This window comes from Myotis yumanensis, unplaced genomic scaffold (genome assembly GCF_028538775.1).
Source record: "Myotis yumanensis isolate MYYU_CA2020_CCGP unplaced genomic scaffold, mMyoYum1.0.hap1 SCAF_1, whole genome shotgun sequence".
NCBI classification, from domain to species: Eukaryota; Metazoa; Chordata; class Mammalia; order Chiroptera; family Vespertilionidae; genus Myotis; species Myotis yumanensis.
The window spans coordinates 7,570,561-7,641,860 of NW_027223752.1; the positions used below are offsets into that span (position 1 = coordinate 7,570,561).

Below are 71,300 nucleotides of genomic sequence, written 5' to 3' on the forward strand. Positions count from 1 at the left end.
TGCCTGGGTTGCAGGCTCCATCGCCGGTAGGGGGCGTGCAGGAGGCAGCCGGTTGATATTTTGCTCTCGTATCAGTGCTTCTCTCTCTCTCTCCCTCTCTCTCTCTCTCTCTCTCTCTCTCTCCCCTTCTCCCTTCTTCTTTCTCTAAAAATCAATAACAATATTTTTAAAGGGAGACAAAATAGATCAAAGGAACAGAATAGAGAATCCAGAAACATGCTACACACATTTTTGACAAAAGCACGCAGGCAATTCAGTGACGAGAGGAGAGTCTTTGACAAAGAGAGCCGAGACGTCCACGTGCAGGAAATGAAGTCTCCCTTGTACTGCACAGCACATAGAGCACAGCAGAGACCCCGATGTAAAACCCACCACGATACAACTTTGAAAACAACATGTAGGAAGAAACCTTTGTGGAGCTTGGTATACGATTTCTTAATTAAGACACCATACTCAACAGCCTGATAAACTGGACTTCATCAAGATTAAAAAAAAAATTCTCTTCGAAAAAATACTTTAAAGTCATAGCCTGGTGGGAAGTATTTGCAAAGCATATATTGGAAAAAGAACAACAACAACAACACACAAAGCAACTTGTGTCTGGAATATAGAAAGATTCTCAGAGCTGAATAATAAGAAAACAAAGAACTTGCCCTGGCCGGGTAGCTCAGGGCATCGTCCGATTACACAAGGTTGTGGGTTGGACCCTCGGTCAGGGCACATACTCAGAGCAACCAATGAGTGCAGAAGCAAGTGGAACAACAAATCAATGTTTTTCTCTCCCTTCCTCTCTCTTAACTAAAGAAATAAAGTTAAAAAGAGAACAAAGAACTCAATTAAACCTGGGCAAAATATTGGAGCATACACTTCAACAAAGAAGACATGTGGATGGCAAATAAGCATACAAAGACCTGTTTAACATTATTAATATTAATATTATTATTATTATTTAGGAAAACGGCATTTAAAACCACAATGAGATGCCACCACACAACTATTTAAAAGTTTGAGTGAGAACGAACCAACGCTCCAGCTTCCTCATCAACCCTCCCCCTCTTGGTAGAGTGCTGGGGACAAAGGAGGGGTGGGCTGTGGGGTCTGGGGGTGTCTGGCCTCCCTCCCTGCCCTCCCTGGGTGGAGGGAAGACCAGGGAGGGCCTGGGTCTGGGGTTAGGGGTGAAGGAGAGAGCGAGGGAGAGGGGGAGGCGAAAAAGAGCTCAGGTAAGAAGCAGAAAGTGTCTCCATTTTGTAGGTCAGTTTCAGCTCCCAACACCTGGCCAAGAAGAAGGGCGTTCAGCTGGAGTCAGCCCTGCCCCTCAGGCCTGTAGCCTCGCTCAGCCGGTGATTCCCACTAACACGGCTGCCTCCCATCTCCTAAGGGGTTAAAGGAGAGCTGCAAACCTGCTCCCTGGACTTTGTGAGGCAAAAGCTGGACCCTGGAGGCCCTCACGTATTCATGGCTCTCTTTGTATTTCCAGAGGGGAAAGGGGGCTGGGAACGGGCCTCTCCCTATGTCAGCCATGACCCTCTTCTCCTAGCATTTTGGGGTTCATCTTCCACCCCAAGCTCTCTGAAATCAGTCACCCCCTCAGCAGAACTCCTCTGGGAAGGATAGCCTCTTTCATAGGACACAAAGGGGCTCCCTGTACCAGGCAGCATCCTGCCTGGCCCTCCTCCCTCCCAGCCCCCCTCCACTGTGTGAAAGAGTGGGAGGGGCACCCTAAAACTGAGCGTGTCCCCTGGCCCTCCCGTGGTGACATGGAGCTCCCAAGACCGCCTCCCCATCCCAGCTGGAGCAGGTGGGGAGGGACCGCGAATGGGGCTGAGAAATACCGCTTTTCACGGTCCTGTGGCTGCATTCTCCCGCTCTTGTTTGTGTTGTTTGTTCTTGTCTTTTTTTTCTTTTTAAACAAGAAACAAGAATTATTCCTGTAATTGTCTTAAAGGTTAAAATATTATGACAGCTCCCTGATTGAGCTATTGGGAGAACTAAGTGAGACGAGGCTCCCGGGAACGTCGGGGCGGCGTTCGGGAGCTTTCTGACTGCGCAGGAGAAAGAACGGTCCTTCTACCAGCAGCTCCTGTGCCTCAGTTGTCCACAGGGAGCCGTTGGGTCCCCTAAGCTTGTCACTCATCACATTCTGGCTACTGCCATCCTCCACAAGACAGATTCTCTGAGGGGGTCTCCAGGGAGGACTTCCATCCTAATGGCACATTTAAGTCTTTGAGTGGAATTTTTAGTCATAAAGAACGTTGGCGTGGGATTCTTATTACAGGATTCAACCTCGCCAGACCTGTCCCCATCCAGAGCTCGAACGTCTCCTTCACCCCACCACCCAATGTCAGCCTCCAACAACCCCAGCCCCCCCCCCCCCCCGGCCCCCGCTTACCCCGCTTCTCCGTCTCCAGGATTCCGTCCTGCGAGGTTGGGGAGCTGCCTCCTCCACTTCACCTTCTCGGCGGCACAAAGGCCTGGGGCAGTCACAGTGTTGGGGTCACTCTTACCGCGGCCACTGCGGGAAGTCGGGTGCCTCTGCTTTTCTGGTTTAGGCGCCTATGATGCTGAACAACAACAAGCACACCTCCAGGGACTGTGGTGAGGATTCGGTGAAATGAATCCCAAGTAAAGACCCCAGAGATCACAGTGAATTGAAGAGCTGGCAACTGCCAGACACCCGGGGTCCCTGAGGGGGTCCTCCGGTGGCTCCTCCGGTGGCTTCCCGTGGAGTGTGACGGCCCAGCTCCGGAGCCTGGAGAGCTGGTGGGGGTGGGCGTGGGCCTCCCAGCCAGGGGCGAGGGCTGGCGGTTTAGCCCAGAAAGTCAATGGAAGCAAACGCCCCAGGGAAGGGTGGTCTTTGGACCCAGAAGCTGCTCCAGGCTGTTCCTTTACGAAGGGGAGGAACTCACTAGGGCTTCAGACCAACAGAACTCACATTGCCCAGCCCCTACCTGGTTGAGCTAGTTTGGAAAAGTCTAAGGTTGGGGGCTTGGGAAGGTTGGAGGGGGCTGTAGGACTGAGGCTGGCGGAGCTGTCACAGGAAAATTGGGCCTATGGTACCCTCTGGGGCCACGTGGGCGATATTTGCCCACTACACTTCCCCTTTGAGCTGAGGGTGTCTTGATGCCCAAATGCCTGGTGGGGCTGCCTGGCGGCACTGACAGCCCCAGACCCCAGATTGGTAGGGAGGTTGTGAGAAGTGACTCAACCTGGCAGTGCCAAGGATTGCCGTGCGCACACGGTGCCGTGGGTGCCGGGCACGGTCCTGCCCCTGCTCGTGGTGCCGCGGTTGCCTGGCTCCTCATCCCTAGCTGTGCTCTGGTACCCACAGGCGCTCGTGGCTGCCGGCGGCACTGTGGCCTTGAACTGCCACCAGAAGCAGTCCACCGCGTGGGACTCGGTGCACCACACATTTGCTAAAAGGCTGGGTGGGTGGGGGGAATGGCCATGGCTGCGGGCCTTTGCCTTGTAATCATGCCCAGCGGAGGGCCTGGCAGCCACCGCTGCTGGTCTTCCCCAGGTTGGCTCAGCTCAGCCCTCTCCCTGCACTAGATGGACCTGTTTGAGATTCTACAAAACAGGAGACTAGAAGACCCACTTCCTAGGTCTGTGTTCAATTAAAGCTACGGTCCGTGAGGAACTCTACATGGTGAGCGTGCACAGGAAATCGGCCTCCCCCCACTCTGTGGGCCCCCATCAGGGAAGGCGTGGGATGAGTAAGTGCTGGCTCCCAAGAGGATTTGGTAAATTTCAACCTGACACTGCCCCTTTAAGCCTGCTGGGAGAGCCTCTGCCCCTTTAAGAGAAAACCCACCGAGTTGGGAAAGAATTACCATTTTCCCCGAATTACCATTTTCCTGAATTACTAAACTGCCCTCCTGCTGCTTTGTAAATGGCTGTCTGCCAGTGACTGAGCATGGGGAGGGGCAAAGTGTCCCCAAAGAATGAGAGCAGGCCCACCCCCTGGTCAAAGAGCGCGCATTCTCCTTTCAGCCCCGGGGACTATAGAATTGAGCTTTGGGATTCCTGACAGCGTTCAGCACCTGCAAGATTTCCCCAAAACACTGAGCCCAGGTGCAAGATTGGGCTGCTGGTGACTAGAGAGAAAGGCTTTTCACGCCTCAGGCCCTAAATGGGAATTATAGAGTGTGCTGGCCTGTAAGAGGTGACTTCCCAGGGGCCGCGGTTCTCCAGCGGCCCGCGGTTCACCAGTGGCCCGCGATTCACCAGCGGCCGTGGCCCACAGTACTCCAGCGGCCCGCGGTTCACCAGTGGCCCGCGGTTCTCCAGCGGCCCGCGGTTCACCAGTGGCCCGCGATTCACCAGCGGCCGTGGCCCACGGTTCTCCAGCGGCCCGCGGTTCACCAGTGGCCCGCGATTCACCAGCGGTCGTGGCCCACGGTTCTCCAGCGGCCCGCGGTTCACCAGTGGCCCGCGATTCACCAGCGGTCGTGGCCCACGGTTCTCCAGTGGCCCACGGTTCTCCAGCGCCCGCGGTTCACCAGTGACCCACGGTTCACCAGCGGCCCACGGTTCTCCAGCGGCCCACGGTTCACCAGTGGCCCACGGTTCTCTAGTGGCCCACGAGTCACCAGTGGCCCGCGGTTCACCAGTGGCCCACGGTTCTCTAGTGGCCCACGAGTCACCAGTGGCCCGCGGTTCTCCAGTGGCCCACAGTTCTCCAGCGCCCGCGGTTCACCAGTGACCCACGGTTCACCAGCGGCCCACGGTTCTCCAGCGGCCCACGGTTCACCAGTGGCCCACGGTTCTCTAGTGGCCCACGAGTCACCAGTGGCCCGCGGTTCACCAGTGGCCCACGGTTCTCTAGTGGCCCACGAGTCACCAGTGGCCCGCGGTTCTCCAGTGACCCACGGTTCTCCAGCGGCCGCGGTTCTCCAGCGGCCGCGGTTCACTAGTGGCCCGCGGTTTGCGGTGACACACGATTCACCAATGGCCCGCGGTTCACTAGTGACCCGCGGCTTGTCGGGGAGCCACCGTTCACCAGTGGCCCATGGCTTGCTGGGGACCCGCGGTTCAACAGCGGCTCGCGGCTTGCCAGTGACCCACGGTTCACCAATGGCCCACGGTTCAACGGCGGCTTGGGGGTCGCCAGTGGCCCGCGGTTTGCCAATGGCCGCGGTTCACCAGTGGTCCGTGGTTCAACGGCGGCTTGCGGTAGCTGGTGGCCCGCGATTCAACAGAGGCTCGCGGCTTGTTGGCGACCCACGGTTCAACAATGGCCCGCGGTTCACTAGTGACCCACAGCTTGCCGGCGACCCATGGTTCACCAGTGACCCAAGATTCAACGGCGGCTCGCAGGTTGCCAGTGGCCGCGGTTCACCAGTGGCCCGCGGTTCGCCAGTGGACCACGGTTGGCCAGTGGCCAGCGGTTCACCAGTGGCCACGGTTCACCAGTGGCCAGCGGTCAGCAGCACCGGTACTGTAATCCTGCACAGAGGCTGAGGTTCACCACAGCTCCTCTGGACTCCCCGCTCCACCCCTGCCAGACTGTGGTTTGTGCCCATGGTTCACCATGATGCCAGGTTTCACTGGTGTTTGCTCAAATTTCTGATTCGTGGAGTGGCGCGTGGCCATTCTCCAGATCTGGGGGGCCAGTTTCCAGCTGCGCCTAAATGCCTGGGGTTTTCTCAGTGCATTTCCTGCCTGGGGTGAGGGAGCAAGAGTAGTCGTACGGGCAACACCTCTCCAGGACGACTTAGGTAAATGTCATCCTTGCGGCGGTAGAGTAAGCTCGGTTCCTTTAAGAGAAAACTCAAAAGGCAAAGAATTCCGGAGGAGGCTTGCATTCCCCTTACTGTTTTGCAAATGACTCTCCTTGCCTGAGGCTGGCCCGCCCGGAGAGTGAGAATGTCCTTGAGTGTTAGGCTCAAAGAAATGGAGATAGGGGTCTTTGCGGGAAGTTTGGCACCTGCAGGTTCCTCCAAAACCATCAACTACTACCACTTTGGCCAGAAAGAGCCCAGCCAGGTGTGTGGTTGGGGTTCGCCCGTTGCCGGGGTTCGCCCATTGCCGCGGTCCGTGGTACCGTCATCCTGCTGCGTTGTGATTGCGACATTGGGTCTGCAGAGCCCGGGCTTCCTGGCCCTTCTTAGTTTGGAGGCCGTTCTCTACAGAACAGCGCCCTGTGATTCACCCACATGCACCCCATTTGCAACTTCACGGGTGTCCGCCGTTCTCAGATCCACTGGTTCTCCAGGTGAGGCACCAGCCCACAACCATGTGCGCCACTCAATGATCTCCTGACATTCTGCCGTGGAAGGTGTTCCAGACCTTTGCCCTAACTTAGGAAAATTGCTCACGGGTTTCTCAAAGGTCCAGCCCTCCTGCTGAGATCCCGTCTGTACCCCCAATTCTTTTCCTGTATGGTATGTGTGGACCAAGTACCTGGTCAGTTTGTGAGAGAAGCCAGTGTGGGATTCTCCAAAACTTGAAGAATATGACCCGTTTCCTGGCATTGTTGAGTTGAATAAAGGAAATAAGTGTCAGGGTACAGCTCCTGAAAACACTATTGATTGTATGCGTGTGCCAGAACCACCCCCTCAGGGACCACAGGTGAGGTGTGGGGGATCACACTGGCTTCTCCCCAAGTCTGGGGACGAGTGTCACCAGAATGGCTTTGTTGGGGCTACTCCTAAGTGTCCACTCTGTGCGCCCCCTCCCCCCCCCCCCCCCCCGTGCTGGGTGAGGGAGAGGACAAGAAGAGCAATAACTGACCTGCCACCAAAATGAACTCCATACATTTCATCCTCAGAGCTGCTCCTACCAACCTGCCCAGGGATGCCCTGTTCCTTTAAGAAAAAAAAAGGACTGACTAGAGTTGAATAGATCAACTCATCTCCTGCATTCCGAGGATGAGGCTGCCCCCCTGCTGGCCCTGCATTTTTGCAAATGACTCTCCCACTGGCCTTATGTGTTGCTCCAAGAATGCGGTCTGTGACGCCCTGCTCTTTTAGGCCTGGCGCCCAAGTTATTGAGTTTTGGGGATCTGAGGGAGTGCGGCACCTGTATCTCTGAGGGTGGGCTGCTGGGCAGCTTGCAAGTCAGGGTGATATTCATGCCCCGGCCTCAAATCAGGGATTGATTTGTGTGTGGGTCTGGGAGAGGAGACGACAGTTGCCGTGCTTATGGTTCGCCCGTTGCCGCGGTCCGGCCACTTGCCCGCGGTCCGCCAGTGCCCGCGGTCCACCAGTGCCCGCGGTCCGCCAGTGCCCGCGGTCCGCCAGTGCCCGCGGTCCGCCAGTGCCCGCGGTCCACCAGTGCCCGCGGTCCGCCAGTGCCCGCGGTCCACCAGTGCCCGCGGTCCGCCAGTGCCCGCGGTCCACCGGTGCCCGCGGTCCTCCGCGTGGTAGTCCTCAGCATTGTAACTGGCCACGTTGACCTGCCCTGTCCCCCTGGTCCTTAGGGTGTGTTTCTTGGCAGTCCAGTGATTCACCACAATTCGCCGTGGTTCGTGATTTCACGGCGTCCGGGACTCTCGATTTTGAGGGTTATCTACGGGCCTTGGGCCACTTTGTGCAAGACTCAAGTATTTGCTGAGCGGCTGTAGCAACACTGCTCCAGGCCCTCGTTCTGCACCTCCCCCAGCTGAAACTCAGCATTTCAAGAGGAATTGATACTTGACTCTTAGTTGACCCTCCCCCAAGGCTCTTGGTTTACCAGTGAATCAACAGCCCAAAGTGGGGGATGGTGGCGTTTGAGGGTGGCTCAGCCTCATCTCCCATTCCCAGGCCGACTTCAGCCCTCGGAGCTGTCTGAGCAGAGGTGGTGCAGGCCTGGCGCTGCTGGTGGTGCTCGGGTACGATGCCCAGCTGCGTATGCTACTCTGACGAGCACACAGCTGAGAGCCATGCCCTGTGCTGTGGCCAGCCTCACTATTACCCACGCTCACGTGAGCAGGCGCACGCTCACCTCTCGCACACCCACGCTCCTGTGTGGGCCTCTCTGTCCCTTGGAGGTGGACCTTCACTATTTCCTACACACGGAGCTGCTGGGACTCAGGCCCTGTACTAGTCTCAGGAGGGGCGATTCTTGTTCCCCAGCACTGAACAGAGCCCTGGGTCTTGCTTTTCCAGAAGGGAGGGCAACAAGGCTGTCAGGAGACAGAAGAGCTGGTGTGAGGGAAGACTGGGGTTCACTGGGGAGCGGTTCGGCACCCCCTGAAATGCCTGTCTCATCGGGTTAAGGTTCTCACGACAATTGTGTCTTTGAGTGAAGTCTCACCTTGACTGATTCTCGGCCCCTGGCTCATTGCATGGGCTTTGCTGTGTCATTCTGACTTGCACAGGAAGCGCCCAGTCAGCCCGGTATGGTGCCCTTTTCCTTCGGACATTGACCCTTGACATTGGCCTCTCGCCAGGTTTGCCAGGAAGGGCCTATTACGCAGGAACCCGTATGGTGGGCCCTGACCATCTCTTGCAATTCCCAGGTCAGCGATTTCCCTGGGGCAGTGAGGAGAAATGCTTGGCGGTCCAGAGCCTTGCCCTCCCCCTTGGCGCTTCCAAGTCCGCCGAGCTGGAGTCGGGCGGGTCTCTGGGCCTCAGGGCACCCCAGCTGAGGCTTCTGTAAAAGGGAAAGATGGGAGCTTTGCTGGGCAGAGTTGGAGGATAAAAAATGAGATCAGAAATCTGGAACACAATCCCCGAAGTCATGCTAAATTGTAAGGGGAGGCCTGAAATGGTTCCCTGGGGATCCCCCAAAAAGCCCTCCTGGGGCCTGGGATGGGGTGCAGCCCCTTCCCAGGCTCCAGGAGGCAGCGAGGAACACCCACAGAACCCGGGGGCTCCTTCTCGCAGCCTGGAGCAAGAGGTGGTGTGACCTAGCCCAGGAAATGAACAGAACTAACTCCCCTGAGGGAGGGGGGGTCTTGGGTCCAGGCTGCTTCCAGCTGGCCTCGCTCATTGTTCCCTTAAGAAGGCTCTCCAGCCTGTAGTTCTCAGGCCCCCAGCCTGGTCTTGCTAGTTTGCAAATGACTTGTGTCTGCTCTGGGAGAAGGGGTGAGGCTGAAGGCGGCCCATCCCCCTCTCCCCGCTCAGCCCTGAGGACTGAGGAATGAGATTCAGGATTTGTGAGTCTCAGAGGAGGTATAGCACCCCAGGGGTTCACCCCAAAACTGCCAGAAGCCTTTTGGGCGCTTCTGGATGGCACCCTCACCCTTTGAACAAATGGAAAGATGACTTTGGGGTGTGCGGATGCATGCCTGGGCTGCTTGGTGGCTTTGGAAATGGGATAGGTCGAATGGTCTAGCGATTTCGAACCACTTATGGGCCTGCGAGAGTCCCTGACCTGCACACCGAGGCTCGCTGCCCTGTGGCGCAGCAGAGTTCTCGCAGTGCCCGCGGTCCCAGCGTGGGCAGCACGCGGGCACTGGCCACACTCAGCCCGGGGCTGTGTGCACACCGCGATGGCTGACACGGCGTTGGGCACATCGTGGGGCCGGCGACTCCCTGTGGTGCGACAGGCACCTCACAATAGTCCTATCCTGGGGGCGGCACCCCCCCCCCCCATACTGCTGAAGGCTTGGAGTGGACGCTGCAGGCCTTTCTTCCACCCAGGTTACCCAGAGGTCCTCTTTGGAAGGTCAACTCACACTCATTTCTGCAAGGAGCTCCCTGCACCACGGTGCTGGCCAGGTGCCAGCCAGACGCCGCGATGTCCCCGTCCGGTGCCAGAGAGCAGCCTTGAAGTCTTATCATATCTGGAGGGGGGGGGACACAGATAACGCCCAGGTTGGGAAACGGTGCTCAGGTGACCTTCTACCTCCTTTGAGGTTCTCTGTCTCCCTGCGGCCAAGAACTCGGTTCAACATTCCTGGACCCAAGCGAATTCCTGTTGCGTGACCACCACGCAGCAGGGAGCAGTGCCTCTCGGCTCAAATGCCAGGGCTGCCCTGTGCCTCGGTTTCCCCATCTGTAAACAGGCATGATGAAGCTCACACCTCCTGGGCGAGGATTAAATGAGCCGCTCAGAGGTACCAAAAGCCCGAAGGACCCGGTCGCCCGGCACCTTCCCGCGAGGGCGGGCGCAGGCGTTTCAGCGGGAGCCATTTCTAGAGGAAATGGCTGGGCTGGGGCTCCTCCGGTGTGAGTTGTTTGTTCCGGGCTGCCAGATTGCCCTCCAGAAAGCCCTGCTCATTTAGACCGTAGACATGGCATCACGTCGTTGATGAGCGAGCCTGTGTGTGTGTGTGTGTGTGTGATGGGGGGTGGGGGGGGGCATTTTTAAATGATTGGTAGTTAAGTCTCCCAGTAGTTTAGTAAAAGAATGTAAATCTTAAATAAACAGAGGTCCAATGGGGACATTCTGACGGGGTCTTCAGCCAGCATTACTTTCTACTTTCTGCAGGCCCCCTGGGGGTTGTGCTGGCCTCTGGGACCCGGACTCCCTGGCTCCCAGGGGGACGGATGGCCCTGGGCTTTTCCGTTTATTTAGAGGGAATATGGGTTTAAGTGTGAGACCCTCATCTCGGGAACACCATTCTGCATCTGTACTTTGCTGAGCATGGACTGCCATGGGGGGGTGGGAGTGGGGGGGGGGGGGAAGCTGGGCGCCCAGCCCGCCAGGAAGGTAGCCTTCAGACTGAGGCTGTCGTGACTGACTCCAGGGGCCCCAGAGCAGATTCTCAAGTTCTTCCCATCTTGTTTCTGCCTCCAGTTGCCTCCCACTGGGGCTCGAAATGCAGGCACAAGGTAGTCTTTAACATATGGGAGCGTGGGCCCAGCCCCCCTTCCGGAGACCTGCCAGGAGCCTGGGGCCGCCCAGGGGTGTCCCTGAAAGGCTGCAGTGTCTTCTGGTCCAACACAGACCCTCACACATTTCTTGAGCGGGAGGGGCACAGCCTTGCGGGCTTGCCTTCCTGGACCCCAAATCAGGCTCTTAATTCACAACAACCTCATAGATACAGGCAGCAGAATGGTGGTACCAGAGGGAAGGGGTGGGGGGGGCGGGGAGGGTGAATTGGGGAAAGGGGGTCAAATAGACGGTGGGAGACTACACGCAACAGACTATACAGATGTTGGATTGTAATGTTTTACACCTGAAATTTACATCATGTTATTAACCAATGTCACCCCAATCAATTAAATAAATAACACCTTAAAAAAGAAGGTGTGGATGCAGACAGTGGCGTGGTGAGGGCCTGGGTGGGATGGAGGAGGTCGATGGTGGGGGTGGGGGGGGGAAGGGGACATATGTAATACTTTCACCAATAAAGGTTTAAAAAAATAAAAAAGATAAAAATAAAAATAAAAAAGAATGTGTAAGGACCTTGGGGAGGCCAGCCCATGTCGCCCATTGGATGGGGCGTGGCACACACAGGGGTAGCGTGTCCCCCAGGTTCCTGGCACCTGTCTTCTGCTTTATTTATCTGGGCGGTTTTTTTTTTTTTTTTTTTGAGCCTTTGTTCTCCTTTCTGTACTAAAAGACCCCGATCACCCTGTGCTTTGACCAGAGACTACAGTGACTGAGCCCGGAAACGGAGGGGCTTCAGGTGGCGGAGCCTGACCTGGTCCTGCTTGTCGGTCCACATTTCTGCCGCATCTGCCCCTCCCAGGTGGTGCCGGCCTGCACGTCCATCCTCCAGACAAGGTCCTGGGGGTCAGGAGCCTTCCTGTTTCATGCGGTTGTTCTTCCCTGTGGCAGCCCCTCCCCAGAGCAGGCTTGGAGCGGGCTTGCTTGTTGTGTTGACCCCTCTGCCCCTGGCCTTATCTTCCTCTCTCTACTTTCTGCCCCCGCTGTCACCTGGCTTCCTGTCCAGCCTGGGGGGGCAGGCAGCTGATACCCTCCCTGACCCCTTCAGCCCAGGTCCACTCAGGTTTCTCCAAATAAGGCCCTGATTTGGGCTGCGGAAACCAGCCTGGGTCCGGCCTGGGTCTGCGCGGGTTGCTCGGGGCGTGTGTGTGTGTGTGTGTGTGTGTGTGTGTGTGTGTGTGTGTGTACGCGCGTCCCCAAAGCGGGGGCCGGGGTGCACACTGAGGCCTTTCAGGACGCTCAGGCCCGGCAGCCAGACAGTTTTGCTTGGATCTGTGGGGCGGCCACGTGGCCATACGTTCAACGCTCTGAGACGTCTGTGCCAGGATCCAGCCAGAAAGTGACTTACAGCCCCGAGCAGGAGCTGGAGGCCTCTGCTCTGGGAGGCCCCTCAGAGTAAACAGTGAGATTTCTGGGAAACATACCTAAGGCCAGACTGTCGGGAAAGGACGTGGGCCCAGAATTCCTGATACTCCGAGAGCCAGCAGGCGGAGGTGCCAGCTTTCCACGGCGGCCCAGCTCCCCCTCAGCTGGCCCTCCTAGTTCAACGGACAATTCCCCCCTTGTTGATCCCGCTCCCAGGGAGGGTGGGGGGCACTCACTGCTCTCAGGGCCCCGACTGAGCTCCTTGTGCACCTGAGATGGCGGCAGAGGCAGCCAGAGCCCAGCCCAGCCCAGCCCACCACACGAAGAAGGTGTGCAGCGGGCGCCCCTAGGCAGGGAGCTTGTCCCTCCACTTGTCGTTCTATCCCCCACACGGGAAACAGTGCAGCCCTAGGCACCCAGTGCTTGCTTTCTTCCTTCCTTCCTTTTTCTTTCTTTCTTTCTTTCTTTCTTTCTTTCTTTCTTTCTTTCTTTCTTTCTTTCTTTCTTCCTTCCTTCCTTCCTTCCTTCCTTCCTTCCTTTCTTTCTTTCTTTCTTTCTTTCTTTCTTTCTTTCTTTCAGCTTTTTACTGAAATCTAGTTTAGGTTTATGTTCCAATAGATCTATTATATATATAATATTTATATTAAATATATATATATTTAATTTTAAAAATCTTTATTGTTGAGAGGAGGCAAATGTCCCCTTTTCCCCCATTAAACTCTTCCACCTGGTTCCCACCCTGCCCCAGCCTTCACCACCCCATTGTCTGTGTCCACGTGCAATGCATCTATGCATTGAAGTATATAAGTTCTTTGGTTAATCTCTTCCCACTTCTCTCCCTTCCCTCTGAGGTTTTTCTGTCTGTTCTACTCTTCCACCTCTCTGGTTCTATTTTATTCATCAGTTTATTTTGTTCATTGGATCCCACATATAAATGAGATGATGTGATATTTGTCTTTCTCTTATTGGCTTATTGCACTTAGCCTAGTAATCTCCTCTATGCTGTCTCAAAGGGTAATAGATCTCTCTCTCTTTTTTTTTTTTTACAGCTGCATAACATTCCATTGTGTAAGTGTACCACAGCTTTTTTATCCACTCATCTCCTGATGGGCATCTGAGCTCTTTCCAGATCCTGGCTATTGTAAATAATGCTGCTATGAACATAGGGGTGCATATATTTTTTCTGGTTGGTGTTTCAGGATTCTTAGTATACACTAGTATTCCTTGAAGTGGGATTACTGGGTCAAATGGGAGTTCCATTTTTAATTTTTTGAGGAAACGCCACCCTGTTTTCCCCAGTGGCTGCACCTGTCTGCGTTCCCACCAGCAGTGCACGAGGGTTCCCTTTTCTCCACACGCTCACCAGCACTTGTTTGTTGACTCATTGATGGTAGCCATATTTTATGTTATTATTTTCTAATTTTTCAGTTATAGTTGACATTTAATATTGCATTAGCTTCAGGTGTACAGCAGAGTGGTCAGACCTTTCTATAACTTACACAGTGATCCCTACGATGGGTCTAGTACCCCCCTGACACCATACATAAGTTATCACAATATTATTGACTATATTCCCTACTAGTGTTTCTTGAATGAATGAGTGAATGGATGAATGCCTGACGAAAACTATCTGGAATTCACTTTTTAAAGGCAACAAAACTCAGGCTAAAAGTGCAAAATCTCAGCTGTGTTTTTTTTTTGCGGGGGGGGGGGGGCGGGGGGACAGCTGGTTTTAAGTGTGTCGAGGCTGAGTGTGCCACCTCCGACCCTGGACGGTCACCCTCCTGGTCCTGCCGAATGAGTCAGCAGACTTTTTGTTTTTCACTCTCTGTGCGTCTGTCTTGTTCTGTGTTCGGAGCAAACCAGTGATGCCGTTCATGTTTCTGCAGAGAGGACACGGAGGCTCAGTGGGTGAAGGGGGATGGGGGTCCCAGCAGCCTTCCTGAAACCCTCCACCCCCAACAGTTTCGAAAGGTAGGGGTGTCTTCCGTTCGGGAGGCAGTGGGAGCAGGCCGGCCCCAGAAAGGCGGCTTCTGTTTGCTTTACTTTATCATTAAAGGTACCAGGGCAGCTCCGTTTACCTAAAGGCAGGCGCCTCTAAGCTCATCCTTTCTGCAAACACCTAAAGGGTATGTTGAACATTGAGCCCACGTCTCAGTGGGCGAAGCGTTTGCAGAGCCTAAGCCTGAGCAAGCTGGTAGGCTAGATGGGGAAAGGCACCACAGTGACCTGTAGTCACCCCCACGGACCTGGATGGTGAAGTTACCCCCCAAAAGGGGGAAACAACGCTTTTTGTTGAGGCTGCAAGACGCCTCTGCATCCTGACTCTAGACATGACGCACAGCAGAGGCCGGCCTGGGGGTGCCTGGCCACCCCAGCAGCGTTGCCACCACCCCTATCCTGGGCCTCCCAGGACCCAGAGGCTCACAGCTCTCCTCTGCCGGGCCCAGATGGGCTCCTCCTCAATCAGGAGGCGGTGGTAGAGGTTCTGGGTTCTGCATGCCTGTGGGAAACGTGGCATTGTCAGACCTGCTCTCCCCGGGGCAGCACGGCTGTCTGCCTGGGGAGGGACGTGCCACCTCAGTACTGAGCATCTACAGGCTCTATGTGATTTAATCTCCTCAATGCCCCGGTGGGACTGGCAGGGTCCACCCCCCAAGTGTCGGCAGCCTCGACATTTTGGAGCACAGGGTTCGAGGCTGCCCCCTCTACATGAGAAGGGCACCTATGTGCCCGGGGCAGGGCAACAGGGTGCCTTTGCTCTTTGACCTAGCAGTTATCTATCGTGGATTTAATATACTTTTTAAAATTACAGAATAGATGTATGCTTCTTAGAAAATAAATGCAAACAACATTGAAAACCAGAAGGTTTCTTCGCCCACCCTCCATTTCCTATAGCTGAGGCTACACGGCGAACACAACACACAATTTATTTAGTTTTTTAAAGATGTAATTGGCTGTATTGTTGGGCAGCCTCCCATCTAACTGCTAGAAGGGCCCTCCTGGGGGTTGTACAAGTGGAGGGTTTTTATGGAAGAAGGATGGGACAAGGGAGCTTTGAACACAATAAAAGGATTCCTTTTACTTTTATTTATTTCTCTTATTTTATTTTATTTTCAGTTACAGTTGACGGCCGATATTATTTTGTATTAGTTTCAGGTGTACAGCACAGTGGTTAAACAATTATATACTTTACAAAGGGACTCCTCCCCACACATCTAGGACCCCGCCTGCCACCATACATAGTTATTACAATATTAGTGACTATATTCCTTATGCTGTACTTCACATGCCCCGTAGAGCACACCATTTCCCCCCATTTGATCTTCTCCACCAGAAGGAGGCATTTATCCCCATTCTCGAGGTGGGGATGAAAATGAAGTTCAGAGAGGTTACACAACTGACCCAAAGCCACACAGGCAGCAAGTGGCAGGGCCATCAGGCGGGACGAGCGGTCTACCGGAGGTAGGAAAAAGCCAGCAGTCTCCCGGGTGATTTCCTGAAGCTATCCCTTCAATTCAGGTGCCAGGAGTGACCGGTGCTACCAACTCAAGGCAGCATCGGCCGTCGCACAGAGCGGCACCTGCCTGCCTGCCATGCTCTGCCCTGGGCTGTTTTCCCATCTTCTGGCCTCCCCCGGATGGCACTAGGTGGGAGAATGAACCATCCCATCTCTTGGTGAAGATATTCCACGTTCCTATCATTGGCAGAGGAGCTGGGTCTCACACATGGAGGGTCAACTCGCCCCCAGGAACCTGCCCCACACCTCTTTGTGCCCGGGGAATCTACTCGTGGGGCCCTCTGGGTGCCCTTGACTCTCCACTAGTGAGCTGGTGGCTTCTGGGCCAGCGCTGACACAGCTATCACCAGGCCTGGCTCAGGGAGGCCCACTGTGGGCTCTGGAAGGATCCAGACCTCGAATGTTTAAACTGAAAGCATGCCCGGAATTGGCCCCCTTCCCTTTGCCGTTAAGAAGACAGGTCCCTGCTGTAGTCCTCCCTGAAATCTAGTACAAACAAATGTCTTCTCTTGGAGCCTCTTGGGTGGGGTGGCAGTTTTTCAACTGTCAGCAATCTTTTCGGGTTTTTTTTGAAAAAAAAAAAAAAATTTTTTTTTTTTTTTTTAAAGCAAACTTTCCAGTCCTGTTCTACCTGGAATACATTTTCTCCTCTGGGGCCCCTCCCCAGGCCTCTGCGTTCTCTGTCAACACAGTAAAGCCAGCCCCCTCCCTAGCCGCAGGCAGTTGAATGAAGCAGTTCTTTGCTCCACGAAGGAAATATTTCCATGGAGTTGGGCCAAGAAAACCCCTAGCTTGAATCCGGGGCTGGCCCACGCCCAAGGCTAGGGGGGCCCTGTGGGGGCGAGGCTGAGCGACGTGGCCGCGTTTTCCTAGTGTCGGGATGTGACTTCTTCTAAAATCCAACCCCTGACGCTGGCCTGCTTTGCCAAGACCCCATTTTTTGGCCTTTCTCATTCCCTAGGCGATGGGTTTTTCTAGGCCCCTCCTGCAGGAATGAAACCAATGGAGTTCATTTTTTGTTGTTGTCGTTCCCAGCTTGGAATTGTTCGCCTCTGTGGTGGGTTCAAGAGAGGCCTTCCAGAGGTCTGACGTGGCTGTGGGGCCGGCTCCAGGCCCCTGCGGTGCACACCCCGCGCTGGAGCCCCTGGTGGGGACCGTGCCTCGAGCTCCTCAGGCAGGGTATCCTGAGTGTCTTGATTTTTATTTACTTATTAGAAAAATATTACATATTTGAGGTCCCTAAGGAAGAGGCTCAAATGGCCAGTCTTCTTGGATTGTTACATTAAAAAGAAAAATGTACATTATAAAAGCAATATATGCCAATAAAGAAATCCATAAAAGTAGAAAAAAGAAAAATGGACAGAATCTATTGTCCAGAACAAGTCATGGTTTTTAGGGGTGTTACGGGGTAATTTTGGGGTGTTACCTTCTAGTTCTTTTTCCCTGTCTGTGATCATGACAAGTATCCCCAAGGAGCAATGCTTACTCTCTCCCACGTACACGGACCTCAGAGTCAACACGCTCTGCTCTGCTCTGCCTGGAAGCCCAGAGGTCTACCGGGAAGTAAGCTTTATCCTTGGCCTTTTGCAAAAGGCCGAATTTTATTTGTCTTTTAATATCTACAGTTCGGCATACGCCTCTATGCAAAGGTTGGGGCTGCCTCCAGAATTCAGGTTTCAGGGGAGCAGAGTGCTCCTGATATCGGGGTCCTGGGTAGAAGTCCAGAAGTGTGCAGGCAGCCATGGTGCTCCTCACTCCCCAACCCCAGGATCACAACATAGCAGGGACCGCCCCCCCCCCCCCCCAATATACAACTTGAAGGGAATTTGGGTATGAGTTGCATTTGGATAAGCCAAAAGAAGTAAGAAGTGAGTCCATCACACGAGTCCTTAATTGTCCAACTAAAGAGGTTAGCCTCTATTTTGAAGGCAAAATCAGGTCCCTGAAAGGCTCTGTGGGTTGGTGTGCATTCTAGAAGACCCCATCAATCCCAGGACCCTGGGATATGGATGGGACTGTTGTTTGACACACAGTCCAGCAACTGAAAGGAGTTTCAGAGGAGGGCCCGGAGAGATCTCTGGGGAACACAACGATTTTGAGGGGGCGGGGGCGGTGAGCATACCTAGAAGGCTGAAAAGGCCTGCTCAGAGGGGATCCTGTTCTGTAAAAACTCTCAGTATAGTTTTGAGAGGAGAGCGCATTGACCCACACCCGGGAGGCGGATAGAGAAGGACCTTGTCCTCCGTTCCTGGCTGAATCTTAGGACGGTTGTACACTTGCCCACAAGTATGTACATGTGGATAGGAGACCGCTCACATGGCTTTTGAGGGTTCCCAAGTATGAATTAAAAAAAGAAGAAAAATGTGTGCTTTGAATTAGATCTACGTGAAGAAGAAGAAAAAAAAGGCAGCAGGCTAAGCCGTGCGTCTGGGACATGGCTTTCCTCCAGGGCCCTTCAGGAGAGTTGGGTTTCAGCATGTACAGAAAAGACAGTGAGCCGTTCCTCAACCTGGATTTCCTCGTCTGTCCTGCCCTATAGATATGAATCTGAGCCCTCCAAGGTCTTTTTCGAGCGAGGAAAGCATGCCCGACACCGCTCGCATGGAGGAACCGTTGGGATCCAGAGATTACCATAGATTGGCTCTTTTAAGTTATTTCTTCCATTGCTTTGGACCAATAAATATTTTAAAAGTTAGGTTCGGGGCTTGAGAAAAGCCAACAAAAACATTTAAACATATGGATTTCTTATTTTTTTTTTTTATTTTTTTTGTAGTGTGGTTAAACCACACTCAGCAAGATCCGTTTACAGCAGCCTTTTTCTTTTTCTATCTTTTTCTTTCTTTCTTCCTTTCTTTTAGGGAGCCAGAAGAATACACATGTTGCCATGGAGTTCTGTTTAAAATAAAATACAATGGAAAGAAAAGCAGCGTGATGAAGTAACCACATGGGCTGCAGGGCACACCTGATACTAATTACTGTCAGGCACAATGTTCTGGAAGACATTTGACTCGCCTGATGTATACATTCAAATCAAGCAAAGCAGGGCTGCAAGGCTCCTTGGGGACCATCTTGTCCAACTCTTTCTTTTTTCCAGATGAGGACATAGGGGGCCCTGGGAGAAGGGCTTGGACCCCAGCCTCCCAGATCGGAGGGGGCAGCGCTGGGACGCACACACCCGCCCCACTTTTGTCAGAAACACATCATTTCCAGGGTCCTTTGCCTTGGCCTGTCAGTTAAGACCCTGAAAAAGAGGAGCAGGGTTTACTGTGAACCTCAGAGCAGCAGGCGAGGAGCCAGGGAGCCCAGAAAAAAAAAAAAAGCAAGAGAGGCTGACTTGGCGCTGGGAGGCCCCGCTCCCCTCGTGGGGCCCAGCCTGTTGGAGAGAGATGCGCATTGCATGTCTGGAGTTTCTCCTTCCACTGGGCCTCCCTGAGGCACCCCAACCCAGGCCGGGGGCTCCTGCCAGAGTGTCAGTTCATGATCTCTGGGGCTGCAGAACTCATGCCAGGAGGCACTGTCTCTAAGACAGACTCCAGGGACCCCCGAGTGCGTGACGATGGACGCTCTCTGGTGGCTGCCTGGGCTCCCACACTGGCCTCCCACGCGTGGAGGGCGAGCTGGAGCCCCCGTGACAATGCAAGCCCCTCTCCTCTGCCCGGGAAGGCTAGCAACTCGGCCTGTTGGCGTCTGATTGGCCGAGCAGGCCTGACGACAGGGGCTCCTGGCCGCTGATTGGCCCGGGCCGCTCGGGCTGTTTCCTAGCTATTAATACCGTGGCTAATAAACGTTCTCCTGTTGACGGGGATGCTCGGAGCCATGATTTTTTGAAGCTTTCTTGACGTCTGTGATTGGCGCGGGCCTTCCTGTTGGGGGGGCTCTCGTCTCCGAGGCGCCTTGCACGCCCCCCAAGCTATCAGTGGGGTGTCCTTGCCTCCCTCCCATGATCTGACACGTTAGGGCGGCTCCCCGCCGTGAACCCCCAAAGCCCACTTTGTCCTCGGCGCCCGTGGATCTACCCACGAGCCCGGCGCCCAAGGCGCGGGGTGTCTCCGCGGCCTGGGGGCCCATGGTCACCTCCCCGTCACTAGCCGTGGCCTCTACAAAGAGCCCAGTCCCTTCGTCTCTGCCCCAGGACACCCCGTCTGTGCTGCAGCCACCTCGAAGGACCGCTGGGCCTTGGGGGGGGGGGGGGCGCTCTCGGAAGCTGCTCCCCTCCCACCTCCCGCAGGAAGGGCGGAGGGCGCTGCTTCAACCCGATCCCCTGCGGGGCCCCGCTCCCTTGCCCCTTGGGGACCCATCACTCATGCTCACCCCTCTCCTGTCACCAGGCGCTTCATCCGTGCCCTCCCGGCTGGCACCCACCTGTCACCCTAAGATAGATCCTTAGTCCCTTTCAACAGCGTGTTGACCTTTGCGGGAGGACATTTGATTGACGGCCCTGCCCGCTCTGCCCCTCGGTGCTCGGCCGAGCTGCCGAGAGCGCCACCTGTTAGGGATCGGATCCCGGGGGCCCGGCCCGGCTCTGCGGCAACATGTGTCACTGCCCATCTCCCCGGGGCGCTGCAGGGGAGTGGGGGGGCTGCTTTCCAAAGTGAACGTGTGGGCAAAGCACCTCCATTTTTTTGGGGGGGGGTAGCCCATTCACCTCCAGGTGGGACACAGACCTAGAAAAGTCCTGTCCCTAGAGGGACAAAGCTCGGGCGTAGGTTCCTATCACAATCCCGTTAGGGGGTACCGCCTTGTTAACGTGGAGAAACGGGCCCCCTAGCAGAGGAGGGGGGTACTGCAGGTTCTGGGTACACGGGTTGTAAAAAGCAGCGGAGCCTGGACTCAAACCCGTTTTTTTGTGTTTTTTTTTCTCGTTTATATTTTTATTTTATTTTTCGGAGTCGAAGGTGCTGTGTGCCTAGTCTCCCGTGTCAAAGGGAACCGATCAGAAATGGGCGGGGGGGCTGACAGGGGGTGACAGGCGCCGATTTACGGTTGGGAATCGGTTATCTTGCCCTGGATGTGATTTTCCAGGACAATACGCAGGCAGCATCCTTTTCTCTCCCTAAGATGCCTCCTCGAATAGAGGTTCCGAAAAAGCCAGGTGCGTGACCGAGCACCCCCGGAGACCCGCTTGACCCTCGGCCCACCCGCGAAAAAACACCCCTGGTCCCCTTCTCTCAGAAGATGGTGCACACAAATGGCCCGGGTGGCGAGCGGGGCTCATGGAGGGAAAAAACACCCGTGAGCACTGGGTGTTGGTCATGGCGGCGAGGGGCACTGCGGCAGAATTTTTTCCTCCCTTCTTTGCTGCAATCTGGGTGCGGCTAGAGCAATTTGTCATAGAATCTGGGGGGCTCATTTTTCCAGCCAATCACTTTTGGAGAAATGAGCGCATTGCAGCAGAATGCGCTGACGTCAGAGACCACCCCTTCTGCGCCTCCATATAAACCCCACCCAGCCAGCCCCTAGCGCAGACGGCGACGAGCTGGATGGAGCGCGCCTTGCCTTGCTGGCCTGGGCCGCAGCTCCTCCGAAGAACCGGGGCGCCCACGCGAGAATCTCCCCGCCAGGTGAGTCGTTGGCCATCCTTGGCGGAAAGGATGTGCAAAATAAAGGCTACACCCTCGTCCGGGTCGGCCGCTGTCCTCCTGGACATGCCGAAGGACAACCGCCGGGACCTTCTCTGAAAGGTGGCCACCTCGCCTGGTCCCAAGCATCGGCAACAAAATGCTGTCAGGAAGGAAAATCTCGAGGCACATTTTTTTTGGGGGGGAATCAGGGCCCCATTTTCGTCCAGTTCATGAGTGTAGGGAGGGTGGTGGGGGCTTAAATGAAGAGGAGTGGGAGGAATCGGCCCCAAACCCATGTCGGAATCCCGTGTCCCGTGGTCACTGGGGTCCAAAGCCCCGATTTTCTGTGTTTAAAGCTACCTTTCGAACCACAAATGGTGGGAGATATGGCGGCCGACGCATTCTGCATGCCCCGCGGATTAGGGGGGAAAAGCACCCGAAGAGAAAGGTCTCCTGGGCATAGCCCTCCCACCCCCCAGGTTCTGGTGAGCACGTTGGTGGCCTGTGGGCGTGAGGAGTAGAGGTTCTCACCCGCCAGGGATTCCCGAGGCGAGCACACAGATTGAGTGCAGAGCCCGCGTTAGTGAAAAACGAAGAGTAAAATTTCTAACCGATATCATCTGGGTTCACTCGGATAAACCTCCTTGTTAACGGTGGAGAGAGATGGCGCCCAAGTGCAAACCTGCCACAAGCCCCCCACGATCAGTTCTGTAGGAAGGGCGGACGGAGGGAGGGCCCAGTAATTGGGGGTCCTGGCAGAGGAGAAAAGGGGGGTGGGTTGGCGTGGAGAGAAGGCTGTGTCTGGGAAGCAAGAGGGAAGAGAGGAAAAAGCAGAAAAGGGGGTGTGTTTGGGAGGTCTGGGCGCCGTGAGCTGGGAATTGGGGGTCGGAGGGTCCTTTCAGCATTGCGTGATGGTCTCTGGAAGATTCTGACATGTTGCGGGCTTTTGATTTTTGATAAAAGTCGCCGTTTGCCATTTCCTTTGTCCCTGTCAAGCCCCCCCATACCACCCCCTCCCCACTCAGGGATGGCGGGCTGTGTGTGTGTGTGTGAGTGTGAGTGTGATTGTGTGCGCGCGCGCGTGCGTGTGTGGGGGGGCGCTAGCGGGTTGCTACGTGGCAGGTTTCTGGAATGTTTTCTTGATGGCCGCCAGAGGGCGCTGGTGGCACTGCGGAATTTTGGGGGGCGGGGTGGGGAGGGGAGGTGGCCTTTGTTCTTCTGCTGGAGGGGGTCAGGCGTGAGATTTACTGGAGAATTCTGTATTCATTACCCAAGTGGGGAATGTTTTAAGATCCCTAGGTTCACTGGGGAACGGCTGCAGGGTTCGCGCTGGGCGGAGATGCCCTGATCCACACTGGTTGCGTGACTTGGGGGTCGTGGAAATGCGTGGACGCGGATTAGTTTATTTCATTTGGTTTTCGGTTTGAGGATCTCAGGAAGGTGTGGCTCATTTGAGCAGGATGAAGAGGCCATGCAGTAGTCAATTAGGCGCCATCGTGCGGGGTCTTGGAATTCTTCTGTGGAGAAGGGAGGGAGGCTAGATTGGGGCGGGGGGTTAATGGTGGTTTGGATGAGTTGCGGTGGTTTTGGCCGCCTTTATATTATTTTGTAGAATACCATATTTTGTATCATGTGTCCAGAGACCACTGGAATGAGTGAAAGTGTTGTATTGAGAACCAGATCTTTTACGTTTTAATTTGTTTAATTGGACTTACCGAAGGTCGGGGCCAACCTTTCTGTGTTTTTACTTATTAAAAGTGGAATCATGTTCTGGAAAGACCCTTATGGCGAGTGTTTTCTTGATATCCTCATGTCTCTTTGGTGAGCCCCACTGTTGCGAGACACAGAAGGCCCTCTGGGTGGTTGCGTGGGGGTGCTGCCGCACGTCCACAGGTGGATTCTGGCTGGTGATGGCGTGCCTGCGTTTTAGGGGACTTAGTGGTCTTGCGTGATGAGCTGGGGTGGGCTGTGCCCACCCTCATAGCCTGAGACCTGTTGGGCGCTCTCCCGCCCATCATATGCCAGCTGTTGCCCTGGCAGCTGCGGGCCAGGCACGGGAGGGGCGAGAGGCGCCCTCCGCAGGTGGCTGTGCTCTTGGGCTCTGGAGCTGACTGTGCGCCCCCTAGCGGCCTGTGCCTGCAAATGTTCTCAGCCCGCCAAATCCGGCTTGAGTTTGCGCATGCGCACAGTTAACACTTGTGTCCTGTCAATCAAGTCCTCCTTACCCCCTCCCACTTCTCTCCCTCCTCCCCTTCCACTTCTCTCCCTCCTCCCCTCCTATTTCTGCTCTCCCTCCTCCCCCTCCTATTTCTCCCATCTCTGACCCCTCCCATTTCTCTCCTTCCCCTCCCCTCCCGTTTCCCTCATCCCCCCCTTTACCCCCTCCTCTTTCTGATTCCTTCCTTCCTCTGTACCCCTCCCTCTTCCCTCCTCACCCCTCCCTCTTCCCTCCTCACCCCTCCCACTTCCCTCCTCACCCCTCCCTCCTCCTTTCTCTTCCACTCCCCCCTCCTTTCCCTCTGACTGCCCCCTCCCTCTCTCTGCTGTTCCTGTGCTGGCCATTAGAGGTCATCAAGATGGTTTCTAATATGGCCCCCTCCCATGCTATAGGTTCTCTCTTCAGGGATGACATCACCATTCACCTCCTTGTCTTCAAGGACCACCTGTCGATGCCCAGCTGCTGCCAAGGTGCTTGCTGCTCATCTTCACCTTATGGTATGCAACCCCTCCTTGTGGTGGTTTATGTACAACATGGCGGCCAAATCCACCCCTGCCACACTCCTCCCACTACCCCCAGACCCATGAGCAATTAAAGGACAATTTTAAATGTTAACTAATTAGTTTTAGTTATAATTAACTCATTTAAATTTTAATTAGTACCTAGAATTGGGCTTTTAAGTGGTTCCTTTAACCTTTGATCAATTGCAGAAGACCTCAGGAGCGCCCATTTTTGGATCCCACCCGCATACCAAGCAGCCACTGGCAGAGACCCCCCAGGACCAGGACCACAGAGGCTGAAGAGGACCAGAACTGACCAACCAGCTGTTCCTCTTGGCTAAAGACTTAATCCAATGCCCTAGTGAGGGGGCATTGGACATTAACCCCTGACCTTTGCTATGCTTGTGCCTATTGCTATGAATACTTTCCTGTAAGTCTCTGCTTGTGTTAATATGCCAGCGACCTGGAGTGTTTCCCTCCCCAAGAAGGTGTCAGTTTTTCTCAGCTGACCCTATTGTTGCCCAGATGATGTCCTGAATAGAAGGATCCCTTTGGGAACTTCTCAGGAGGGGGACCTGGGCCAAGGGCTCCGCCAGCATCTCACTGGCAATTCCAAAGCCGTGGTGGGCTTCTGGAATGAGCATGAGCCCTGACGTCATAGGCATCCCCGTCCTTTCCGGGGAATGGTGATGAGAAGAGCAACCTCCTAGGGTTGTTGTGAGTATTAAATGAGCCAAATTAGCCTGGGGCAGGGCTGGGCACAGAGGAGGTGTTCCGCAAACATTTGTTGAAAGTTTGATCGGTCAGTCCATCCCCATCCGTGTCACTTGTCTGATGCCTCTTGTTTATTTTCCCACAGCTCTCCGACAGCCCCTGTCCACGGGGCTCTCCTGCACAGGTAGGGCGCCACCAAGAAGGGTGATGGGCTGACTTGAATAGGAACATCAATTATGCATGCAGTCATTTCCAGAGCACTTTCTATGATCTTTGACTATGTTATTTCTATGTCAGACATATAGGTGATGATCATTTACAGATAAGAATGAATTTGGCCTTGACTTGGGTAATGTTATAAAGGTGGGTGGGGATTGAATGGCCCTTCTATGGGACAGGATTTATTCACATTTACAGTGAGGGCACTGAGGCTGGAGGAGCGTAAGTATTTTGTCATAACTGCTGGCAAGACGAGGGGTCAGAGTTGGACCCTGGGTGACATTGTAGCTACCTCTTACCCCCCTGGCCCAGAGTTAGACACAGAGCTCTTGATTTCTAATCAAGCATTTGACAGCAGGACCGTCTGCTTGAAATCCTAGCTGCCTAGGGTGGCCTTGGGGGTCTGGGTGGCCCCAATGCTGCTACCATGTGCTGGCTCCACCTCAATAATGGTGTGACCTTACACAAGTCGCTTAACTTCTCCAGGTCTCAGTTCCTTTCATGGTCTAAATGAGGATTAAAAAAAAAAAAAAAAAAAAAAAAACCCACCCGCCTTTATCTACCCCACACGGTGCTTTTGAAGACACAAACGATTTAACTACTAGGAAAGTGCTTTGCAAATTGCTGTGGAAATTGCAAGGTCCTTCACACTCTGATTGTTCGCATGCCCAGCCCTAGTAATTGGGCCAGCACCCAGTAGGTGCTGTGAGTGTGTGCGCTCAATAAATAAATTTCAAAATGAATAAAAACAGAATGAATTCAACAAACCTTTTCTGAACACCGACAATATGCCCAGCACACCAGGCCTGGTACGTGACACAAAGATGATGCAAACAGTCTCTTGGAAGCTAATTGGGGTCCTCATTTGACCAGCACTTTTTTTCGTCCCCTTTTAAGCCAAGCAGTTTTGTCCAGACAAGACAAAAACAGCTCAGGCCGCTTTGAGAAGCCCAGCTTGGTGTAGACAATAGCTCCCGGGCCTCTGAAAGGGCCTGATTGGATTATATGGCAAATGAAGGTGGAAGGGCGACTTGGAAGGTGACGAATGAAGTGGGCGGAGATCTGCTTTGAGTTAATCCAGGCTATTAGGAGGGAACCTTTTGTCTTCCAGAGGCTTTTGCCACTGCTTTTTACATCCTTAATGTAAGGACGCATAATTTATGGTCAGTGAAATCCAGGCCCCAGTGAGATTTGAGTGGGCTGTAAACTCAGGCCTCCCACTACCAGCGAGTAAATACAGTGAACGTTAAGTCTCCCTTTGCCGTTTGCAAAGGCCTTTTTGCAATTGTCAATTCATTTGAACCTCACAACTCCCTGTCCCGACCCGGGGCTGGCTACCGCCTCCCAGGGGATCCGAGGCTGTCAAGGGGCCCTTCAGATTGGGGTCCACACACATTTGCACCCCCCTTGCGTTGTAAAGGAAGAGGTGTCCTCTGCACTGGTCATTCCTGTCTCACCTCCAGCCTCCAGTTATCTCTTCCGCCTTCCTAACTGCTCTCTCCGCAGCCTGAGCCTCCGGCTCCTCCTGTCCTCCTGTCTGGCCACTACCATGTCTCTCTTTCCTTTCGCAGCCACGCTTCTCCAAAGGCCTGTCTCCACTTGCTGTCTTCCTTCCTCACCTCCAATTTCCTCTTCAACCCACTGCTTCCTGCCTTCTCTACTCCGTCGAGCGGTTTTCACTAAGGTAATGACTTTTCTGTAGCTTAAACCGGGGTAGTTTGCAGCTCATGGACACACGAACACATTTCCAGTCTTCCTCTCAGGTGGCTCTTGGGCCCTGGTTCACACCTACTGACACACACTCCCTCTAGAATCCACAGGGACACCTGCCCCAGCATCCCTTCTCGTAGGACCTCACGTAGCCAGAGCTTCCACCTTCTGGAACTTGCCTTTCACCACCCCTCCTTGGAGTTGAGTCCTGGCTAACCCACTAGTGCTGAGGCCCTCAGTTAGGCCAGTTTCTCCAAGCCACTTCTTTCTCAGTCGCAAAATAGGATTAATAATGTTCACCTGGCAGGTCTGGCAAACCATCTTGCAGGTAAGAACCAGACACTGTTTGAAGGACTTGAAATAAGGTCGTTAAAGTATTTGTGAGAAAATTCAATTAGAGTCACCAACAGATTCTCTTACAGGTAAAGTTCCCACAGGGAGGACCATAGAGAGAAGAAAGAAGTGGGGGGAGGGGGCAGGGAGAGGTGGGAGAGAAAGAAAAGAATGAGAAAAGGCACCAAAGACAATAACGTAGGGAAGGGGACTTAGAAAATATTAACATCGGCGGAAAACACATCTAGGGAAAGGTTTCCTCTAGTGTCGGGTTGGGCTAAAATAAACAGGAAAAAGGTTTTAAATTAATGATCCAAGTGACAAGTCCCAGGAAGCTTTCAAATCAAATTGCCCCGTTTTGGGGTTTTAACTCCTATCAAGTTTAACCTCTTTACCGCCTTCATCCTGGTTAAACTCTCCGTGGCCCCTCGGCTGGTGATTAAGTCCTGAAGGTACACATAGTCTTTCAATGAATGAATGGCCAACAGAAAGCCCTTCCCCTCCCCCCAGCTGTGTTTTTCAGTTTCCTTGCACTTTCCGCCCTTTTCCCTTAATGAACACAGGGCTAGTCTTGGACCTTGTCAAGGAAGAGGCTGCAGACGCTAATGAGGGAGCTCTGGGCTCCAGTGTTCCTCTCATAAGGAGCCTTCTTTGTCTGTGAAGGAAAAACACACTGATTATCATAATGAGGTGAACTGCCGTCTGCAGGGCAGAGGCGATGGTCCCAAGGCCACGCTTGTAATTTCGGGGCCGGGGCCCAGGGTTCCTTTGCTCCTCGTTTCAGCCTTGGCGAGGCCCATTGAGTGGGGCTGAACGTGGAAGGCGGCTTTGGGGAGAGGGTTGCTTTGCAGAAGGTTCCTTTGTTGGGCCCGGCGGGCAGCTGCACTGGGCCAGGGGCTGCCTGCCTGTGGGATTCACTCACAGATGAGGACACGGGGTGCAGGGCTCCCACTCCAGCATGCACCTCACTTGTTTCAGCGTCCACCGGACATGAAAAGCATGCCACCTCACAGGTGTAGGGCCCGGGGGATTATCACAAAGGCCCCCCCCCCCCAGAAGGGCATGGTTTGGGGTTCACGCTTTGGTCCCGCATTCTGAGGAGAGTGAGGTTAAGAGCACCAGAGGATTGCCAAGGGGACGTTACAATAGATCTTGCATCAGAACATGTCCTATCCCCTCTCATACGGCCTGCGTCCCACCTGAACCCCCTTCTATCCTGATACTTGAACTCCCCCTTGCCCGTTAATGTCAGCAGGTCTGGCCAGAGCCTGAAACTTGCCCTGTGTGTCTCCAGTTCTGGACATTTCCCACCCCGAGGTAGATCAATCAGTTAAATTAGGTTATTTTAATTACACTTCAGGCTCTGGCCAGACCTGCAGCCAAATGGAAAAAAACTAAGAGGGAAGCGGGGTGCTTGGGAGCGAGAAAACTTGATTAGTAGGAAATTTACGCCTCTCCCTTCACCTACCTGTCAGCTGAAGGCCCGAATCAGAGTTCTGCCCTCTTCCCAAGTTAGCAAAACCAGCTCTCATCCGGCTCCCCAATAAAAAGGTTGAAGGCCCTACCTTAGAGGTGACCCAGATGTTGCCCAGATAAGGGGACTGGAGTGGAAAGGAATAAAACAATTTCTGGTGTTTCTAAATGAGAGGATGCATTTTAATAGGGAAAAAAAAAAATCCAGAGGACCCTTCTCACCTCAAATTCATACTGATAATTGAAATACAAGCCCAAGGTCACCGGTATTTCAGCATTTGAGCACCTGAGGAGGGGTGGAAGGCATTAGTTGGCCAGGATCTTGGGGGTTTGTGTTATTCCTGGAGCCCCAACTGCCTGGCCCTAGGGCAGTGATGGTGAACCTTTTGAGCTCGGCGTGTCAGCATTTTGAAAAACCCTAACTTAACTCTGGTGCCGTGTCACATATAGACATTTTTTGATATTTGCAACCATAGTAAAACAAAGACTTATATTTTTGATATTTGTTTTATATATTTAAATGCCATTTAACAAAGAAAAATCAACCCAAAAAATGAGTTCGCATGTCACCTGTGACCCGCGTGTCATAGGTTCGCCATCACTGCCCTAGGGGAACTGGCTCCCACATCCCCGCCTGCTTGGGTTTCTGGGCCCACTGGTCTCTAGCTTTTCTGTGCTCACCAGCAGAGGGGTCTGAGCTCACGGCTCCCTTGGGGGTGGCACCTGCTTGTGAGCTTGTTCACGTGGGACCCTGCGTCCCACTCTTCCAGCTCAGAGGTCTTGGGTGACTTCCTGGGTTGATCCCTGACCTCCAGAGCCCACGCTTCTCCACATCCATCCTTAAGTCAACCTTGGAGGCCCCGGTGATGGAGGAGGAGGCTGTAGCCAGGTGGGATCCTAGAGGATGAGTAGGACCCAGAGATGCTTCCCCTTCTCCAGCTATTCTGAGCTCCGGTTTCCTGTTTTGGCTTGTTCCCACCTCTGTTCTTCATGCTGCCTTCTCTCCTCCCTCACCCCTCCATCGCCACTTCCTAACCCAGTGTTCTGGGGGTGCCCTAGGCCAGCCCTCACCTCCTTTGGGTGTCCCAGCACCAGCTTGGCACACGTGGGGCTCAGTAAAAGTATGTGGGATGTTTGTTTGTTTGGGCAGGTGAGTCAACGAAGGACCTCGGCTGCTAGAGGAGTTGTTGGGACGCTAGGAGTTACATGTAGGTCAAAAGGAGAGAGAGTGGATTTCAATTTAGGGAGGGGTGGGCACCCCCACTTGAGCAGGGGCCTTGCCGGTCTCGCCCCTTCATTCACTCACGCGGCCAACCTTCATCCAACAGTTGATCATTACTGAGCTAGCCCATAGCCCGGCCCGGCCTGAGCACCCGCCACGCTAGCCGGTCCCTTGATGGCCTCTGCCCTCGGGAGAGCGGGCCGGGGGGTGTCGTTGCCGAGGGCGGCCTGGCCTCCCAGCACTGGCGCAGCGACTGCTCTGTAGAAGGCAGGACAGCGGGACTGTGCGAGGGGCTGGCCTGGTTCGCCTTTGGGCCAGTTGGCCGGTGACCTTTACGTAGCCAGCCTCTCCTGCCCTCTCTGCCTCCCCGACTCAGCCCAGAGCTGAATGCACCCCGGAATGTGGTATGTGTACCCTCGGGCTCTGGCCACATGGTCTCCCTCTTGAGTTGGGGGTCCGTGAGCTGGACCCCTCCCTCCATGATACCTGCCTCCCGCCTGGGGCTAAATCTAGCTCCTTTCATTGGCTGGAGACTGTCCTATGCAAAGGGCAGGTGGCTGGGAACCTCCAGGGAGCTCTGTAGGCTCTGCCTCTGCTTGGCTGCCTACCCGTCTGCTCTACCTGGCGGCTCCTCCCCTGGTCTGTTGCCCACTAGGAGCTCTGCTTTCCCCTTTCTCTGTGCCCGACTCACCTGGCTTATGACCCCATGGGCCTCAGCTGCCAGCCCGCTGTCTTACCTGCCCCTGCTGCTTCGTCACCTACCTTTCACCTGCTTCCTCTGGCCCTGCTGCTGGGTCCAGACACCCCACAGCCCAAGGAGCCATTTCTCCATCCTGCTGCCCAGGTTGCCAACAGGCCCCCAGTGCCTATGGGACAGCCCCTGCTGGCATGCTACCTCCCGCAAACATCCTCAAATGCCTACTCCCATTTGCCTGGCTTCCCAGGGTCTGAGCGACCTTCGGCCCTGCCTCCTTCCCTCACAGATCCCTTGTTGTACCCAAGCAGGTAATCCCATGGCCTGCCCCGCCCCTGTGAGTCCCCGGCCCTGCTCACCCCACGTCAGCCCAGGTCTCCGGCTGGTTTGGGAGCTGCCACCCAGGCCTTCGGCTTTTCCCATCACTGCTCATTCCCACGAGCCATCTCCCTCCACCGAAAACCAGACTTCTGGTGAGACAGCTCTGCCTTTTCTTGGAGTGTGGCTTTTCTGGGGTGCTGGCCTCGCTGTATTCTAACTTTCTGTCCCTCCCCAAGGTTGACCTGGGGTTGGGTCAGCTGGAGAACTGACGGAAGAGGCAGAAGAGCCCCGGGAGGACACCGCCCTGGACCAAGCCTCTTGCCTCCGCGCCCAGCCTCTTGCCTTCGTCCTGGTTTGGGGTGAGTGTTTTGCTTTCTTGAAACACCAAGATTTCCTTAACACATTGCCTACCGCATAGAAATCTCTAAGACTTACGCCAGGGACCGCACGTTTTTGGGCAAACTGCACGTTATTTAAGTCATCATAATGCACTTTAGGTGTTGTTCTTCAATAATTATAACATTTTTATTTACTTAAACAGTTAAACAATTAAAGTTCCTAGTACTTTTTTAACGTACGGTACTGCGTGAAACATTTTCCTCTATGAAGAGGGACCAAACAAAATTTACATAAGTCTCTAGATTCGCTCCTTTTTCCATGGGTGTGAAAAACGAGAACACGCATGAGCGGTCCTTAACAGATGGCGCGCGAAACACGAGAAGACTCCTGAGCGGTACGCAATGTGTTAAGTCCACCTCACATTCAAGAATGTACACATTTAGCTTGGGGGGATCACTACCTTCTAGTCCAACTTGGGGCCTGGGAATCTGGCTGCTGCCTGGAGCCCCACCAAGCCAGCGTGTGACGGGGCCACCTGGTTGCCCGGATGCTGTGCCCCCGCCCCGCCGTACGGTAAGTGAGGAGCAACCAACTCTGGTCTGGGCCCCGAGAGCCGGCTTGGGTCAGGCACATCATAGGTCCTCAACCAAGCTTCACTGAGCATGCTCATGAGATGAATGAGGGTGCACTGCTCTCTCGAGCACCCCCCACTTGTGGAGACGCGGCAGTAGGAATGCCTGTCTGCTCCGCAGCTCGAAAAACATTTCTGCCCCAAGCCATGGCCGCGTCAGTCCCTGAGAGAATGCGGGCTCCTCGCACATGAGGCTTTGATAATGTCCTTTAATCAAATAGTGGTTTTGAGTGAGTTCTCCTCTCGGCCTCTTTTCCTTCCCCCTGAAATTGCAGCGGAGACGGGAATGTTTGTGTTTGTTTACACACAATCAGTGATGGTGGGGAGGAAGAAGAAAGCGGGGTGGCAGCCACCCACCAGCCCAGGCGTCACCCGTCTCTCCGCGGTTCCCTCGTTCACGCCGCCTGGGCGCTCGGGGCGGGGGTCCTTCTGCGGTGCCGGAGCCCAGGTTTGCCTGCAGGCCCAGAGGGTCCAGTTGGGTGTCCTGGGAGGCCCCCCGCAGCGACGGGGACAGCTAAGCAAGGTGACAGGAAGAGAAGAGGCTTTGCTGCCGGCACCCTCCTTTCTGGGGTCCTGGTGGCCGAGTTCAGGAAAGGGTGAAGCCTGCGTCCCATGGAGGGACTCTGGGGGGTTTTCGGAGGTGGCAGCCCAGTGGGGGTGTCCTGGTGAGCGGCTGGCCCTGTGCCTGGCCAGCCTCTCGCCTGCTGCTCCCGGGGGGGCTGCTGGGTGAAGGATGAGTGCAGACTGCCAGGCGTCCAGCCGGGAGGTCAGGGAGACCTGTAGGCCAGGGTGAGTCTGATTCAGTCCCCCAGATGCCAACACTTGCCCTTATTCGAGGTGGGTCCTCGGGGTCCCGCACAGCACCCACAATGCTTTTGAGGGCATTTGCAGGGCAGCTCCTTCAGAGCCCCGCCTCCTCCCCGAAATGGAACCGGGGTGCGGATATTGCAATAAAACACATCGGTGTAGGCAGAGAGGGGCGAGGGACACGGACCTGGGCAGTGCTGCCCGTGAGTGTGCTTGTTCTCGCTCCGGGGGGAGCCCAGCAGGCTGGAGAGAGGTGGGGTGTGTGTGCCCAGGGCTAAGCCCAGGGACGGGCCCCAGGAAGATGGTGCCCTGTGATATTTACTCCACAGCTGGCATTTGCCAAGCCACCTGCGAACACGGTGCTGAGGAAGACAGGCGGGGGCGGGAACTTTACACAGAACTCCTGGGGGGCTCGATCCGGAGCTTCCCGGAGAGGTCCGTGGAGCTAGCCTGAGGCAAATGCCCAGGGCTTCTAGACTCCTCCTTAGGGCCATCTCAGGACTCCTTCATGGCGGGCTCGAGCTGAGGGGCAGAGTTAAGGTGAGAGCAAGTGCCCAGCCAGTTCCAGACTTTGCCCCTCACCCTGCTCAGTCGTTTGGGGTGGCCGGGCTTTGGGCCGAGCTGTATTTCAGGTACACTTGTGAATGGTCAATTCCAGGCAAATACACATGTTGGGGTTCGTGTGACTTAAGCACAAAATAGATAATAACAGATCAAATTCTCAATGAAAGAAGTTGAATGTATCGTGAATCAGCCTTGCATCCCAGTCATCCCAGGAATGGCAGGAGGGCCGTTGTTAAGGGTCAAAAAACATTTTCAGGAGAATTCTTTTCTGGTGGATCGGTCCGTCCTTGAGCAGTAAGGGGTAGCAATGAGACCCGGAATAGCCAGAGGACTCTGTCGTGGTGGTGGGTGGCAGTTTCCTGGCCATTTTGTCCTTATCCTCAGCTGTTCCCCGGGGTCTGCTTCTACCCGGATGCTTCCGGATGAGCACCGATGTCGGGGAAGAGGCGGTGGCCTTGTCTGGAAGCTGGCCCTCCCGCCCCGCCTGCCTCCCCAGGGGCAAGGGAGAGGGGCCGTGTGTCACTCAGCCGCTAGACTCCTGGGGAGGGAGAAGGTGCTCTCTCTTGGCACCCCCCAGTTTGCCCACCTGCAGCCTCCAGTTTCCCTGCCCTTGTGCCTCCTGACTCGTGATTCAAACCCCAAGTGTCTTTCCAAGCACATTTCTGCAAGTAATGTCGAAGCCTGGCAAGACCCAGGGCAGCGCGATGCATGTGTTTCTCATTCGTTCATTTACATGCAGAAACTTAGCCGTGTTTTTATGTGCAATCGGACGTCCAGAAAGAAAAGGAGAATCTGTCCATCTCTAATGAGCTTGCTAATGAATTTTTCCTTGAAAAGGGGAAGGCGGCTTTACACAGAATTAACACAATTTTTTCTTGAAAAAAAAAAAAAAGGGAAGGTGGCTTTACACAGAACTGACCCAAATTAAGGCCCCACAGGGTTACAGGGCGGTGGCCAGTGTAGAAACCAGCAGCGTCGGCTCAGTGTCTCAGAGTCAGGAAAGGTGTGAAGGGAGGGAGCCCTCGACAGCACCCTCCTGGGTACCCGGGCGCTGCAGTAGGACGGGACAGGGAGAGGGGTCCCAAGTTCTCTTGGGTCCAGTAGAGGTGGGGGGGACCCCCTACTTTTGCCAAGCCAAGCTGCCCGGTACCTAAGAGGGGCACCGTTGAGGTGCCCATACATCCTGGCACTTCTAGTGCCTCCCTAGTGCGTTTTAGACACTTGGACCCATATTCCAGTCTTCATTGGAAAACGGATCGCTCAAGCCATTGTTGGGGGAACTCAGGGTGATTAGAAAGTCACCAGATATGTCTCTATTTGTCTTCTCAGCTCCCTGCCCGCCTAAGTCCTCGGTGGTCACGGGGACCAGGGAGCAGAGCAGGTGCTGGGTGGCTGAGGCCAGGGTGGCCCCACCTTGGGGGGATGTGTGTGAGAGAGGAGTTAATTAAGGGAAAGGATGGCGGAGGGTATAGACATGACTCTTAATTGCTCTCCAATTTCTTTGGGCTTAGAAAAAAATCCAGATGGAGACTTCTTAAATCCCCCACCCTGGGGGTCGGGGCCAAGGAAGGCTCCCCACCACCTTTTGCTTGGCGTCGCTCTGCGCAGTGAATAGGGTCTTTGGCAGGGGCTTAAGGAGGAGACTCTTAGCCTGGGAGCTCCCAGGGCCGGTTCAGCTGGGAACAAAGGCGCGGGCAGAAAGGAATGTGGGGGAGCCCCGCGGAGCACAGCCACCTGGGGTAATTGGGAGGGCTGAGTGCAGATGAGTTTTCCCAGGTCTGTGAATACATTCTTTCAATAGAAGGTGCCTTTTCTTCAGATGAAAAGAAGAAAACCTCAATTACCTTCCCCTGAGGAGGAGGGTATGGGAGTGTGTGTGTGTGTGTCCCCTCTGGGGGCTGCTGCCCCCGCGGGCTCCCTTGCCCTTGTGTGTGTCTTCAGAGACGCAGACAAGAGGCGACACAAAAGGCGTGCTCAGCCAGCCATGCCAGCGTGTGACCCCGGCCATGCTCGCGCTCCGTGTTCTAGGGCTTTCTTTCTGCGAGATTCTCAGGAGGAAGAATCAGTGGCTGTGCCTATAAACAAGAATTTGATCAAACTGGGCCCGGCGCCCGAGAGACAGCCAGAGAGACAGAATGGGGCCAAGGACAAAACTCCAGGATGGAAAGTTGGGGAAGGAGGACAGTTAGGGGGCCAAAGGCTGACCGCATGTCTGTGCTGGCCGTCCAGGGCCGCAGCTGCGTGGCTCCTGCCACCTCCTGGCCCTTTGTTGAGGCCACCCCCCGGGTGGAGAGAGTCCTTCCTACCAGGCTAAGAAGTTGGGGCTGGGGACCTGGGGATCCATGGAACTATGCTGGGATCAGGAAAGTTGGGGGAGAGTCGATAGGGACCCCAGGAGCAGGAACAGCCCGGAGCAAGGGGACCTGTTGAGATGGAGGGAAAACAGAGCCACCATTGCCCCAAACTGCCCCGAGGGCTTGAGTCCCCTCCCTGGGAACCAGGGCAAAGTCCCTGCAAGAGATGGAGTCCCAGATCTCAGTCTTGACTGGTGTCTTTGTGACCACTGGCTCCGGACCTCAGTTCTCCCATCTGTAAAGTGAGGCAGTAGCCTGTCAGGTGTGCATAATCCGTGAGGCAGAAGAAGCCCGGGCATCAGTATTGGACAGGCCAGGCCCTGTTTCACCAGAGGACGGGTCGGAGGTCCCAAGTGTCCAGATTGGGCCCATAAGTCTCCTAGGTGGGCACTGGGATGAAGGCACACCCCGCTACTTGGGACTGGCCAGGTGGTCAGAGGAGAGCTTCTTAGGACCCAGGGTCAGGCAGCAGCCCTAAGAGGCCTTTTGGACACCTGGTTCCAGCCTATGCATAGCATTGACTGTAGTTGGCTCCTGTCTCCAGTCCTCTGGGACTCAGTTTTCCCATCTGTGAAATAGGGCGGTGCCTAATCACCATTATCTGAGTGCCCCTGTTGCTGTGGGACCCTTTCAGCTTCCTCGGTGGTCACCCGTGGCCTGTTTGTTTGTTTGCTGGGTCTTTAGAGTCAGGGGCTGAGATTACTGGTCCATTAGCTTCCAAGAGATGTACTTTAGGGAAAAGCAAACCAGAGCCCAGGTGGCAGGCCTGGCTGTGAACCTGTTGCGACGCTGGCTCCGCTCGACCAGCCTGGCGGTGGGGTTGCAGCCAGTAGCCGGCCCCCCGGTCAGCTTCTCGTGAACACAGATTCTAATAGTGCTCACGCCCCACACTCGCTCCAAGGGGCTGTGTGGTGCGAGGATTGCATTTTACGGAGCACTTTTCCAAATGTGTGGGCCGCCGGCCAGTCCTGGAAAACCTCTGGGCAGTGGAGCGGTCACTGTGTAATGAGACCGGCCCGCGGCTGCAGTCCCAGGAGGGTGCGGCGGCCACACCTTCCCTGTGGCTCACCCTGGGATCTTTGGGTCACGAGACCCTTGGCAACACACAACACGCCAGTTGGCAGCCTGGCCCGCTCAGCTGAGCACTTCCTGCAGAAGCCATCGGGGTGGCAAGTTCTGGAAAAGTGATCAGCCAGCGGCCCTGTGCCGCTGCGCGCCTCAGCCCGGCTTTGCAAACATTCCCAGCCATCTCTCTGTGCTTCAGTGGGCGCTAACAAACAGCTCCCGGAGCCTCGGTCAGGCTGCACCCGTCATTACCATGGTGGGCTGCCGCTTTGTTTGGTGACCTTGGTTACTACAATACCTGCGAGCTGAAACAAGGAATCAAAAAATTGCCAGCTTCAATTAGACCAGCAGACTGCCTTTCCCAAGGCTGCCTCTGCCATTCTATCCATTAACGGTACCCATACGCCAAATAGGCCCTAATTCTCTCTAATTGCCCACTCCTGGAGCAAAGAGTGAAATTCCAGGAAGAGGCATATGTAAACATCCTTCACCACCCACCAAGGGGGGGGGGTGAGGCGGCTGAGGGGGCCGGCGACAGAGAGAGGGGACAGGATTTCAAAAGATGTTCCAATTACCGCTCTCATTTTTGTAAATGGGCCCATAATGCACAGGGCCCTGGCCCTCACAAAGGTCCAGGAAATGAGTTCTGCACAGACCTGCGTCTCAGGGCAGGCTCTAAACATCCAGTGATTTGTCCCCAAAGACAGGTCAGATCACTTAGGTTCCATGTGCTTCCAGAAAAGAGTGAGTTTAAAGATCTTGGGATGCTGAACGAGAATGTTCTAGCCCCATTAAGCCGGGGAGGAGATAGGGGGTGTGTCCACGGTGCTTTCTGGGTGGATCTGGAGCTCTGCACAGCCTTTTTCGAGGTCTCCCGGGCACCAGTGTGTGACAGTCGTTCCTCTGGACCCCGTAAGGGGACCTCGTGTTTTCCTGTGGCGCCAGGCACTGGCTCATCTTTGCAGCTTCTCTGACATTTGTTAAGATTTCAGCCCAGGACCGTGTTATTAGCACAACACGCAAATCCAGGCCTGCGTCTTCCCAGAGCAGCCTGGGGTCTGCACGAAAGTTCATCCAGGGCAACCAGGAACTCTGAGGGCGCATGGTCCCCCCACCCCCAGCAGAAGCAGGTCCCATTAAACTACCTAAGAGACCAGAACAATCCCCAAAGTACTTCCCTGCTCCTGTCCTGGGGGAAGCGGCCGTGCCCGCGGTCAGTCCTGCTGCAGTTTCAGGCTCTGGAGTCCCTCTGTCCTCTTAGGGCCCCGTGGGTGGTGGGAGGGCCACCGCAGGTGTCTCAGGCTCCTGGGAGGGCGGGGCACATCTCAGGTGGTAGGTATCCCACACAATCAGAGGTCCTGGAACCCTCAGATAACCAGTCTGCCCTCGGTCACTCACGAGCTGTAACTGCTTCATCAGCACTTATTTTTAAAATACTTTTTGTTGTTTTTTTTTTTGGATAGAAAAGCAATCCATTAGGGAATAACAGTGTTCGGGAAGCTCAAGGCCAGGGAAGGAGTTTTGAGGAGGGTTTAGAGGTAAAAGGTGTATCCCCAGTGCCCCGTCCAGCTGTTGGGGGCCCCAGTGAGTGATGCAGCAGGGAATGGAGAGGCAAAGGCAGCAGGGGTATCCCCAGTGGCTTATGTCAGGGCAGGGGAGTTGGCGAGAGCCTCTTCCTTGGGGTTCCCTGGAGGGCCAGGGGCAGCCTGCGCCCTCTCATTCTCTCCCCAGTCTCAGGCTCCGCCCTCTCGCCTGTTCAGACCTCAGCCATTGTAGACCACCTGTTGGCCACACCTACTTACCTTCACTAGACTCTAATAAATGTATGTTCAAAATCCACTCACTTAAAAATTTGTAATGAATAGACTATTTCTTCTGAGTAATTTTAGGTTTACAGAAAAAGTCAGTGGTGAATCCAGAGAATTCCCATTTCACCCCCACACCCCCACTTTCCCCTGTTATTAGCATCTTGCATTAGTGTGGCACATTGTTACAATCGATGAGCCAATATACGGTTGGCTTTCTGGATCCATGGGTTCTGCACCCATGAATTCAACCCAACGTGGATTGAAAATATTTGGGAAAATAGTCACGTTGCTGCTGACAACGTGTGTTGTGTCGTGAGGCCTACAGTGGCTGCTGGCTGCGTCTACTGAACACACACAGGCTTTTTTCTTGTCGCCATTCCCTAAACAATCCCCTGTAACAACTACTTACACAGCATTTACACGGTATGAGGCATGACAAGCAACCTAGAGGTGATTCAAAGTCTGCGGGAGGGTGTGCATGGGTGACACGCCAACACTACACCACTTCAGGTGAGGGACAGGGCACCCGCGGATTTTGGTATCTGAGGGGGTCCTGGAATCAATCCCCCGTGGATGCGGAGGGAAAACTCTATAATGACCTACCTGCCATTACCCAACTCACTTTCTTTAAACTCAAAATTTAAGGCAAATGCTTGAAGTCAGTGACCCTTAATGCCGCCCATAACCCACTTCTCTGTGTCATCCCGGGCCAGCTGCTCTGCTGGTCACCTGGCCACCACCTGGCCGCACTGTTGACATCTCCCTGAGCACACGCTGATGGCCGCTCTGCCCTTCCAGCCAGGCAGAGTGCCCTTCCAGGGAGCATCCCATCCCGTTCATGCTTTTGTTGTCCAGCTCAGCTCTCCCTTGGGCAGTGGCCCTAGACTCTTGGATTTCACAAAACAGAACTTAGTACACGGGCAGCACCAACCGCAGGAGCCATGTTCCATGCTGTCCCCTGCCCTCTCCTCTCCATCTGTGGCTGAAGTTGGGGTGGGGAGCTCGGCAGGCAGGCGAGTGCGAGACCAGTGTATTAAAAAGAGAGATGCTGCCCTAGCCGGTTTGGCTCAGTGGATAGAGCCTCGGCCTGCGGACTCGAGGGTCCCGGGTTCGATTCTGGTCAAGGGCATGTGCCTTGGTTGTGGGCACATCCCCAGTGGGAGGTGTGCAGGAGGCAGCTGATCGATATTTCTCTCTCATCGATGTTTCTAGCTCTCTATCCCTCTCCCCTCCTCTCTGGAAAATCAATAAAATATTTATTTACAAAAAAAAAAAGAAAAAAAAGAGAGATGCTTGGCATCACCAGTTCCATACTTGCTAGACGTGGGGGAGTCCCTGCTCCATTCAGTTGGATGAGGTTCTCTTCAGTGACTAGTGCCTTGTCTTTCCAGACGAAGCCATCGTCCGGAATTCGTCGTGGGATGGGACGTCAGACACACGCCCCCGCACCCTCCACCTGTGAAATCGTAAGTTCCTGGAACGCGGAGCACACACCTATGGCCTTGTCACTGAGGGTGGGGGGCCGCCACTCTGCACACCGCCAGGCGAGCCTTGTGGGAGGGACTGCTGAGCACTGGTCTGCTGGCAGGGAGGCGGGCGCCCAGCGAGCGAGTCGAATGAGGACCTTGGGGGGCTCATGTTCTAAGGCAGGACCTCCAGCCTCTTGTGTTGTGGCAAAGAATTCTATAGGCGGCTTCGAGTGCCAGACCCTAAAAGAATTTCTTTCACTCCTCGAAATGAATGGCCCTTTCATTACCGAGTGTCCCTATGGCTCTTGTGCTGCAGGGCAGCCTACGATGGAAGTGCCCCTTTGAGCTCGGGGCCTTTACAGGCCACTGAAAGAGCTCGGGCCGAGGGACCTGCCTTTCAAATGGGCTTGCAGCCCCAATGACCTCGCTCACCCCCTTGAAATGTCTGGAAAACAGAATGGGCAGATTTTCTGTCTTCACGGTGTCCGGCTAAACCTCTTCAAGTTCTTTATTGTTGAGAACTGAGACACTCAGCAATGGTAATGGGTCATTCCTTTTGTATTTGCCTTGAAAGGCCAAAATATTTTTATATTGCCACAAACAAAGCTGCCTATTTAAAAATGAACTCCATATCCGTTGTTTCCCACCGGGGAGACCGTGTACGACGTGTGTGTCTCTGTGTGTACTCCCGGGGCCTGAAACTGCTTTCTCATGGGATAGCCATTCACAGGGCCGGGGGGACGTGCCCGCCCTGTCCCCAGTGGGTCTAGGCTACACTAACTTTGACTATACCTGTGCCTGCTCGTGCCATGCGAATGTGTTAAGGACTGTGGGTTGTGCACACCCTGGTCTTGGTGGTTAACTCGGAAAGGAATAAAAAAAGACCCAAGGTATGGTGATTTTATTGGTTCGATGAAGGAATGAATAAACAAATAGGTAAAGAAGCAACGAGCCAGAATGAGAGTGTACGCTGAACAAGATCCAATGGAGATCACTATGTAAGTCAATAAAATACTGAATCAATGTGTGAATAAGGCCACACACGAACTGGTATCAGGTCATCATGGACCCAGGAATATGTGTCATTCAAATAGAGAGCACCTAATGTTTTTCAACAAAAGAAAAAAAGCTAAATAAAGGAAAGAAGAAGTAAGTAGAAATGCATAAACCAATGGTGACTGTACTGTATTGTATGTGTAAATGCTTGCTAAGGGGGTGGATTTTATGTAAAGCATTGTTATCATAAATGGTAATAACACATACAAGGGTGAGAAGAGACTTTTCAAGGTGATGGACAAGTTTATGACACAGATTGTAGTGATGGTTTCACAGTGCACACTTATCTCCAAATTCTGATGTGCATGTGTACATTTATTGTACAGCTTTTTGTCAAAAAGGTAAAAATTAAAAAAATAAAGAGAAAGTTACTGTGGAAAACCCCACAAGCCAATGGTGAGGTTCCGAGACCCGTCCAGGTGGGACAGATGCTGGAGAGAAGGGACACGTGATGGAAAGGGAGAAAGAAAATGGCAAGAAGCAAAAACTTAAAGAAAAGGAAGAAAGATAACTTAAAAAAATTTTTTTATTGATTAAGTTATTACATATGTGTCCTTAGAAAGATAACTTTTAAAAATTATGAGGTGAGTAAACATAAGGACTATTATAAGGATTATTATAAGCTGATTAATTTGAGTAGGTGCTCCTGGCATAGAAAAATAAACAACAGAGGAAGTTAAAAGAATAATTAAAGAGGAAGGAGGATTCAGGGGACCAAAGATGAGAAATAACTTTAACCAACAGTGTTTTTTTTTAACTCTGGGTACATATAAATAAATAAATACTGAAATGGAAGAAAGCCAAAAAGAAAGGAGAAATAGAATGGCTGAGTGAGCAGTGAGATACCTGGCCCTGGGTTGGGAATGTGGTGTGAGGGGCTTTGCGTTGTCAGTTCCTGGGAGCTGAGGTCCGTTACATGAAATGATGAAAGAACAAGAGGATAAATAAAACATCTAAATACAAGTCCAGAAATAGGGGAGAAAAAGTAGCAGGTGTTAGGTAAAGAAGTACATTAATGGGTGTATTGATGCTAAGAGAAGAGGTAAAAGACTGCCACGAATCAGGGGGTAGGGTGAATCCAAGTCTAAAACTGCAGTACTGACAATAAAATAATAAGCATATAAATAAACAAGGAGAGGAGACCCTAAGGACAGCACTCCTGATGAGAGGTTGGGTGGGTGGGTGGGGGGACACGGGACGGTGGAGGTTCATGAATTCCCTCTGGGCAGAAGCTCTAGGATAATGAAAGAAGTCAGGTGAGAAAGAGGGGATGTAGAAAGCTGTAACAAAAGAGACAGGAAGAATGAGAAGGGACAGTGGCTAAATGAAAAAGTGATAGATCCTCAGGAGAGGGTTAGGCTAGGACTGGTAATGAGGGGCCCTCACAAATTGGATCACAACTGGTCCAAATCTGAGCCCTCCATTCACTAGAAGAGGAGTAAATACCTAGTAAAAAGAAAGAAAACAGGAAGGAAGAATGAATGGATGAGTGGTTGAAGGAAGCACAGAAGGAATTAATGAGACTGGGCCTGTGGGGGCCATGGTGGGTGTTTGCAGGAGGCAGTGGGATTTATCCGACCATGGCAGCTGAGCTCAAAGAAAGAAAGAATGAGAGAGTGAAGGAGAAATAGTGAAAGTTGGAGAGAAATGTAAAAATTATCTAAAGAAGAAGGCAATTAGGTAACAAATAAATATATGAGAGAGCCATTCTAGGAATGAGGGTGCATGAACCAAACTCTGATTAATTCACATCTGTGCTTCTGACATGGGCAACCACCCACCCACCCACCCAGGAAACAGTTCAAAGCTGACACACATAAGGGAGGACCACCGTGAAGCCAGGGAGGGGAGGACCCATTGACTACAGATTATCATGTATCCAATTAGCTGCATCTGTCATCCAGAAGCGGAAAAACAACAATTTAAGTAGAAAGACTAAATGGATGCATGAAGGCATGAATGAGGGAAAGAATGAAGAAAAAGATTTGCATTGACTGATGAGGAGGGGATTGTAGAGGGGGTTAGGGTTCAGCCAATCCCTGGTGCCTGGTCTCCAAAAGAATGAAAGGCAGTAAGAAAGACAGATTGAAAGACTGGTAGAAAAACCAATTAAGATGGGGAAAAATCAACATAAATAAAAGGAGCAAGAAAGATAATAAATAAGTAGGCCAAACAACTACCATGTATGAGAGAGGACTGGTTTAACACTGATCTTCCACATTAATTCAAATCTGTGGCCCCGAAGTTTATAAATAATAAAAACAATACCACACGCAAAAGACACAGAGAATAAATCCATGTGTTCCATGAGAGGGCAAGAAAAAGAGTTTGAAAATAAAAGACTGGGAGAAAAAAGATGTAGGAAAAGAAATTAAATAGACAAGTGAGGGGAAAGGCACTTATTAGATAAGTATTTAAATATAATGAACAAATATTCATTAAATATAATTAGTAATAAAAAGTGAGTTTCCACAGTAAAAAAAAAAACCCCAAGTGGCTAAAAAGAAAGAAGGAATTAGCAGAGGAATGGCTGTGTGAATAAATGAATAAGAAATGATGATTTGAGAAAACAAGGAATGGGAGGCATGGAAAATTATGACAAGATGAATATAAGCAATAAAAACATTAAGTGAATATATATGTATATATGTATGTATATACACACACACACACACACACACACACACATATGAGAGAGAGAGAGAGGGCCATGCTAGAACAAAAAAAATGAGACAATATCTTGACCCCCAAATTATGACTGATTGAAAACTGGGCTTTTGATGTAATTAAATAAACCCTAAAGCCAAGCACCAGTACGAGAAATTAACAAGCAAAAGAGCGCCCCACGGACAGGTGCTGAGAAGGCTCCAGGAACCACAGATGATGGTTAATCCAATTCTGTGCACCTGAGGCCCATAGATAAAAGGATAAATATTGAAATAAAGGAGTGGCAGGAAGGATGAACAGATATCTGAGCGGCTGCCTTAGAAACGGCTGTGCCAGCATCCGCCAGGGCTGGGCTGCCATGGGTTGGATGCTCATGTCACTCTAGGGAGCATGTCACCTGTGGTCCCTAAACATGAACAGATGCAAGAAAAAAGCATCAGAGTTAAAGTAAGAGACGAGGAAAGCAAGATGAAACTAAGTAAAAGAGAAGGAAAAACACCCACCAAGAAACCCCGTGAAAAGGTAACATGGGTGGCTCTCAGATAGAAAAGCCTGTTGGGGCTGGTAATGGGTCATCATTAGTCCTAAAGATGGATGAGATCATCCGATCCTGTGTCTAGGGCAAGGGAAAATGAGAATTAAAAAAAAAAAAAGCAAAAAAGGAAACAATAAATAAACAACCAAAATGATAAATGGCTAGTTAAGAGGTTGTCTGAACGGGGATTATAATTGGTTTACATACATACTCCTTAAATAGATAAATGCATTACACCTTTCAAAGAGTAAATGAAAAATTGAGAAAACACTGGCCAAAGAAACAGCCACTGCAGTAAAATATATGCAATCGAGGTATATAAATAAAATAATAAATACTGAATGTAAAAGGTGACTAAATGCAGGGAAGAAAGATTGCACAGGAAAATAAATTCATGGGCCAGTGAGGTTCATTTTGCACATGGGGTTTTGACTAATACAATTTCACAGGAGACCTAATAAGTAAAAGAAGACCCAGAATAAGAAAGAAAGGACAAATGCACAAGCGAGTGAAAGAATGAACGAATGAGTGAATGAATGAGGGTTGGAGCTGCATAGACCAGGGATAAGGATGTTGCATGTAGGACTCTTGTGCATCCTATGCACCTGAATTTATAAGAATGAGAGAATGTACAGAAGAGTGAGAGAAAGGGAGAAAGATGAAATTTGGGAAGAAATAAAAAAAATAATGAGGAATAAAAATTATATATGAATGAGTAAAGAGGACTTGTGAAAGGAGGGATTATGAACTAAGGGCTATGATTCCTTTAAAGTTGTGCTTCTGAAGTCCATAAATAAGGTAATCAAGTTTAATCTCATTTGATTCAAATGAGTGAATGGATGAGTGACTAAAGGAAGGAAAAGAGAGGAAAACAGGCAGGGAGGGAGTGGATAGGAGGAAGAAAGGAAGGGAGGAACCTTCCTTCCTGTTTTGGGCTTCCTGTGATCTAGCCAGTTGAAGAAAGTGGGTACCAGGGAGGATAGCTCTTGGCAAGTCATGTGCCTGTTACATGCACTGTACCTGGCAGGGAGGCGCTGGCTCAGGAACCTGTTGAGTGATTGCCGTTGCTTGGTGTGTACTCCATTTTACTTCAGCTTTCTCAGCCTCAGTTTCTCCATCTGTAGCCTTGGAATGGCATCATCTTCCCACTTGGATTGATCAGGGTCGGGGGGCAGATGCTATGCCTATTGGCAGTGCTCTGTGACCTAGATAGGCAGAAGGGCTCAATGTAGGGCCCTGCAGAAGGCTGCATGAGCAAGGGGTGTTGGGCCAAGTGGGCGTCTTGGCCCCTCCCTGGGCATGGGTCACCTGTGAGGATGGAGGATGGAGGTTGGGCCTCTAGGTAAGACAAGCCAAGGCCCTCTTGTGTTCCTAATATAAACCGTGTAAATGGCACATGACCTGGAGAATGAGGTCATCCATCAACCTGACATAGCACCCATCTTTCTTTATCCCCTTCAAATTCTTGTCTAATGCACACTTTTAAAAAATGAACAGCTTTTTTTAATGACCTAACTGCCATTCCTCACCACATAACGCTGTTTTTATGCCCTGCCTTTTCCATTAATATGCTGTCATCAACAATTTTCTTGCTTGCATAGTCTTCATCACCTCACTAGATGCATTGTGTCTTATTATTCACAACACCTACCTGCTATTGTTATGCATAGCATCTTTCCTTTTAATGTTATAAATTATGTCACAGCTAATGGCTTAGCACACCCACTTTCTCTCATTCTTATGAATTATCTTCCTACACCCAGAAATGATCATTGCTTCATAGGCATGTCAGTTTCTCTTGCTAGACTGTGAGCCCCTAAGGGCAACAGAATGTTGAATTGATCTTTGCATCTCCAATGCCCAACATGTTACAAATACTAAATATTGCTTTGTTGGATGATTGGTTGGAAAGATGGGTATAAATCTGAATGAGAAGATAAATGGTGGGCTGATGGATGAGAGGATGGAAGGTTGGATGAAGATGTAGTGAATGGGCCCTGGCTGTTGTGTTTCAGTGTTTAGAGTATCAGCCTACACAACTGGTGATCACAGGTTCCATTCCTGGGTCAAGGGCATGTACCTGGGTTGCAGGCTCTATCCCTGCTAGGGTTGAGGTGTGTGCAGGAGGCATCCAATTGATGTGTCTCTCTCACATTGATGTTTCTCTCTCCTTCCTCCCCCATCCCTTCCACTCTTTCTGAAAATCAATGGAAAAAAAAATATCTTTACTCTTTGGGTAAGGATTAAAAAAGATGTAGTGAATGGGTGATTGGTTGCCTGATAGATGAGAGGATGAAAGGGGAGATGAAGCTGCAGTGAGTGGGTGAGTGGTTGACTGATGGATAAGAGGATAGAAGGATGGATGAATGTAGCGAGTAGATGACTCATTGGCTGATGGATGAGAGGTTGTAAGTATAAATGAAGATGTGAATGAATGGTAGGTCATTGGCTGATGGATGAGAGGATGGAAGAATGGATTAAGATGTAATGACTGGGCGATTGCTTGTCTGAAAAATGAGAGGATGGAGGGATGGATGAAGATGTAGTGAATGGTAAGTGATTGACTTATGAGTGACAGGATGGAAGGATAGATGAAGATGTGAATGAGCAGGTGAGGGGCTAGTTGATGGATAAAAGGATGAAAGGATTTAAGATGTGAGTGTGTGTCAGTGGTTGAATAATGGATGAGAGGATGGAAGGATGGATGAAGAGATAGTGAGTGGGTGATTGTTTAACTGTTCAATAATAGGATGGAGGAATGGATGAAGGTGTAGTGAGTGGTCAGTAATTGGATAATGGATGAGATAATTGAGAGGGGAAAGTTGGATAAAGATATAATGAGTGGATAAGTGTCTGTCTATTGGATGAGAGGGTTGAAGAAGGGAATAAGATATAGTGAGTGGGTGAGTTGTTGGCTGATGGATGACAGGATGGAGGAATGGATGAAGATGTAGTGAGTGCATGATTCTTTGGCTGATGCATGATAGGATGGATGTTTGGATGAAGGTGTAGTGGGTGTTCAGTGTTTGGCTAACAGATAAGAGCATGGATGGATGAAGATGTGAATGAGTAGGTGAGCAGTTGGCTGATGGATGAGATGATGGAAATATGGATGAAGGTGTAGTGAGTGAATGAATGATTGGATGGGAGGGATTGATGAAGATGTAGTAAGTGATCAGTGATTGGCTATTGGATGAGAGGATGGGAGGGATTGATGATGATGTAGTAAGTGATCAGTGATTGGCTATTGGATGAGAGGATGGTAGCATGGGAGAATGGAAGAAGATGTGAATAGTGGGGTGAGTTAGTGGTGGCTGATGGATGACAGGATGGAAGGATGGGTGAAGATGTGACTGTGAGTTCATAGTTGGTTCATGGATGAGAGGATAGAAGTATAAATGAAGATGTGAATGAGTGCTCAGTGGTTGACTGGATAATCAGATGGAGGGATGAAGATGTAATGAGTGGGTGATTGGTTTGCTAATAAATAAGAGAATGGAGGAATGGATGAAGATGTAGTGAATGGTTTGTGATTGGTTAGTGAAGGAGACGATGGAAGGAAGGGTGGATGAAGATGTGAATGAGTAGATGAATGATTTGGTGATAGGAGAATGAAAGGTTGGATGCAGATGTGAGTGTGGGTCATTTATTGGCTGATGGGTGAGAGGATGCAAGGATGGATCAAGATGTAGTGAGTGATCAGTGATTTACTAATGAATAAGGGGATGGATGGATGGATGAAGATGTGAATGACAGGATCAATGGTTGCCTGATGGATCAGGGGATGGAAGACTGGATGAAGATGTAGTGAGTGGGTCAGTAGTTGACTGATGGGTGAGAGATGGAAAGAAGAATAAAAGTGAAGTGAGTGAATGAGTGATTGGCTGATGAATGAGAGGATGGAGGGATGGATGAAGATATAGCAAGTAGTCAGTGATTGGCTGATTGATGAGAGTATGGAAGAATAAAAGGGTAGATGAAGATGGGAAGTGTGGGTCAATAGCTAGCTGATGAGAGAGAGGATGAAAGGATTGATAAAGATGTAGTGAATGGTCACTGATTGGCTAATGGATTGGAAGATAGAAAGATAGAAGGATGGATGAAGACACAGTGAAAGATCTGTGATTGCCTAATGGATGAGAGGATGGAAGGATGAAGATATGAAAGACCTTGTCAGTGGATGGCTGATGGATGAGAGGATGGAGGGATAGATGAAGATGTAACAAGTGGTCAGTGATTGGCTAATGGATTAGAGGATGGAAAGATAGAAGGATGGATGAAGATGTAATGAGTGGGTTAGTGGTTGGCTTATGGTTAGGAGGATGGAAGGATGAAGATGTGAATGACTGTGTCAGTGGTTGGCTGCAGGATCAGAGGATGGAAGACTGGATGAAGATGTAGTGAGTGAGTCAGTAGTTGACTGGATGAAAGATGGAAGGATGGATGAAAGTAGTGAGTGAATGAGTGATTGGCTGATGAATGAGAATATTGAGGGATGGATGAATATGTAGCAAGTGGTAACTGACTAGCTAATTGATGAGAAGATGGAAGAATAAAGGGTGGATGAAGATGTGAATGACTGAATGGTTGGCTGCTGGATGAGAGAATGGAAGGATTGATGAAGATGTAGTGAGTGGTCAGTGATTGGCTGATTGATGAGAGGATGAAAGGGAGGATTACATTTAATGAGTTTGTGAGTGGTTATCTAATGGATTAAAGGATGGAAGAATAGATAAAAATGTAGTGAATAGTCAGCGATTGCCTATTGGATGAGAGGATGGAAAGATGGATGAATGTGTATTGAGTGAATGTCTGATTGACTGATGGATGAGAGAATGGATAGAAGGATACGGATGTAGTGAACAATTAGTGACTGGCTAATGGATGAGAGGATGGAAGTGTGGAAGAATAAATGAAGATGTGAATAGTGGATAAGTGGATGGATGATGGATGACAGGATGGAAGGATTGATGAAGATGTATGAGTGGTCAGTGATTGGCTCATTGATGAGAAGATGGAAGTGGGGGTGAAGATGTAGTGAGTGGGGTGAGTAATTGTCTAATGGATGAAAAGATGAAGAATGGAAGGATGGATGAATGTGTATTGAGTGAATGTCTGATTTACTGATAGATGAGAGAATGGATAGAAGGATAAAGATGTAGTGAATAGTCAGTGACTGGCTAATGGATGAGAGAATGGAAGTGTGGAAGAATGGGTGAAGACCTAAATAGTGGGTAAGTGGATGGATGATGGATGACAGGATGGCGGATGGATAAAGATGTACTGAGTGGGTTTTTGGTTGGCTGATGGATGAAGGTGTAGTGAGTGAATGAGTGATTGGCTAATGAATGGGAGGATGGAAGAATGGATCAAGATGTAGTGAATGATGAGTGATTGCCTAATGAATAAGGGGATGAAAGGATGGATGAAGATGTGAATGATAGGGTAATGGTTGCCTGATGGATCAGAAGATGGAAGACTTGATGAAGATGTAGTGAGTAGGTCAATAGTTGACTGATGGATGAGAGATGGAATGATAGGTGAAAGTGTAGTAAACGAGTGATTGGCTGATGAATGAGAGGATGGAACAATAAAAGGGTGGATGAAGATGTGACTGTGGGTCAATAGTTGACTGATGGGAGAGAGGATGAAAGGATGGATAAAGTGTAATGAATGGTCAATGATTGGCTAATGGATTAGAGGATAGAAAGATAGAATGATTGAAGACACAGTGAAAGGTCAGTGATTACTTAATGGATGAGAGGATGGAAGGATGAATATGTGAAAGACTGTGTCAATGGTTAGCTGATGGATGAGAGGATGGATGAAGATGTAAGTGAGTGGGTCAGTAGTTGACTGATGGATGAAAGATGGAAGGATGGATGAAAGTGTAGTGAGTGAATGAGTGATTGGCTGATGAATGAGTAGCAAGTGGTCTCTGATGGGCAAATTGATGAGGATAGAATAAAAGGGTGGATGAAGATGTGAACGACTGTGAGTGGTCGGCTGCTGGATGAGAAGATGGAAGGATTGATGAATATGTAGTGAGTGGTCAGTGGTTGACTGATTGATGAGAGGATGGAAGGGGGGGATTAAATTTAATGAGTGGGTGAGTGGTTGTCTAATGGATGAAAGGTTGGGAGGACGGATGAATGTGTATTGAGGGAATGTCTGATTGACTAATGGATGAGAGAATAAATAGAAGGATAAAGATGTAGTGAAAAATCAGTGATTGGCTAATGGATGAGAGGATGGAAGTGTGGAAGAATGGATGAAGATGTGAATAGTGGATAAGTGGATGGATGATGGATGACAGGATGGAGGATGGATGAAGATGTAGTGAGTGGATTTTTGGTCGGCTGTTGGATGAGATGATGAAAATATGGATGAAGGTGTAGTGAGTGAATGACTGTTGAATGAGAGGATGGAGGGTTGGATGAAGATGTGACTATGGGTTTATAGTTGGTTGATGGCTGAGAGGATGGAAGGATGGATGAAGATGTAGTGAGTGGGAGAATAATTGGCTGATGAATGAGAGATGTAAGTATAAATGAATATGTGAATGAGAAGTTAGTGAATTACTGATGGAAAATAGGTTTGGAAGATGGGTGAAGTAGTGAGTGCATGATTGTTTTGCTGATGGATGACAGAATGGAGGAATGGATAAAGGCTTAATGAGTGGCCAGTGATTGGCTAACAGATAATAGCATGGATGGATGAAAATGGGTAAGTGATTAGCTGATGTATAAGATGATGGAAATGTGGATGAAGGTGTAGTGAGTGAATGAACGATTGGATGATTGATGAGAGGCTGGAAGGATTGAAGATATAGTAAGTGATCAGTGATTGGCTTTTGGATGGATGAAAATGGGTAAGTGATTAGCTGATGTATAAGATGATGGAAATGTGGATGAAGGTGTAGTGAGTGAATGAACGATTGGATGATTGATGAGAGGCTGGAAGGATTGAAGATATAGTAAGTGATCAGTGATTGGCTTTTGGATGAGAGGATGGAAGCATGGAAGAATGGAAGAAGATGGGAATAGTGGGTGAATGAGTGGTGGTGGATGGATGACAGGATGGAAGGATGGATGAAGATGTGACTGTGAGTTCATAGTTGGTTCATGGATGAGAGGATAGAAATATAAATGAAGATGTGAATGAATGCTCAGTCGTTGACTAGATAATTGGTTGGAAAGATGGATGAAGATGTAATGAATAGGTGATTGGTTTGCTAATAAGAGAATGGAGGGATAGATGAAGATGTAATGAGTGGTCTGTGATTGGTTAATGAAGGAGAAGATGGAAGGAAGGGTGGATGAACATGTGAATGAGTAGGTGAATGGTGGGTTGATGGATAGGAGAATGAAAGATTGGATGTAGATGTGAGCGTGACTGATGGGTGAGAGGATGCAAAGAGGGATCTAGATCAGACATTGCCTCATGAATAAGGGGAGGGAAGGATGGATGCAGATGTGAATGATAGGGTCAATGGTTACCTGATGGACCAGAGGATGGAAGACTAGATTAAGACGTAGTGGGTCAGTAGTTGACTGATGGGTGAGAGATGGAAGGATGGATGAAAGTGAAATGAGTGAATGAATGATTGGCCGATGAATGAGAGAATGTAGGGATGGATGAAGATGTAGTGAATGTTCAGTAATTGCCTAATGGATGAGACAGTAGAAGGATGGAAGCATGAAGATATGAATGACTGTCTATGGCTGGCTGATGGAAGAGAGGATAGAATGATGGATGAAGATGTAGTGAGTGGATCAGTAGTTGACTGATGGACAAGATATGAAAGGATAAATGAAAGTGTAGTGAGTGAGTGATTGATGAATGAGAGGATGGAGGGATGGATGAAGATATAGCAAGTGGTCAGTGATTGAATAATTGATGAGAGGATGGAAGGATGGATGAAGATATAGTTAGTCATCAGTGATTGGCTATTGCTTGAGTGAGTGGAAGGATGGATGATGATGTGACTAGTGGGTCAGTGGTTGGCTGATGGATGACAGGATGGAGAGATGGATGAAGGTGTTGTGAGTGTCCGTGATGGACTAATGGTTGAGAGAATAAAAGGATGGAATGATCAGTGAAGATGTAATGAGTGGGTGAGTATCTGGCTGATGGTTGAAGATAGAAAGATAGTTTGAGGATGTAGAAGTGGTTAGTTGTTTGCTGATAAATGAGAGGATGGAGGGGTGGATAAACATGTAGTGAATGCATGATGCATTGGCTGCTGGATGAGAGGATGGAGGAATGGATAAAGATATGAATGTGGATCCATGGTTGGCTGATGGATGTGAGGATGGAAGGACAGATGAAGATGTGGGTAGGTTAGTGATTTGCTGGTGGATAAAGATGTAGTAAGCGAGTAATTGGTTTGGTGCTGGATCAGAGGATGATAAGATGGATGAAAGTGTAGTGAGTGAATGATTGGCTGATGGGTGAGAGGATAAAAAGATGGATGAAGATGTAGTGAGTGATGAATGATTGGCTAATGGATGAGAGGATGGAAGGATGGAAGAATAGATGAAGATGTGAATGAGTGATTGGCAGATAAATGAGAAGATGTAAATATAAGTGAAGAAGTGAATGAGTGGTTAGTGGTTGGCTCATGGATGAGAGGATGGATGATGTAATGAGTGGGTCATGTATTGGCTGATAGAGGAGAGAATTGAGCAATGGATAAAGATGTAGTGAGTTTTCAGTGATCAGCTAATGAAAGGATGGAAGAATGAATGAAGTTGTGAATGGGTATGTGAGTGGTTTGTTTTATGGAAAAGATGAAGGATGAAAGGATGGATGAAGATGTGTGTATGGGTCAGTGGTTGGCTGATGGATTAGAACATAGAAGGGAGATGAAGATGTACTGAGTGGGTCAATGGTTTGCTGCTGGATGAGAGGATGGAAGGATTGATGAAGATTTAGTGAGTGGATGATTGGTTGGTTGATGGATTGACAGGATGGAGGAATGCATAAAGTTGTAAGTCATAAGTGATTGGGTAATGGATGAGAGAATGGAAGGATTTCAAGATGGACGAGAATGTAATGATTGGGTGAGTGTCTGGCTGAAGGGTGATGAAGATGTACTGAGTGGATTAGTGTTTGGCTAATAAACAGGAGGATGGATGAGTATGTGAATGAGTAGATGAATGGTTGACTAATGGAATGGAGGGATGGAGGAGGATGGGAGTGTGGATCTGTGTTTGGCTGAAGGATGAGAGGACAGAAGGATGGACTAAGATGTAGTTAATGGTTCAGTCATTGACTGATGATGAGAGGCTGGCATTATGGATAAAGGTTTAGTGAGTGAATGAGTGATTGGCTGACAGATTAGAGGATGGTGGGATGGATGAAGATGTTTTCAGTGGTCAGTGAATGACTAATGGAAGAGAAGATAGAAGGATGTAAGGATGAATGAAGATTCAATGATTGGGTGAGTGGTTAGTTGATGGATGAGAGAATGGCTTGATGGATGAGGTATAATGAGTGGGTGATGACTTGGCTAATGGATGAAAGGATAGAGGGATGGATAAAGATGTCGTGAATGGGTGATTGGTTGACCGATGCCTGAGGGGATGGAAGCATGGATGCTGGTGTAGTAAGTGATTAGGGATTTGCTAATGGATGATATGATTGAAAGATAGAAGGATTGATGAAGATGTGATTGAGTGGGTAAGTGGGTGTCTGAAGGATGAGATGATGGAGGGATAAATGAAGATGTGATTGAGTGGATGTAAGGAGGGATGAAAATGTAGAGAATAGGTCAGTAGTTGGCTGATGCATGTCAGATTGAAGGTAAGATGAATTTGTAGTGAGTGATTCACTGATGTATGAGAATATGGAGGGATGAATGAAGATGTAGTGAGTGGTCAATGACTGGCGAATGGATGAGAGCGTGGAAGGATAAAAGGATGGGTGAAGATGCAAACAAGTGGTTGGATTAGAAGATGAGAGGATGGAAGAAGATGTGAGTGGGTGATTGGAACAAGGATGAAAGGATGAAGATATGAATGAGGGGGTGAGTTGTTGGTTGATGAATGAGATGATGGAGGGATTGATGAAGATGTGAGTGTGTCAGTGGTTGGCTGATGGATGAGACAATTGAAGGATGGATGACAGTGTAGTGAGTAAATGAGTGAATGGATGATTGGTGAGAGGATAAAGAAATGGATGCAGATGTAGTGAGTAGTCTGTGAATCGCTAATGGATGAGTGGATGGAAGGTCAGAAGGATAAATGGAGATATAGTGAGTTGGTGAATGATTGGTTCATCAATTAGAGGATGGAAGGATGGTATAAAGTGTAGTGAGTGAATGAAAATTAGCTGATGGATGAGAGTATGGAAGGATTGGTGCATAGGTAGTGGGTGGGATTTTGTTGGCTGATGAATAAGATGATGGAAGGACAAATGACAGTATAGTGAGTGAATAAGTGAACGTCTGATGGATGTGAGGATAAAGGGATGGATGAAGATGTAGTGAGTTGTGAACAACTGGAAAATGGGTGAGTTCATGGAAGGCTAGAAGGATGCATGAATATGTAGTAAGTAGGTAAGTAGTTGGCTGATGGATAGAGGATCGAAGGATGGATGAAGATTTAGGAAGTGGGTTTTAGTTGGCTGATGGATGAGATGAGGAAAGGATGTATGAAGGTGTAGTGAATGAATGAATGATTGGTGGATGAATGAGAAGATAAAGGAATGTATATAGATGTGAGTTGTCAGTATATGACTAATGGATGAGAGGATTGAAGGATAGAAGGATGGATGAAAATGTAGTGATTGAGTGAGTGGTTGGCTGGTTGATGAGAGGATGGAGGGATGATGAAGATGTAATGAGTGGGTTTTTGGTAAGCTCATAGATAAGACAGTGGAAAGATAGATGAAGGTGTAGTGAATGACTGAGTGATTGGATTATGGATGAGAATATGGATTATGATGTAGGGAGTGGTCAATAATTGGATAATGGATGAGAAGATGTAAGGATGGAAGGATAGATGAAGATATGAATGAGTGGGTGAGTGTTTGGCTGATGAATGAGAGGATGGAAGGAGAGATGAATATGTAGTGAGTAGTCAGTGTATTGCTAATGATGAGAGGATGGAAGGATAATAAGATGGATGAAGATGTTGTAAGTGGGTGAATGGTAGGATGATGGATGAGAGGATGGTAGGGTGGATGACTGTATAGGAGTAAATAAATGATTGGCTGATGGATGAGAGGCTGGAAGAAAGGATGAAGATGTAATGAGTGGGTTTTTGTTTGACAGATGGATAAGACAGTGTAAGGATGGATGAAGGTATAGTGAGTGATTGAGTGATTGGCTATTGGATGAGAGGATGGAAAGATGGGTGAAGCTATGAATGGGAAGGTGAGTGGTTGATAGATGAGAGATGGAAGTGATGAAGATGTAGTGAGTGGTCAGTGTATTGCTAATAGATGTGAGGATGGAAGGATAGTAGGATGGCTTAAGGTGTAGTAAGTGAGTGAGTGAGTGAGTAGTTGGCTGATGGATGACATGGATGGAAGGATGGATGAAGATGTGAGTGAATGAGTGATTGGCTGATGGATGAGAGGATGGTAGGGTGGATAAAGATGTGAATCAGTGGGTGAGTGGTTGGCTGATGGATAAGAGTATGGAAGGAGCAATGAAGATGTGGTGATTGGGTTAGTGGTTGGCTAATGTATGAAAAGATGGAAGGATGGATGAAATTTTAGTGAGTGAAAACGTTTTAGTGAGTGAACAAGTGGTTGGCTAATGGATAAGAGGATGGAATGTTGGAAGGATGGATGAAGATGTTGTGTGTGGATGAGTGCTTGGCTAATGGATGAGAGGATAGAAAGATGTATGAGAAGATGGAAAGATGGATGAAGGTATAGTGAGTGATGAATGATTGGCTGATTGATGAATGGAAGGAAGGATGTTGAAGGTGTAATGTGGTCAGTGATTGGCTAGTGGATGAGATAATCAAATGTTGATGAATTTGTGAGTGAGTGGGTAAGTGATTGGCCTATCAATTAGAGAATGGATGAATGTGCTGTGAATGGTCATTGATTGGCTAATGGAAGAGAAGATGGCAGGAGAGATGGATGGTGGTAGATGTAGTGAGTTGGTGAGTGGGTGGCTGGATGAGAGGATGGAAGGATGGATTAATGTGTAGTGAGTGATTGAATGATTGGCTGATGGATGATAGGATGAAGGGATGAATGAAAGTGTAATGAGTTGTCAGTGATATTCTTGGGAGGTTGGAGATGATTTCCAACTTAATTTGATCCATCCATCCATCCTTGAATTTGTCCTACATTTCTTAACATGGCGTTTTGGCCTCTCCCTTTTCTGAAAGCAAATCTTTTCCTTTGGGTGTGGTGTGTGGTGCCATGGGCTGTGGTCATATAGCAAACACCCATATTTATAGCTTCTTCCTCCAGAGTCACTGCTGTAAGCAAGTCCCAGCTGAATCTCATCTGCCACTGTCACCCATATGGCTTCCTTCTCTAAGGTGCTTTCCCATGCATCACACACAGTGATGAATCCAGGACTGGGGTCTGACAGGGCCCCTGCCCACCAGCGGAGACATCCTCTCCAGGCCACCCTGTCTGGTGGTGCCTGGTCCCTGCCATAACCTTTGCCTTCCACCTTCCAGGTTCCTCCACCAGATGACTGTGGTTGTAACCCATTCCTTTATCCCTTAATTCCTTCCTTCATTCACTCCCAGTCAACACACAATTTTAAAAATCAGCTAGTGCTATACTAGGGCCAGCTCACAAGGATTCATTCTGACATCTCCTTTTGGAAGGAGAGCTGAGCAAGTTTGCAAGGGGCTGTGTTTGTGTGTCAGTCATCAGGTGAGACCCTTATTCAGCTGCCACTTCCAAGTCTGAGTTCTGTTGAAAGTTTGATTATCTTTTCCAACTTTGTTCCTTACAAAACGAGGTTGATTAGTAATCAGTAAACTGTGTTCCCTGCGTGCTCAGAAATCACAGCCCATATTTTCAAGAGGCTCGAGTGAGAGCCAGGGGGCCTGAGTTGAAGGGCTGGTTCCAGCCGTGAGCAGGCTTTCAAGTCATTAGCGCACCTTGGTCTGGCGCCACAGAGGAGATCTTAGAGCCATTCCTGCCCCATTTGAGATTAGTTAATGCTCAGCTCTATTTAGAGAAAATTGGGGGAGATGATTGCTCTTGTGGATGACAAGGACCATGCCCTGTGAGGGGTCTGTACGGAACAACTCATCAGTGAAGCAGGGTGTCCAAGGCACATGGCGCTTGGCAAACCCTAGATGCAGCTCCCAGCATCCATGCAGGTCCCAGATGTAGTGAGACCCCCCCCTTTAGCCTATTGTTCTCAGCATGGGACAAGGTTTGGGCCTTGGGGACACTATTGAGAATTCAGCATTTTATTTATTGCATTGAAGAGTAGGTAGACTGGGCAAATCCAGAACCTTGGAGCTAGACAAATGTGTGGCATTTAAACTTAAGGTGACTGCTTGGGTCTATCTTCTGCGGGGGAACCTAGCACCCACCTCGCAGGGGCTCTGGAGGTCTTGCCCATTTAGTTTCTGGTCCTGATGTTACTATTTGCCAATGTAGTGGTCTTTGGGCAGGTTACTTAAACCACCCCGAGTCTTGGCATTCCCATCTGTAGATTGGGTGCATCATGATTGTGTCCTCCAGGGGATGCTGGTAGACACCGAGAAAGGTGGCTGTGCCTGGCTGCACCCCATGTATTGGTTCCCAGGAATCAAGATCTGGGTTTGAGTTGCCCCAGCACCTTTTTACACATGTGTGTTTGTGGGTGTGTGTGTGTGAGCTATGTGAGCTTGCTTACCTGTAACCTGGAACTAGTCACATACCTGACATGGTTTTTGCTTCAGTGAGGTTATTTATATGAAAATAAATGCTTTGTTACCTGGCATACAGAAGCCCTCGCCCTCCTGGGGGCTTTGAGGCTGGCCATGCGCCCTGCAGTCTGTGGGCGCTGGTCACAGAGCCCTGTGCTCCCTGGCCTCTGGCCCAGGGGACTGTGGGACAGAGTGGAGGTGTGGGAGAGGCACCTGGCTAACTCTGGGGAGACAGCAAGGGAGGGAAAGGCTTGCTTTTGCATACAGAGATTTAACAGGTTTGGGGAAGAGAGGCCAAAATGGGAAGATCAGGGAGAATTCCTAGAAAGCCCCAGAGTAGGACGAGGCTGATATTTTAGAAAACACTCAGGTTTCATTGGTAATGGGTTGGAGAGCTGGGGTGGTCTTTGGAAAGGCTAGGAGTTCCAGATTTTGGGTTAGTGAGGTGAGCACTGTGAAAGGTGGCTGGTTGGGGAGGGCACCATGACCAGGGTTGTGCTTCTGGAAGTCTGTGCGGGTGGAAGAGACCCAGGTGAATGTGCAGGACACCAGAGGCTGAAGGGAACTAAGTAGAAAGGCCGGAGCTGGTGGCTGGGTGCTCCCCTCGACCCCATGGCAGCGGGGAGCCAGGGCCTTTCTTGCGATGTCCAGGTTCTCTGGCGCTCGTCTTGTAAGCAGAGGGCGTTCCTGTCCTCTCTGCACGCCTGACCTACCTGTCTGCATGAGAACGCTTGTTAGCCAGTGCGACCGGGAGTGGGTGGCCTTCATCTGTACCTGTGTCTCTCTCAGCCTCCACAGCCACGGGAACGCCCTGCTCACATTCCCTCGGGACAGGCTGGACCCAAAGACTCTGGACCCGGCTGCCCCCTGCGAGGAGGGGTGTGTCCTCCTCCTCAGCCTCCCCTGCGGTAGCCGCCTACCCTTTGCGGATGGACTTCATTGAGCTGAGGGTCAGACATGTGGGCTTGACGCCTGCCCACACCTTACGAACCCTGAGACTTAGGGGACTGGCTGTGCCTTCGCCATCCGCATCTGTGAAAGGGGCTCTGCACCTACCTCACAGGGTTGTTGTGAGGAGCCTGTGATGCGGTCTGAAAGTGCCCAACCTGGGGCTTGGCACATCCTATTGTGCTCTCAATAAATATCCTTTTTTTGCCTTAACAAACACAGTAATGGATGTGCTACTAATGTAAGGACGGGTAAGTGTTAAATGTGCCTCTCACTGGGGCTTCTCTCTTTGGGCAGTGTGATGGGTGGGGAGGGGCAGGGGAGCCAGCTCCAGTCCCCCCCGCCTGTCCCCTACCCATCTGGCACTCAAGGGTGATAAGATGTCCTGAAGCAGGGCTGGCCTGGTGGAGGTTCTGGGACTGATGCACATTTGGATGAGCTAACCTGGCTGGACCCCCTTCTTCTAGTGGTCATAGGATGCCAGGTTTCTTTCCAGAAAGGAATATACAGAGATGGTGGAGGAAGTCTGAGTTGAGCTTACTGTCCTGGCTTCTGCAGCCTCAGAGGGGCTGCCCCCAGGGCTACAGTTCTTGTCCTCCTCACACATTGTGGTGGTGGGGGCCTCTGGTCAGGCAGTTATCATTTTAGAACTGATGGCAAGTGGATGGCCAAGCAGGTAGTCTCAAGCAGGTACAATCTGGCTGTGATCCTGAGTCAACACTCATTCCAGGAGAGTCCTGTATGTAATGGGTAAAGCTGCAGTCACTGATGAAGCTGAGTCATTAAGAATGAAGGACTCCTAGTTGTTCCAGAGCTGAGACTATAGCTCCAGCCTCCGTTGAAGCTCAGAGGTCCATGATGAGCGGCCCTCATGATGTTCCAGATCTGAGACTCTGGCTCCAGCCTCTGAAGAGTGGCCATCTTGATATTCCAGAACTGAAAACCCAGCTCAAGTCTCCAATGAAGCTCAGATGTCCATGATGAGTGGCCCTCTTGAAATTCCAGATCTGAGAACCCAGCTTCAGAGTCTGATGAAGCCCAAATGTCCCTGATGAGTGGCCCTCTTGATGTTCCCGAACTGAGAACCCAGCTTAAGTCTCCAATGAAGCTCAGACATCCATGACCAGTGGCACTCATGATGTTCCAGATCTGAGACCTCATCTCTAGCCTCCGATGAAGCTCATATGTCAATGATGAGTGGCCCTCTTGATGTTCCAGAACTGAGACCTCAGCTCCAGCCTCTGATGAAGCACAAATGTCCATGACAAGTGGCCATCTTGATGTTCTAGAACTGAGAACCCAGATTCAGAGTCTGATGAAGCCCAAATGTCCCTGATGAGTGGCCTCTTGATGCTCCAGAACTGAGACCTCAGCTCTAGCCTCTGATGAAGCTTAGATATCTATGACGAGTGGCCCTCCTGATGTTCCAGACCTGAGAACCCAGCTCCAGCCTCCGATGAAGCTCAGATGTCCATGATGAAGGGTCCTCCTGATGTTCCAGATGTGAAACCCCAGGTCCAGCCTCTGATGGAGCTCAGATGTCCACAATGAGTGGCCCTCATGATGTTTAAGATCTGAGAACCCGGCTCCAGTCTCCGATGAAGCTCAAATGTCCATGATGAGTGGCCACCTTCATGTTTCAGAACTGAGAACCCAGCTAAGTCTCCAGTGAAGCTCGATGTCCATGATGAGACCATAGCTCCAGCCTGTGATGTCAATGATGTATTGTCCTCTTGATGTTCCAGATGTGAAACCCCAGGTCCAGCCTTTCATGGAGCTCAGATGTCCACAATGAGTGGCCCTCATGATGTTTAAGATCTGAGAACCCAGCTCCAGTCTCTGATGAAGCTCAAATGTCCATGATGAGTGGCCACCTTCATGTTTCAGAACTGAGAACCCAGCTAAGTCTCCAGTGAAGCTCAGATGGCCACAGTGAGTGGCCCTTATGATGTTCCAGATGAGATTCCAGCTCCAACTCTAGCCTCTAATAGAGATCAGATGTCCACGATGAGTGGCCCTCATGATGTTCCAGATCTGGGACCTCAGCTCCAGCCTCTGACTGAGCTCAGATGTCAACAATGAATGGCCCACTTGATGTTCCAGATTTGAGACTCCAGCTCCAGCCTCTTATGAAGCTCAAATGTCCATGATGAGTGGCCATCTCAATGTTTCAGAACTGAGACCCAGCTTCAGCCTCCAGTGAAGCTCAGATGTCCATGATGAATGGCCGTCATGATGTTCCAGAACTGAGACCCCAGCTCCACCTTCTGATGAAGCTCAGATGTCCATGATGAAGGGTCCACTTGATGTTCCAGATCTAAAATCCAATTCCAGCCTCTGATGGAGCTCAGATGTCCATGAGTGGCCCTCATGATGTTCCAGATCTGAGACCCCAGCTCCAACCTCTAATTGAACTCAGATGTCAGCAGTGAATGGCCCTCTTGATGTTCCAGAACTGAGATTCCAGCTCAAGTCTCCGATGAAACTTTGATGCCCATGATGATGGCTCTGCTTGATGTTGTAGAGCTGAGACCTCAGCTCTGACCTCTGATGAAGCTAAGACGTCCATGATGAGGGGACCCTTGATGTTCTAGAGTCAAGATCCTAGCTCCAGCCTCCAAAGAAGTTGTGACATGCAGAACTGGTGAGAAATCCTCAAAGCCATGGACTTGCTGGGAAAGTGTAGATGTGGCTGAGGTTTGACTTGAGATCAGAGATGACAGAGGAGATTCTGCCCTTCACCCATGCCTTGTGGCCCTCCTCATTAGCATAATCGGAGGAGCTGGGTTCCAGATGCATAAGGAGACATGTGCCATGGAGACTCCTGGCAGGAGTAAGGGTGTTAAGAAGAGCATGGTAGCAGAAGTCAAGGATTGTGTCTGGGGAACTGCCTACAAAGCCTGCCCATGGGTGTGTATCTCAACAGCAAAGTATGGTTTTATGCCTTTTAGTTGTGCTAGACTCATGGCTGGCCGCACACCAGCCTTGACTCATGGGGCTGCCAAGTTGGCTGGACCCTGGAATGTAACCCAAGCTCATTTCTGCGGCTTAGCTGCTCTGCCAGGGGAAGGTGCTAAACGCCCACTCGCCAGCCCGGCGTGAAGCTGAAGCCTTGGGGCTGGTCAGATCTGGTTGCCTCTTTCCAGCAACTGAAGTTTATTGAGGTTGGGACTGGGACAGGGCTGGACCATCATGATGGGCATGGAGATGGCATGGATGGCAAGGAGGCTCCCCAACTACATGGGGACAAGATGGCAGCTTTCCAGATGCAGCTGCACTTTGGGCTGGGACCTTGCCCTGAGCACCTTGACCATAGCTGGGCTCCTACAGGAACTTGGTTGACATCAGACTCTTTACTTAGTTGGAAAGAGATGACAATTAAAGAAATAAGGCCCAAAATATTGACTTGCTCAGAAACCATAGAATGTCATGGACATTGAGGTGAAGCTATGAAAAGTGTCAACTTTGGGAGGAGAGACTGCTGGGTATTATTCTGGGCATGCTGACTCTGAAATCTCAAGATTTGATGGTTCTGAGAATCTGATATCATCAGTTATGCCGTTAAGACACAGCTCCAATAATATACCCCAGAAACTGACATATTTTATGCAGTTGTTGTCTGCACAAAAGGGAGCAGCTAGCAAGAGTTTTTGAAAAAACAAAACAAAACAAAACGAACACATCTTGACGATGCCATCATCATTTTGGTGATATTTCCTGGAAATTCATTAGAATTTGGAACTATGCACACAGAAACTTTTATGAGTAATTGGAACTCAAGACTTCGGATGGAATGAAGGAGAAATGTTTTAGAGAACTGCCTCACCCCACCACCACCCTCATTTGACCAAGTTATTTTTAGGAGAGTTCCAAGAACAAACAATTATTAGAATCACTCATTACTAATTTCCTAGAAGTCCAGACAACAAATTCAAAGCCAGATGCAAAACCGATGAGCCAGGTTTGCAATGTCTGTGAAGGACATGTGAAATTTGCTCCCTAAAGTCATTAGTTTCAGGAAGATAGGCTCAAAGTAGAATTGCAGTAGTGGCAGGAGGGATGGGTGGAGCCTCTAGATCACCAGGTAGCATCCCCTGACTTGAGTCAGAGAGATTGGAGATTATTATACAGCCCCTCTCAGGAAGGTCGTCAAACTCCAAGATGTTGGGGGAGTGTGCTAGGCACTGTGCTGAGACTCTGGGAGCAGAGATGAGTGCGATTCAGACCCTGACCTCCAAGTGGGAAAGGTCAGATTCCAAATGGTGCTGCTATGCTCTCAGCATCGGGCCCCATAGTGGTCTCCCAGTTCACTCCCCCATTTTACAGTTGAAGACACTCAGGCCGAGAGAAAGGTTGGTTCCGATGTTCGTTAAGACCAGACCTCTCTCTGGAGGCCATGGCACCACTATATCCTATCATAGCCTGCAACTGATTTCACTGAGATTCAGGAAGACCCCGGAAGCCTGAGTGGATCACCTTCAATCACCCATCAAGAGAGCAGAAATAGGAAGGATTGGCTCCAGATCTCCCACCCCCTTGGGCAGAGTGACTTTGCTGGTACCCAGTGCCATGCTAGAAGACCAGACCACAAGGCGCAAGGATGCTCCGGGAGGAACTTCATCTAGGAATTCTGGGAACCAGGCCCAGCCATAATTCGTCTCCGACTCTCCCCTTCAGGGCCTCAGTTCCCCCACCACTCACTTTGTCTTTCTCCTGCTTGTTGGAGGGACATTCTCTGGTGGGAGTCACCACTCACACTTTGTAAGTAGCAGCCATTTGACTAAATGGATCAGTGGCAGGGAGAGTGGTGGTTACTGAGGGAGAGGAGGTTCTAGCCTTCTTCCTTCCCAGAAGGGACCAAGCTGGACCTCAGATTTCACTGACACTCTCAGTTCAGCCTTTAGGGAGCAGGGCACATTGATGCCCTGGCTGCACTTTTCTTTTCCCCCCAGATGACTATAATTTTCCCCTTCTCCTGACCAGTGGCCGCCATTACCGAACTGTGGACTGGCGTGTGGTAGGGTCAGGTGTCTAGCAAAGCTTTCTCTCAAGCTCCCCTCACAGCAGCCACCTGGGAGGCAGTGCTCCTAATACTGCCCTCCCTGTGCTACTCAGGGGACATTTTGGGCTCTTCCCCCAGACCGCGGCACCCAGCTATCAAGTAGGGCCTCCAGGGAAGCCAGCCATGGGTGGGCGGAGGTGGCTTGGGCAGATGAGTGGGCAACACAGTGGGGAGCAGGACAGCAGCTAATTGGCACAGAGAGTGAGGCCAAATTCAGGCCAGATGTTACTGGGTTAGTCTGCAAAGGAAGGGGTTCCTCTCACCCCAGGGAGACATTTATTAGACCAATTCACTGTGGGAAAGACCAAATTCCAGGGGGTGCAGCTGTGGTCTTAGTGTAGGGCCCATAGTGGTCTCTGTCAGCTCTGTTGCAGCTGAGGGGCCTCTATAGGTAGAACGTCCTGGGGATGGGGGGGTGGGGGAGGGGGTGGGTGGGGGGTGGGTGGGGGTGGGTGGGGGGGTGGGCGTGGGTGGGGGTGGGGCTGGCAGGGTGATGTGGAGTATTACCTATATACCTGCACTTTACAAAGCACTTTATCTGTTTGCTTGGTGTTGGCTGGAGATGGAAGGAGTAAGTGTGCCTGTCAGTGGACTGTGTGCTGGTCAGTCCCCCAGGTCAGGGGTGGGACCCTGGGCTTGGAGAGGGGCAGAGGGTGCTCTGGGTGGACTCACATGTGAGTCCCCGAGGTCTGGGGTTCATTCTCCTGGGGTCAGGAGGGGCCTTTCCGGTGACCTATGGCGGGCCTCGGTGCCCCAGAATCAGAACGCCATAGGGCTAGGACAGCCGTGGGCAAACTACGGCCCGCGGGCCGGATCCGGCCCATTTGAAATGAATAAAACTAAAAAAAAAAAAAAGACCGTACCCCTTTATGTAATGATGTTTACTTTGAATTTATATTAGTTCACACAAACACTCCATCCATGCTTTTGTTCCGGCCCTCCGGTCCAGTTTAAGAACCCATTGCGGCCCTCGAGTCAAAAAGTTTGCCCACCCCTGGGCTAGGAGGACAGCCCCTTGGTTTACACCCCAGACCTGGCCTTTAGGAACTATTACCCAGGCTGGAACTCATCTCCCTCTACTTAGAATTGCCCAGGAACCCAAGGGCCAGGCCTTAGCCTAAACCCCTGCCCTCAGCCTGTGCCCAACACTTTCCAGCATGCTGCTTCCAGAGGGCTTCTACCATCTGGGGCCCACAGTCCAGGGATTACTAGCAGCTGCTTTCGGGTGACTTCCCCAGGTTAAGCTCAGGTTTTGTCCTGGCCCAGGGAGGGCTCAGTGTGCAGGGGACCTTGGCCTGGGGGTAGATGTTTGCCTGTGCTTGCCTGGGTGTTGTTGGGTGTGTGTATGTGCGTGTGCATGTGTGTGTATGCATGTGCAATCTGTGCGTGTTTCCACGTGTACTTGGGTGTGTTTGTGTGTGCATGTGTGAGTGTGCATGCATGTGCAGCCTGTGCTTGTGTGTGCATATGTGTGCATGTATGTATATACGTGTGCGCATGTGTGGCACATGTGTGTGTGTGTGTGTGTGTGTGTGTGTGTGTGTGAGAGAGAGAGAGAGAAACAGATGTTGAGTGAATGGAAGTGAGAGACAGAGTGGGTCTCTCCCTAACCCCAGATACCCTAGCCTGGATTTCACATCCACTTCTCCCCAAGACCTCTGCCCTCAATCACCGCTGCCACATTCCCCTCAGAGCTTTGTCCACTAGCCCATCTGTGCATCTAGTTCTGCCACAGTGGGCAGAAGAGTGGCACCTCAGTCCCCAGCCCAGCCGTGGGCAAACTACGGCCCGCGGGCCGCATCCGGCCCATTTGAAATGAATAAAACTAAAAAAAAAAAAAGACCGTACCCTTTTATGTAATGATGTTTACTTTGAATTTATATTAGTTCACACAAACACTCCATCCATGCTTTTGTTCGGGCCCTCCGGTCCAGTTTAAGAACCCATTGTGGCCCTCGAGTCAAAAAGTTTGCCCACCCCTGCCCCAGCCCCTTATCCTTCACTGCCCCACCCCCTCCCATTGCTGCTCCTTGGCAATGCTGCTATGGGTGGGGAACCTTGCTCCCATGAGCAGCTAATACTCTCTCACCAGCTCTGTCCAGTCTACCCAGGTAGCCGCTCCCTTCTTTGTTCTGGAGTGGAGCCTTCCCCTCCCACAGCCCCCCAGTTCTACCCCATTGCTTGGGGTTTTGACCAACTCCCCTCCCACTAGCCCTTAGACCCCAGCTTCTGGGCAGCTCATAATAGACATTGAGACACCTCATGGATAGAGGGGCAAGAATGGGTTGAGCTCGGTTTGGCTGGGTCCCTGTGCCCAGCCTCCGCAGTCTCCCCAGCTCCTCCAGCTGCTGCTGGTGGTGTCTGCCACCCGCGGGCACTGGCCAGCTACCTCCGAACCAGGCACTGGCTGCTGTGCCACACCCTCAACAGAGTCTCAGAGCTGGAGAACACCTGTGTACTCGGACCAGCTGCTGCACCATCCAGGTCAGTTCCCACCGTGTTCCACGGTGCCCCACTCCCTTTGTCACCCAGGTGACTGCTACCTGAAATTCAGAATCTGGAGGGCAATGTTTGTCCTCACTGATGCATAGGCACACATTGACTTGGATTGCAAAGTGCCCCAAATGACATCAGATTTTCTGATGAGAGTATGTTTTGTCCGACGGGCTTGCCAGTGCATTGAGAGTGGACAACTCAAATGAGCTTCATTTGCAGCTCTGAGGCTGACAAATAATCTACGTTATGTCACATATATGTTATGTTATGCAGGAGGCTACATAGGTGCAACTCTTTAAGATTGGTGTGAACATTTTGTTGCTAATTAAAAAATGGGCTGTAGGAGAGGGGTTAGGAGACTTTTCAAAATTTCTTTATGGGGTATGCAAGCAAAAATGTTTGCCCACCCCTGTTATAGGGCGTCCGCTGTTCCTCACTGGCAAGTTTCTTGGTCTTGGTCTTGGTCATTGTTCTCCAAACTTTGCACATGATGGATATTGTGATAATGCAAGGGGGTGGGATGAGGTGTTGAGTGGGACGCTGGGTTGGGCTGTGACCTTCAAGAGCCTTTTTATGTTCCACCTTGACCTTCAGAGGTTTCCAGACCCAGTGTGTGGGTCCTGTGGTCTTCTTCCTCCCACTCTAATCTTTTGGGGATCCATCTCACGCATGTCTGTCACCATGGGCTCCATCCTCATGGCTCCTATCACCCAGCACTGCTTACTGTCACCTGCAACTACCAGGTCCTAGGGCCTGGTCCATCCTTCCCCATGGGTGGGTCATCTTGGGCTCCCCTCTCCTCCACTTGGCCTCTGTCATTCTGGGTGCAGCATCTCATCTCTATCACTGTGGACCTGGCCATCACCCATCTATCATCTGCTTCACCTCCATCATCCTCGCTTCAGGCTCATCTGGCCTCTAGGGCCTTGTACATGGTAGGCTTTCATTCATTCGTTTGCACATTCGGTGAAGGTCTACTGTGTGCCAGGCCCTGTGTCAGACATCGAGTAAACGGACGTTGCTCTTGAAAGTGCACACCTCGGGGAGATGGACAAGAGTCGGCGGATGGCAGAGAGCCTGGGCCAAGGTGGCTTGGGGAAGTGGTACAGAGAAGGGCCCACCTGACTTCTTTGTGGTGGTAGGGAGTAGGAGGGGCCCAGAAAGGAGAAGTTATGTGTGCCTTTCTCTCTCGCTGGTGGCTGACATCTCAGAAATGGAGCCAGGAGTCCTGCCCCCGTCCCAGGTCCCTGGTTCCTACCTCTCCATGAGCATTGGCTCCTCTCACTCTGCATCCCATTCTCTGGGCCAGCCTCCTTGCTGTCTACTTTGTTGGAGATTATCCAATCCTCCCCAGATCCTTTGATGTTGGTTACATCTTTCCCTTGTTTAGATGGAAAAACTGATGCTCAGACAGGTTTCTTGAATGTCACATGTAGGAACTCAGATGGAGGGTTAAGGATCAAATTCTTTCCACCAAAGAATTTGGTGGAAAGAATAAATGCATGAATGATGGGGGTAGTAGTGGGAGAGGCAGACCTTTACTTCTCATTGCACAGCCCTGGAGTTATTTAAGGCAGAGTTCAAGAATAGGAATGTGGGTTGGAGGAGGGAGAGTTATTGGGAGTGGGGATGGGTGGGCTAGTCTGAGATGGGACTGGTCATGCATCTGGGGTAAAATCAGAAAATGGAAGACTAGATTGTGAATTGTTTGTAAAGCAAAATTTGTTCTATTGTAAAATTCTGAGCTATGTCCTTGCTACTTTGTGCTGTTACAATGTACTTACGTTATCTAAAATGATGGTGGTCATGATGGTGTTTTGTCTATTGATTTTAATGTCTTTGGCTGTCAAATATCTTTTTTTGAAGTTTCTAGGTCCTGGAGAGTCAGAACCTTGGACCCTGTCCATGAAGACCTTGCGGATGTTCTGGGGGGAAGGGCTATGAACTTGTGGGATATGACAGTGGCTCAGATGTCTTAAAGGTCTCCTTTAATAATTGGGGTGGACTCAGTGTAGGGACCTTGGTGGTCTTCAGATGTTTCAGGATTTCTAATTTGGAATTCTACCTTTGGTAGATGAACTTCTAGAACAGGGGTGGGCAAACTTTCTGACTCGAGGGCCACAATGGGTTCTTAAACTGGACCGGAGGGCCGGAACAAAAGCATGGATGGAGTGTTTGTGTGAACTAATATAAATTCAAAGTAAACATCATTACATAAAAGGGTATGGTCTTTTTTTTTTTTTTTAGTTTTATTCATTTCAAATGAGCCGGATCCGGCCCGCGGGCCGTAGTTTGCCCACGGCTGTTCTAGAACGTTTAGGCTTGTTTAGTTGCCTGTTTCCATTTGATTATGAATCAGAAATCAGGTGGTGTGTGCAGACTGCCTAGGGACCTGTAGGGTTGTGGTGGCACCCTTGGTGTCTTACCTTCCCCTCAGCATGGCCATCACTTATTGTGGTAGAGACTGCAGCTCTGGGATGTTTTTGAGGACAGATGCCACTCTTAGGTTCCTGTGTCAACTAGGCCCCTCCTCCACTCATATGTCACACTGACCCCTCCTCCACTCATATTAACAGGGAGCTCCTCCTCTACTTATGTGTGACACTAAGCCAATTCTCTATTCATGTGTCACATTGAGCCCCTCCTCTACTCAATTGTCACACTGACCCCTCCTTTATTGATATGTCACACTGAACCCTCCCCTACTCATAATTAACAAGATGCTCCTCCTCTAATGTGTCATATTGAGCCCTTCCTCCATTTGTAATTAAAGAGAGATCCTTCTCTACTCATGTGTCACCCTGACCCTCTCTTGTACTCATATGTCACAGCGAGCCCCTCCTCCACTCATATGTCACACTGAGATTCTTCTCTACTCCCGTCATAGAGACCTCCCTGTACTCATATGTCACAATGAGCGCCTACTCCACACGTGACCTCCTCCACTCCATTCTATGTCACACTGAGCCCCTCCTTCACTCATATGACACACTGAACTCCTCCCTTTCTCATGTCACACTGAGCCCCCATCCACTTATGTGTCACACTGAGCTTCTACTCCATTCTTATGTCACACTGAGCTCATTCTCTACTCATATGTCACACCGAGCCCCTCTTCTACTCATATGTTACATTGAGCCCTCCCTCTACTCAATTGTCACATTAAGTCCTGACTTCACTCGTGTCAAACTGAGCTTCTACCCCATTCTTAAGTCACATTGAGTTCTTCCTTTACTCTTATGTCTCCTCCTCCATTAATATGTCACACTGAGCCCTTACACTACTCATGTGTCACACGGAGCCCCTACTTCACTCATGTGTTACCCCGCACCCCTCTGGTACTCCTCCTTTACCCATGTGTCTAATTGACCTCCTACTGTCCTCATGTGTCACAATGAGCTCCAACTCTACTCATGTGTCACACTGAGCTTCTCCACTCTTATGGTAGACTGAGATCTTCCTTTATCCTTTTTTTTTTTTTTTTTGAAGAAGAGTTTTTGCATTTAATTCAACTCAGTAACTCAAAAACAGAGCTAAGGGGAAGAGAGCCTCATTTTATAGATGGAAAAACAGAGGCAAAAGTAAAAAGAAGCAAAGGCAAGTTTCATGGTTCAGTCACTGTATTAGGATGGAGTGTAGGCACGATGGTGATGCATGGGGTTATCCATCCAGTCACTAGCGTGCCTCTTCAGAGATGCCCCAAGCCAGGGTGAATGAACTTGGCTCCAGTAGACACACGCATGGTAGACACTGAGCTTCTTCATTCTTATGGTAGACTGAGATCTTCCTTTATCCTTATGCCACACTGAGCTCCTCCTCTACTCATATGTCGGCCTGAGTCTCTCCTCCACTCATATGCTACACTGTGCCCCTCCTCTACTCATGTTTCACACTGAATTCTTCCTTCACTGATGTGTCACACTGAGCTACTCCTCCACTTGTGTTTCACAGTGAGCCCCTTCTCTACTCACATTTCATACTAGCACATCCTCTACTTATGTCACACTGAGCTTCTCTTCCACTCATGTGTCATATTGAGCTCCTCCTTCACTCATGTGTCACACTGAGCCCCTCTTCTACTCATCTGTCACAATAAACTCCTCCTTTGCTCATGTGTCACACTGGGCTCCTCCTTCCCTCTTGTGTCACACTCAGACCCTTCTCTGTTGGTATGTCACACTGAGCCCCTCAACCACTCATGTCACACTGAACCTCTCCTCTACTCATGTGTCATACTGAGCCCATCTTCCGCTCACATGTCATATTGAGCCCCTTCTCCACTCATATGTCACACTGAGCTACTATTCCATTCTTATGTCCCACTGAGCTTTTCCTTCACTCGTATGTCACTCCATTCATCTGTCACACGAACCCCCTTCTCTACTCATATATCACCTTAAGCCCCTCCTCTATTCAGCTGTCACACTGAGCCCGCCCTTCATTCATGTGTCATATTGAGATTCTCCTCTACTCATGTGTCACATTGAAATTCTTTACTCAGTATCACAGAGACCTTCTTCTACTCATATGTCAACTGAAGTACTCCTCTCTTCATGTATTGCACTAAGCCAATCCTCTACCCATGTGTCACAGTGAGCTCCTCCTCCACTGAACTGCCATGCTGGGCCCAGCTTTACTCATGTGTCATACTGAGCTTCTTCTCTACTCATGTGTCACATTAGCTCCCCCTTTGTACATATGTCATACTGAGCTCCTTCTTTCGTATGTCCACTGAGCCTTTCCTGTATTCATGTGTCACACTGAGCTTCTCCTCTACTCATTTGTCACACTGAGCTCCTCTACTCATGTGTCCCATTGAGCTCCTCCTCTCCTCATGTGTCACACTTAGCCTCTTCTCAACTCATGTGTCATACTGACCTCTCCCTTCACTCATGTGTTATATTGAGCTCCTCCTCTACTCATGTTTCACATGAGCTCCTTTTCTACTCATATAGCATACTGAACTTCTCCACTCTTAGGTCACACTGAGTTCTTCCTCCACTACTATGTCACACTGAGCTTCTACTCTACTTATGTG

General features: G+C 50.7%; 1 long non-coding RNA gene across 4 annotated transcripts; it reads left to right on the forward strand.

Moving 5' to 3' along the window:
* Nucleotides 1-21,122: 21,122 nt before the first annotated feature.
* On the forward strand, nt 21,123-58,921 carry LOC139009135 (uncharacterized). 4 transcript variants are annotated; one of them, XR_011471274.1, is made up of 8 exons: nt 21,123-21,210; nt 23,821-23,925; nt 24,139-24,826; nt 26,433-26,545; nt 30,602-30,766; nt 30,851-30,973; nt 39,574-39,648; nt 58,546-58,921. It is a non-coding gene; the product is annotated as an uncharacterized lncRNA (long non-coding RNA). The 4 variants fall into 4 exon arrangements; XR_011471273.1 differs by having other exon boundaries at nt 30,605-30,766; XR_011471272.1 differs by having other exon boundaries at nt 26,433-30,766.
* The last annotated feature ends 12,379 nt before the right edge of the window (nt 58,922-71,300 follow it).